Source organism: Prionailurus viverrinus, chromosome A2 (genome assembly GCF_022837055.1).
Source record: "Prionailurus viverrinus isolate Anna chromosome A2, UM_Priviv_1.0, whole genome shotgun sequence".
Taxonomy (NCBI): Eukaryota; Metazoa; Chordata; class Mammalia; order Carnivora; family Felidae; genus Prionailurus; species Prionailurus viverrinus.
The window spans coordinates 69964161-70034935 of record NC_062562.1 but is presented as its reverse complement, the minus strand read 5'-3'; the positions used below and the strand labels follow the sequence as shown (position 1 = coordinate 70034935).

At 48.2% G+C, this 70775-nt stretch overlaps 2 protein-coding genes across 2 annotated transcripts; both read right to left on the bottom strand.

Annotated features, from left to right (window-relative positions):
* Positions 1-10695: 10695 nt before the first annotated feature.
* Positions 10696-16164, bottom strand: LOC125153409 (ral guanine nucleotide dissociation stimulator-like). Its single transcript, XM_047836553.1, has 6 exons — positions 15940-16164; positions 15427-15534; positions 13177-13376; positions 12517-12576; positions 11409-11575; positions 10696-11138 (listed from the first exon to the last, which is right to left on the bottom strand). Exons 1-6 carry the CDS (start codon positions 16075-16077, stop codon positions 10696-10698), a joined length of 1116 nt encoding a protein of 371 aa, XP_047692509.1. The 5' UTR covers positions 16078-16164.
* A 3997-nt stretch (positions 16165-20161) lies between these two features.
* Positions 20162-51251, bottom strand: LOC125153403 (ral guanine nucleotide dissociation stimulator-like). Its single transcript, XM_047836541.1, has 9 exons — positions 51168-51251; positions 50695-50809; positions 50182-50289; positions 47932-48131; positions 47272-47331; positions 46163-46329; positions 45474-45892; positions 20931-21014; positions 20162-20227 (listed from the first exon to the last, which is right to left on the bottom strand). The coding sequence occupies exons 2-9, from the start codon at positions 50716-50718 to the stop codon at positions 20162-20164; spliced, it is 1128 nt and encodes a 375-aa protein (XP_047692497.1). The 5' UTR covers positions 50719-50809; positions 51168-51251.
* Positions 51252-70775: the final 19524 nt, after the last annotated feature.

Below are 70775 nucleotides of genomic sequence, written 5' to 3'. Positions count from 1 at the left end.
AGGTCGTTCCCGGTGGCCTGCGCTCAGCTGCAGGGCTCCTTGGAACCCAAAGCCACGACGTTTCCCGTGGGACAGAGTGCGCTGCAAGGGGAGCCTGGGGAGTCATCAGGCCCTAAGGGTAGGCAGGCATGACCTTTATCCGTGGGCCTTTTGATCAGAGCGCCCTCTTTGCTACCTATCGTCAGGGCAGCCTCTTTGGAAGACAGAGGGCAGGTTGTGGACAGTTGTATAGCATCCTTCCTGGTGGTATGTGTTGTAAGGGCTCTGACCTTGCGGAAATGGGCGGGGATGGATGGAGTGGACTCCTGAATGGAACCTTCCCCGGGCGCCTGGGTGGTTCAGTGGGTTGAGCTTCCCACTTGGGCTCAGGTCACGCCCTCGCCGTTGCTGAGTTCCAGCCCTGCGCTGGGCTGTGTGCCCACAGCTCAGGCCCTGGGGCCTGTTTTCAGATTCTGTGTGTCTCGCTCTCTGCTTCTCTGCCCCTCCCCCACTGGCGGTCACTGGCTTGCCAGCTTGCTCTCTCGCTCCCTGTGTCTCCAGAGTGAAGAAACATGAACAAATAGGAAATAGAACGTTCCCCAGGGCAGGTGCTGGCCACGGGCACAGCCATTCATTCGCGGTGGTAATGAACTCGACGGTGTTCCTTTCGTGTTATCATTTGAGGTTCTTTGTTTCTTTCATTCATTCTGAGAGACAGAGAGAGAGTGGACGCATGCATGTGTGCCTGTGAGCAGGGATAGGGCACACAGGGAGGGAGAGAGAGATGAGGGCCAGCGGGCTCCGCATCGTTGGCGCCCATCTCGAGGTGGGCCTCCCTGTGGAGGCTCAGCCTCACAAACTGTGAGATCGTGACGTGAGCTGAGATCCAGAGCCACATGCTTTTGTTTCTTTTTTCATGTTCACGTCGGAGAGAAAGCGAGAGAGACAGAGAGAGCACAAGCGAGGGAGGGGCAGGGAGAGAGAGAGGAAACCCAGAAGGGAATCAGGTTCCAGGCTCTGAGCTGTCAGCACGGAGCACTAGGCGCGACTCAGCTCAGGAACCCTGAGAGCCTGACGTGACCCGAAGTCGGACCATTACCCAGCTGAGTCATCCAGGCGGCCCACAGAGTTTGCCGTGTGTATTTTCAAAAGAAAAAACAGCTACGTTGATATATAGATCTATCTACCTGTGTGTCCATAGGGATACCTATGTACATACACATACATGTCTACATATACGTACACACATTCGTGGATGTGTATCTATGTGTATATGCATACACACTCGCGCGGGCGCGCGCGCGCACACACACACACACACACACAGAAACACACACACACACACACACACACACACACACCATGTAAACGGAGCCCAACAGTCTTGTCAGTGGAGACGCAGAGCCAGGAGGGAGGCATCAGCACAATGTTCAAAATGAAAGGGAAACGTCATTCTCGTATCTCTCAGTACGTGCCATGACAGGGAGACACACGTGAGTGTTCTGGTAGGATAGGAAGCTGCTCCCACGGAGAATGCAGGCAAATGGCCCCTATGGAGCCAATGGAACCCTAGTGCACTTGTGGTAGGAGACTGATCAAGGAGGCCCAAAACTCGTGACCTTTGTAATGCTAGCAGAGGGCATTTGCATTTGTATAGCATGCGATCATTGACGTTGCCCCTGGGGGGAGAAAGGTTTTGCATCTCTCTTCTCCTAGGTTTGTGGCTTCGTTTTGTCTTCCCTTGTGCACTTGAAAGAGTCCTGACAGGTCCTGATGGTCCACAGTAAGTCCCAGTCACCAGAGTCCAGAGTCCCTTGGTGGGGCTTGTGGGATGGTGTCCTTCCCATGACCATGAAGTCCACAGACCAGTCTTGAGCTTTTGCTGTAAGTCCTGTTTCTACCAGGTCCAGTCTGGGGGTGCCTCTTTGCAAGTCCTCAGGTGAGGACACGTGATGAAGGCTGCCCATTGGGACTGGCCTTCCATGATCCCTATGTCTGTGACTCCCTGCTCTCCTTCCAGGGCTGCGTAGGTTCGTGCCCTTGATGCTCCTTTCGTAGAAAGCCTTGACTGCTTGGTCTCTCTACTCCTCCTCACCCTGGACGGTAGTCCTGTGGCTCCCCTTGAATCCTCAGGCATACGTTTCCTTGCCCACCTCTGCACACTGGCCCTCCAGAGCAGGGTCTGGTACGCCTTGCACGTTCAGTCGATGCTTGCTGCACAATCGCATGGGTGATGGCCCCTCTCTCTCTCTCTCTCTCTCTCTCTCTCTCTCTCTCTCTCTCACCAAAAGAAAGAAACGTTGAAAAGCAATTGAAACCCAAGAAATGAAAAATGGCACGGAGGAGTTGGGATCTGAGGCACACTGTGAAGGAAACATGGGGGTTGGGAGGTAGCGGAGGTGGACAGGCGGTTCCACAGAGTTGAAGGATGTGCCACAGTCCGCGGTGGCAGGGTGGACTTGAGGGTGGGACCGCTGGTGGTGCAGTCCAGGTAGGGCCATGGGAAGGGCATGTAGAGCCGAAAAGCACCGGCCTTTCAAGGCGAAGGGAGGTGGAAGGAGTCTCGTGTGCCCAGTGTGTCTCCCTGTCCCTTAGGGCTGCCCTTGCGGGCACGGGTCACGAGCGAGGAGGGTGCACGGCTGTAGATGTCCCCGGTTGGCGGGAATGGGAGGCAGAGTGCAGAAGAAACACAGAGGCCTGGGATGCAAGAGGGATCACTGGGTTCACGGGCAGCCACCTGCCTGGGAAACCAGCTATGCAAAAGGTTCCTGGGTCTCTTGAGGGGTGACAGGGAGGTGTCCACCTTGGGAGGAGACACCTGCCAGTCCCTGTCCCACTGGCCTGGTCTGTGGAGCCCTCTGCCTGGCTCCCGGCTGTCAGGCTGGCGGCCAGTCGGTCAGAGCATCTGGTGGGCACAGGGAGGTGCGGTGGTGCAGACCCTGGCGCCCAGGAGCTGTGCCCCCTGCGGGGGGGTGGGGGGATGGGGCGGCTTGGATCCTGGGCCCAAGCAGGTGTGCGGGAGCGCGCGCACGAGTGCGCGCACGCGCGTGGGCCAGGGCCGGAGCCCGGTGAGGGACACAGCTGAGGCTGCAGCGGTGCTGTGAGTCCTGGCTCCCAGCCCGCCTGCCGCCCCAAGGCCCCAAGTGTCTGGGCCAGCCAGGGACTGACGCCCACCTCAGTCCCCGACCGGGGACATGCTGCTGCCTGGCGCCTGCGACCCGGTAGCCATGGCATTGGCGGTAGGGGTAGCGGTAGTGCTACCGGGAGCGCTCGCGGGAGCGTGGGCGGGGCCCCGCGTGCAGAAGACTGGGAGCCATGAGCCTCCAGCCTGGGAGGGTGGCGGCCCTGCTGCTCCTGCTGCTCCTGGAGCCAGAGGGCAGGGCGCGGGACGCGCTTCCCGGGCGCCTCGGTCTTTGGCCGCGCTGGTGGAGGGAGTGCCAGCACTGGCTGGGGCAGAGCGCGATGCGATGCCCCCCGGCGCCCCCGAAAGACCATCTGGGAGAAGCCTAAAGGTGGAGCAGCTGAGACCCACAGCCTCCCTCCAGGACCTGCCTCAGTGGCGGTGCTGCCAAGGTAGGGACCCTAGCGACAAGGTCGCACGAGGCCTTCCCCCCTGCCCCCCTCTGTCTTCCCCTTCCATGAGCACCACCCACCCCCCCTCCCTGGTGCTCCGGGCTTCTTCTTGGGCTCCTTTGCGGCTGCAGTCTGGAGGCCTCAGGAGTGGGCTTTCTGGGTTGCACCCCGGTTCCCTGGAGGAGGAGGGCCCCAGATCGAGTAGGGGGTTAGGCTCAGGCGGTGGGGAGTGGCTCAGGTCGAGAGGGGGGGCGCCCTGAGTGCCCATGGAAGTCTGACTGGGTTGGTGGTTGGCGGGTGGAGGTGGGAACGAACGAAGGAACGAAGGAACGAAGGAAGGAACGAAGGAAGGAACGAAGGAAGGAAGGAAGGAAAGCGTGGACCTGCGGTTGTGGGCAAGTGTCAAGGCAGGGCCAGGGAAGTCGCAGCCATGAGCAGGAGGAATCATTCCTGCCTGTGAAAATGAAGTACAAGGGACCTGAGATTCCAGAGAAACATTCCAGGGAGAGTCAGGGTGGTGGGCCTGAGTTGCTGGAGGCCAGCAGGGGACGGTGTTGAAGGGATTGAGAGTGGAAGCAGCAGGTGAACACAGGCCTCCCGCCTCCCCCCTCCACACCTGCTCTCCTGGCCTGCCCAGCCCCGCCCCTGCCGCCCCTGGTGGCAGAGTTGCACCCTCTGATGGGGAGGGCGAGATCTCACCCCGCTTGTGGCGAAAGGGGGTCCTCTATCGTGGCAGTCCATGGGACTAGGGGGTAGGAGTCTGGATTAGGGCAAGTGCAACTCCTGGTTGAGCTTTTCATTTCTGAAGGCAATGTGCATTCCATCAGTGAACTCGGAGCCAGGGAGCCAGGAAGAAGTGGCGCTTCTGTGTTTTAGAGGGTGGTCCAGACTCTTTCCTACTTGGAGCTGTGTGCTGAAGAGAACTGGGTGTTGTGGATGGAGTCCAAAGTCATCTCTTTGGGACATGTTGGGTGGGAACGTCTTCTTCGCACGCTGGCGAGGAAGGTGGATGGAAAAGCTCCTTGTCCGAGGCAGACTTGTGGGTTTTGTTCTTCCTATCCGTGGGGCATGGTGCTTCCCGTTTCCGTGGAGCGCCTCCTGTCTTGCATTCGTTCCGTGTTTCCAGAGTTTCAGTCCTTGGCAATCACATCTCCTCCGGGACTCCCCAGGCAGCACGAGGGAGAAGTGACTCGGAGCCCGCCGGGTCCCTAGAAACCAGTGCGTGTGTACTGGAGCAGGCAGTGCTCCTCTCTCAGCCTCCTTTGGAAATGAGGTCTTGGGCAAACGGTCTTTCACTGCATGGGTTGTACCTCTCCCCGGTTGTTGGGGGGAGTGTGTGTGCGTGAGTTTGGTGCTGTGGCCCGTGTGGAGTCCGGACCGCGTCAGGGACCCCGTTCTTTGCAAGGAATGCGTTTTGTTGCATGGGAAGATCTCATTTCACTAGAGAGTTCCAATCCTGTCTCAAAGGCTGAACACATCCTGAAGGCAGCACCTTGACCTCACTGAAAGCAAAGGCCTAAGAGCAGAGGCTTTCCCACACTTCCATCTCGAGCTGACTGGTGCTTTATGTTTTCAGGAAGATGGTGTGGTGTCGGCCATTTGGAGCAGCTCAGGCTCCTAACCATGTCCCCGTGGGGTGAGTTGTCTCTCTCAGCAATTCAGAAGAGTATGATTATCTTGAAGATCATTATTTTCTTGATTACCATGATTACAATATTCTGCATATTCCATGGCATGGAATTTGATAAGGAGCTCGATACCCTGAACCTTTTCGTCACCAAAGCTCACTACAACAAGGAGTAAAACAATCACTGTTGTGCGATGGACAATGCACCTTACCTTTATTATACTATTTTAGTGGTATATACATACGTTTAGAGCAATGAAATTGTTCACTTAGATCTAAGGAGTTTTTTGTGACATCATGGTACTTCAAGAAACCATGAAAATAATGGAAAATCTAAGTTACCTAGTAATCTAAGCACTGTGTTCTTTTGGATACGAAATCCTAAGTAAAGAACTCATCATGCAAAAACTGTCAAGTCCTGATAATTCCTTATTATTCCAGTAGGTCTAGTGAATGGAATGGACTGAACTAAGGTCTCTGAAAAAGAGGAAACTAGAATTTGAGATATTGAGTCACCTTTACTCTGTCTTTCCCTGTTGACATGGTCTTAGTTTATTCGGTGATGTCTTTTGACCTTTACCCTTTTCCCTCCTTTCTGCCCCCCCACGTTTGCAATCATCTTTATGTATTGATGGGCTTGTTTCATTCTGGTTTGAGGATTTTTGTTTTTTGTTTTCTTAGTTTTTGTTTCGGATTTCCCATATATGTGCGAGCATTTATATGTGTTTTTCTCTATGTGAATCTTTCACTGGGCATAATGCCCTCCAGGCTATTATAAACACTGTGGCATGATAACAGGTGTGAAGTCATTTTTGGGAGTTAGTGATTTCATGTGTTCTGAGTAGTACCTAGGGGGTAATTGAGGGAAGTGCTGGATGATATGGATGTTCTCCTCTGAATTGTGTGAGGAAACTTTACTTTGTTTACAACTGTCTCTGCACCAAGTTCCAATGTCACCAACAGGGCACAATGATTTGCTTTCTTCCACATTGTACCCGATGCTTGTGCTTTGTTGTCTTTTTGATAAGACCGTTGAGATAGGTTTCAGGTGATATCTCTTTGGCTTTGGACTTTCATTTCCCTAATGTGGAGTGACATGGAACTTCTGTTCATGTATGTGGTGGCCATCTGTATGTCTTCGTTGGAAGAATGCCTCTTCGGGACTCTGCCAGGTCCGTCATTGCTCTTTGCTTTTGCATTGTTGCGCTGTAGGAGATCTTGATACCTTTTGTGTTTTAACCCTTGACCATGTATGTAGTTTGCAAGTATTTTCTCCCATTCACTATGTTGCCTTCCCATTCTGTGAAAGATATTGTTGCTGTGCAGAACTTGTTTTTTTAGTTTCATGTAGTCCCACTTGTTTAGTTTTCCTTTGTAGCTTTGTCTTCTGGTGTCAAATCCCAAAACTCAAGTCAAGACTGAGATCCAAACATTGTCGTGGGTTTGGCATTTGGCTTTGTCCAGCAAAGCCAAGGACAGCAGAAAGGATTGCTTCAGACTCTACGCAAGTCAAGAGAGGTGAGAGGGAGTTAAGGGACGTCTCCGCAAGCTGCTCTCAGGCTCCCGTAGTCATTAAGCCTACAAACGATGTACAACACGTCGGCAGGCCACATGCTAGAAAGAACGTATTGAAGATATTCTGCAAACCATATCTAGACAGGATAAAATATTCCATGCGACAACACGATCCAAGAACTTGGTGAGCCCATGCAGAACCCAACCCCTAGATACACACACACTAGATCAGCCAAGTCTCGCCTGCCCCCCAGATACACACCAACTAGGTAAGTGAGCTGCTGCTGGCTCTTTGCAGGAAGGCCAGAGAGCAGTGATCTGCTCTGCAAAGCGTTCCCTAGAACCTCCCAACTCAGGACATCGTTGTGCGATTTCCCACACCTGCTGCCCAAGGTCTTATCCAGGAATTTCTGGTTTCAGGTCTCAAGTCTGTAATACATTTTAACTTCGTTTTTGTGTGTGGGGTAAATAGGTGTCAGGTTGTTTTTCCATGCCTGTTGTTTTTCTGTGCCCAGTGATTCTGACACCACCTGTTGGGGAGACTGCCTTTGCCTCAGGTTATACTCTTGGTTCTTTGGTTGTGAATTAATTGGTTACATATGTGTGGGTTTCTTCCTGGGCCTTCAGTTCTGGTCCAGTATCCTGTGTGTCTGCTTTTACCCCAATAGTGTACGGCTTGGGTTATTGTAGCTTTGATATCTAGTTTTAAATCAGAAAGCATGGTGCTTCCAGCTGTTTTCTTCCTTCTCACATTGACTTTGGTATTCAGAGCCTTTTGTGCTTCTGTCCACCTTGAAGGATGGTTCTATTTTTGGGAACGTGCTTAAGCTTTGATAGGGATTGCACCTAGGGAATATGTAGATGGCTTTAAGTAGTGTGGACATTTTGATAATCTTAATTCTTGGGATCCACTAGCATAGAATGTCTTTCTGCTTATTTCTGTCTTTTCAATTTCCTTCTCCACTGATTTCTTCTTTTCAGGAAAAAGGTCTTTCTCCTTCATGGTTAAAGTCATTGTTTCTTTTTTAAGTTTTCTATCTTTTCCTTGACAGAGAGAGATACATGGAAACACACACATACACATGCACACACACACAAACAGAGAGAGACAGAGAAAGAGAGAGATTCAGAGAGAGCACACATGAGTGGGGAAGAACTGGGAGAAAGGAGACACAGAATCTAAAGTAGGCTCCAGACTGTGAGTTGTCAGCACAGAGCCCCACACAGGGCTCAAAACAACACCATGAGATCACGACCTTAGCCAAAGCCAGATGCTTCACTGACTGTGCCACCCCGGTGTTTGTAGGCTGAATTTACTCTTAAGTTTTTTCTTCTCTTGCAGTGATTTTAAATTATTTTCTTAATTTCCCTCTCCGATACTTTATTATTCATGTACAGAATTGAAGGATGTTCTGTACAACGACATAGATATCTTAACATGACTGAATTCATTTATTAGGTCTACCAGTAAGGTTGTGGAGTTTCTGCGGTCTCTCTAGAGCATATCATGCACTCCCAATAAGTGAAAAAGTACCTGGGAACATAGGATGGTGCGATTGAATTTAGATGAGAGTAAGAAGATATATGGAGTGAGAGTATGCAAGTTTTCTGAAATGTTTTGTGGTTGATACAATCCAACAAGTCCATAAACAAGGTTTGTTTGGATATATGTTTCCTTTCCACCAACAAGTCCATAAACAAGGTTTGTTTGTATATGTATTTTCTTTAAACCAGAACCAGAGAGCTGTGACATTGACATATGCTTCCCAACACATTCCCACAATGCGCCCTGTGCATTTGGGAGGTAGCCCCTTCTCTCTTTTCTGTCCTGGAACCCAGTGCCTGACTCCACCACTCAGTGAATTCATCTCAGAATACTGCAGTTGGGAAGAGACCTATGTTTTTCATAGACTTCCTGAAAGGCACCTAAAAACATTGGATTTTACATGGTTGTGTCTGATCTGTCTGGAATCCTCTGAGGATGTGTCAGTTGGAATGGTACTTTCTTTGCCATGAGATCAGGGAGCCCTGCAGTATTCCTGTGTGCCCTGTGGTCGGTCACCAGTGGGTGCTGTGTGGCTGCTCATGACAGGGACACTGCTCCCCAGAGATGGGGCTGGCAGGTGCCGGGCGTCACTGCTGGAGGAGCCTGAAGGGTGGAGGGGCTTGACTCGCTACCAGAAGCCTGACTGAGTCTCCATCCTGCAGTCTCCTTGAGCTCCTGATGTGCTGTGTAAAGGACTCTCTGGCTTGTCGAGGTCCAGGTGGTTCTTGCTGTTGCCACTCAGTCGTCAGGATGAACACCTTCAGGTCCTGGTCTTTAACTCATTGACCTGACCTGGACTTAAGGTGCTTTCCTGAGAGTAAGCGACCCAGCCTGGGAGGAGAGCCAACAAGCAGACAGCAGTGGACCAGCCTGTATCCTCCCCTGGCCTGAAAGCAGGGCCTGGCTGCTCTACTGAGAAGCAAAGCTATGGAACAGGAGGTGCACAGGCAGTTGGGGTTTGTCATGGGATGGGGCCTGGAAGGGTGTGTTCCAGGACATGGGGAGGGATGCTGTGCTGGAGGTAAGAATGAGGGAGTGTGGTTTCTTTCCTGCCCCATGGGTCACTCCTAGGTACCCTGATGGCCTCAGTGCTGGCTTGTCCTCCTGAGTCTTCAGGGATCCACTCAGTCCCAGGGGCCCCTGGTTTCCACTTAAAACCCCAACGGAATCAAGAGTCTATAGATATTGAAACCTGGAGGCAGCGCCCGAAAAATGCATATAAATTTTTTCCCCAAAGTTGTGCTAGGTGTACACGCCTACAGAGAGGGAGAGTTTCGGTACACATGTAACTTTCTGTACAATGATGAGAGTCAAAATATTGAAATCGGCCCAGTCATTCAGCTTCTGGAGACGCAGAGTAAAGGATGATGTGTGGCCCCTGAGAATGCAGAAGGGGATAGGACTGTGCCTGTCCACCGTGGGGACATCCCATAGTACAAGACCATAGTCCTGGAGGGATGCCCAACCTGTCACACCACTCATGAACACAAACACAGACACCTGGGGCCCTCAAAGCCAAAGGACTGTGAAGATGACACCGTGTCTTCTGGGCCAATATTTCTTGAAAGAATATACATTTTTTTCTGCGTATGTACTTGTTGTTTCCTATTTATTTATTTTTTTGGAGAGAGCGAGAAGAAGAATCCTGACCAGGGCTTCAAGCTGTCATTGTAGAGCCTGACTTGGGACTTGATCTCAAGTACCGTGAGATCATGACCCGAGCCAAATTCGACTCGGAAACTTGCCCATTGAGCCACCTTGGTGCCTGTCCTCATTATTAAATCTTCATTTTACTGAATACATGTCACCTGTAGGAAACCCTTCAGAACTTTATACTTTATTGCCTAATAGATTAGCATAAATGGAATATTGATGGTTTCATTTGGGTGTTTTTATAATATGCACGTTAGACCAATATCACCATGGCCAGTGGAGGAAAATGAAAGATTTTCAAGGTATTCGCTCTGGTCCAGACATTTCTCTTTTGGCTTCTGCTCTTGTGTCAAACCTCAGAGGGTCCCCATGCCAGATAATGAAGATATTTCAAGTGGGGGCTTCACCTAATCTTTGTTCTTTGAGGACTATTCCTCTAGTGGATTCCTTGAGTGGAATATTCCACTAAAATATTAGTGCCATTGAATATTTAAGCAATTACTAATCAGTCTCCTGTCATGTAGCCTGACACAACAGGCCATGTTGTGTGTTTGCACACACATGGAAATCCCAGAGGAGCTAAAGCAGCAGAAACCGAGATCGCTGGTTGCAGAGACTGGGGTGAGGGAATGAGCCGTGGGTGATTAGTAGTCCATGTGTCTCTGTGATGGAAATGTTCTAGGAGTACATAGTGGTCACGGGTGTAAAATCCTGCGAATGTACGTACTGACACTTGAAGTTGTAATTTCAAAGGATCAGAGTAAATTGTTTGGAACTTAGTTTATCTTTTATTTATAAAACACTAATATATAAGGACAGTAAATACCTCCATAAGAACTACAGAAATGACAAAGAATGCAATGACAAGGTCAGGGAATTCATCCTTTGGGGCTGCAGCGGACATGAGCCGCTGTTGGGGAGCTGAGGCTGGTTGCTCAGCTGCAGGAGGTGGTTGTTCCAGCCCTTCTGTGACCCTGCCGGCTGGGGCTGGGGGCTGCTCATGCTCCGGGGCCACCAAAGGGGCAGGTGGTTCTTCCAGCTCCTGACTGTCGGCCAGAGCTGGGAGTACTTCCTGCCCTGGTGGGGACACTGCAGTCAGGGTCTCCGATTCTCGTACACGCTGAGCTCCAGGAGAACTAGTGGCTTCAGGCAGCCTGGGCCGTGAGGCTGCAGTGGGTACCACGGAGATAGCGGGGGCTCGCTCCTGAGGGACGTCTGAACGTGGCTCTGGAGCTGGTGCCATGGCTTCAAGAATAGAAAGTGTCATCACCGTGAGTGCCATTCCATGGCAGGAAACCTCTCCCGCAGACATTGTCATCTGAGTCAAAGAACCCACCAGGAGGAAATCTCCCAGATGGCAGGCTAATGGAGCAGTGATCTGAGACTAGTCCCTAGGCCTGTCCCACCTACCGTCTCAGGAAACATGTTCTCTGTGGCATACCCCGTCCCCTCCACATGCCCACATCTCCCACCCAGAGTCCTCCTCGCCCAGAGACTCTGGCTCATTGGGCTCACGGTGTTTCCGCCATGAGTAGAGAAGGCGGGCGCGGCGCTGCAGCTCGGAGCCCGGCATGTGTACCCCTACATATGCCCGCAGCAACTTCAAGCTGGTGAAGTCTGGAGGCCGGAAAAAGTCCTCGGGGTAGTGATCCAGCCAGGTGCCCAGGATGGAGGAGATGGCCCTGGGGATACAAAAGTAGCCAGAACAATCACCATGGGGTGTTCCTCCCGCTGATATCTCAGGACAGGCCTGTGGGACCTGGCCTCTATGCCTCCTGCTCCTGGATGTCCAGAGGGTGGTTCTGTACGTTGTCCACCTGTGATTTGGCAGTCCCGCCGACGAGAGACCTGGTCACTGAAGAGGGACCGTCAAGATTCTGTTTGACGGGAACCCCTTAACCAATGATGTGGTGGTCTCTGTCCTTCTTGGGGAAGCCAGCCAGACTCCTCGCTGTGTCCCGCTGCCTACCTCCCACTGGAATTCAAGTCCGTGCGTGAGTGGAGGGGTGGTGTCGGGGTGAGTCAGTGCCTTCACTGCATACCCTAGCGCTCCACGAAAATCTGCGCAAATACGGGACAAGAGGACTCTGTCTCTTACCTGGGCTTGCTGGGACCCTCCTGGTGCCTTCAACGTGACGACCTGTGCCTCTGTGCTGCCTCATGCACTCAGTGCACATGTGGGTGTCGTCCCACTGACACCGTTCTCCATCGTGTGGGTGATATGTGCTCCTTGAGCCCTCACTGTGTCTCCTGTACCCTTGCTAAGCACGCACCGTGGATGTTCCCCAAGGTGGTGAGTGTGATGCTCCCCAAAACTGTCATTCTGGGTCCCCTGATGGGGGTCTAGGCAAGGCTGTGAGTGGGAAGGGATAGGGTTGGACTCTCTAAGGGGCTGACGCGGTCCTCTGGCGCCCTCTGCTGCCTCCTTGTGCCCACAGCCCATCCTCTACCAGACAGGACAGAACCCCTTTCCTTGCTTCCAAGAGAAAGCCCTCAGAACTTTGCCCTCTCACAGGACTCTCAGACGTGTGGGATGCTGGGTCCTGCAGCCCCTCCCACGCACAGTCTCAGCACTGCCCTCTTGGAGAAGGAAGGCCCTCCAGCCTGAGCTCAGCCTACTCACAGTTTCTCCTGCTCCCGGGGTCCGCCATCCTCCTCAGCCTCTGAATGGAAGCATCCGTATCTGGAGGAGGCCAGAAGGACATCATATGAGCTGTCCTGTGGATGCTACGTCTTGTCCTATCCAGAGTCCCTGGCTGCTGACTAGAATGGAGCTCTGGAGGGGAGGGTACTGTCCGTTCTGCGCATTGGATCCCAGTCAGCTCCTACAGAAGTGCCTGCACCTAGTGGGGCTTCCTGCGTGTTTGAAGAATGATAGGGCCCCAGTCAGCTCCATCACACATATTGGTGTGGGTCTGGGCGTGCTGCTCATCCTGGGCATCCTTGACTGGTTTGAGCCAGGACTCAGACACACAGATAGAGCCTCCAATCTCCTTTTCCAATGGGAAAACAGCCCAAGTCAACACCTGGCGACAGTGAGGGATGAGGCAGAAAGTTGATCATGGGCAAGAGGACAAAGATGACCCAGCAGAGACGCAGCCCTGCCAGCAGAGCTTTCCACAGGCCAGGGTGACTTTCCCTGCTGTGCCCCCACTGAGGACCTGGAGTGTTTCCACCCGGATCAGAGGAACAATGTGAGACGCCAGGACGTGTGGTGACTTTCCTGAGACTCCTAGCTTTCAGGGGCTGAATCGCCCTGGGCTGTGAAGGGCAGGGTGCTCACCTCATAAACAGTATTTCCAGGACCTGCTGGGTGGTAGCAAATGTTCTGTATGTTCTCAAGAATGTGAAGAGGTAGGAGGGGTCTCTACCCAGGAAAGCAGGTACCAGGTGCTCCACTCGCTGTTCCAGTAGCATCCAGCCTCCTTCCATGGTCCCTTCCTCACGGTTCTCATTGTCGGGCATGGGTGAGATGTTCATACCCTGAGGTAGAACACAGGAGGGACACAGAGTCAGACACAGCACCATGGACATCAGGAGGCTTGGGGTCCAGAATGCAGACCAAACCCCCAAGCCGTCAGTGACTTGTGGCAAGAATGAGACCTGGGTGCCCAGACTCTGAAGAAGGATGTTGGTAATCACACGAGAATTTGAGTTGGGAAATGGCTGAACACGTTAGGATCTCCGATCTGACATCCCCACAGGCGAGGGAATTAAAAGCAAGAATGACCTATTGGGACCTCATGAAGATAAAAAGCTTCTGCACAGCAAAGGAAACAACCAACAAAACTCAAAGGCAACCAATGGATTGGGAAAAGATATTTGCAAATGACATATCGGACAAAGGGCTAGTATCCAAAATGTATAAAGAGCTCACCAAACTCCACACCTGAGAAACAAAGAATCCACTGAAGAAGTGGGCAGAGAACATGAGTAGATACTTCTCTAAGGAAGACATCCGGATGGCCAACAGGCACATGAAAAGATGCTCAACGTCGCTCCCCATCAGGGAAATACAAATCAAAACCACACTCAGCTATCACGTCACGCCAGTTAGAGTGGCCAAAATGAACAAATCAGGAGACTATAGATGCTGGAGAGGATGTGGATTAACAGGAACCCTCTTGCACTATTGGTGGGAATGCAAACTGGTGCAGCCGCTCTGGAAAACAGTGTGGAGGTTCCAAACAATTAAAAATAGACCTTCCCTATGACCCAGCAGTAGCACTGCTAGGAATTTACCGAAGGGATACAGGAGTGCTGATGCAGAGGGGCACTTGTACCCCAATGTTTATAGCAGCACTCTCCACAATAGCCAAATTATGGAAAGAGCCTAAATGTCCATCACCTGATAAGTGGATAAAGAAATTGTGGCTTATATACACAATGGAGTACTCCGTGGCAATGAGAAAGAATGAAATATGGCCCTTTGTAGCAACGTGGATGGAACTGGAGAGTGTTCTGCTAAGTGAAATACGCCATACAAGGAAAGACAGATACCATATGTGTCCACTCTTTTGTGGATCCTGAGAAACTTAACAGGAACACATGGAGGAGGGGAAGAAAAAACAACAGCTTAGAGTGGGAGAGAGCCAAAGCATAAGAGACTCCTAAAAACTGAGAACAAACTGAGAGCTGATGGGGGTGGGAGGGAGGGGAGCGTGGGTGATGGGTACTGAGGACGGCATGTGTTGGGATGAGCACTGGGTGTTGTATGGAAACCAATTTGGCAATAAATTTCCTATATATTTTTTAAAAAAAACCACCAAGGAAAAAGAATCTCAGGTCAGATTGTTAGATGAGTATGCACGGCACCTCCCCACATGAACAGCAGTGTCCCTGTGATTTCTAACAGCACAGTCCATTCTGGGGATCCGAAGACAGGGACTTTACCTGGCAAAGGTTGGATCAGGATAATAGAACATGTAGGATGTTCAGTGCAGCACTGTGGCATGGCAAGAGAAGGGAATCCTGTCACAGTCCCACATTTGTGAAGGGCTGAATGGGTGAGGTGAGTGGTCTCATTTCCAGAATGTTGTCTAGGTGGTAAGGCCCTTGCTCCTGACTGGAGGGGCCCCAGGGGCGTGTTGCTTGGCCACCAAAGTGCAGAGCATTAGACATAATGCAATGAGCCCCATGTCCTTTGGGTAAAAAATCTCCCTACTCCTCACGAACGTGTGTCAGACGTGGAGAAGGTATGGAACGATGGTCGGGCGACCCGGGACCCCTGGGAACGTTCGTCGGGGAAACGTGTACAACAATGCCAATACATTCTAGACAGAATGGGACGTGAAATGGTCTCACGCCTCTTTTCTGATCTTCCTGCAAATAAGTGGAGAGTGACGTTGCGTCTGGCCGTGGCAGGGGCTGGGCCCTGCTGGCATGTTTGGGGAGCAGATGGGGTTCCAGGTTCATCTGGGACCAGGAGTCTCCGAGAGCTACCAGGGGAGCAGCAGTGTGTTTTCTGGGCCCTGGGATTCTTTGCATTGGCTCTGGGCCCTTGGTGTTGGGTTTCCCTGGTACCTGCACTCACCCTGAGCCAGCGGGGCTTCGTGCTGATGGCATGGGGCTTCCTTCTTTCCTTCAGGGAAGTAGAGCAGGGGCTCTCATTCAGCTTGTCCTCCATCTGTGGCATGTGGCTCTGTAAAGACAGTGCCCAGCAGGCAGGCAGGAGTCCTCAAAGCCGTGTCTGCTTGCTTTCACTTGTCCTCAGACCCATAAGAATTCATTCCAGATATGACACCACAGTGTGCACTCACCTCCCCCACGGAGGAGAAGCAAGGTGGCGTGAGGGCCTTGGATTCAACCTGTTACAGGTTAGAGGCCCCTCAGAGATCCCTTTTCCCTCCTTCCAGCATGACATGTGCATGGCCATGATGGGTCCACCAGGTGGTCCACTGCCATCGAACCTGCTCCGGTCCCGGGGAGGACCGGCCCCCATGTCCCCCTTTCCCCGAAACTGAACATGAGGGGATGGGGGTGCCCAGGGAAGGTTAAGAGCTATGAGCTGACCTGACCTGGCCTGCTCCAGGCTGCTCTGTGTTACCTTATGTGACCTCCCGGAAAACATCCTGAGGCATCGCCAGCGTGGGTTAAGGAAACCTCTCCAACATCTGAGTAATCCTGCACACTGGGGTTTCTGGCATCCAGAGCCCCGGTACCTGGGAAAACAACAAGAGAACATCCTAAAGTCTCTGTGTCTGTAGGCAAGTGAGCCTGGTATGGGACCTTCCTAGAACATGGGTGCCAGGTTACAGGAGTTCCAAGCTTTCCTGGGGCCTATTGTGAGCAAAGTGATGTCACGGCCTAGGATCCGCCTCCTGAGTCCCCCTCTGGGATAACACCTTTGCAAATAGTCCTCTCTTTGCTGACTGCTCACCCCCATTCTCCATGAAATGTCACATCGGTACACAGTTCCACCAATGCACCCCTCTCCACAGTCCCCTGAGAAGCTCTGGGGGCAGCCAGGGTCCCAGCTGTGAGACCTATCTGGGTTGAGACAGAACTCTTCTTTCTTACCTCTTTCTGGTCCCAGATTCGCGACTGTGCTTCTCAGGGATGGTCCGTGTCTTTTCCGCCCAATGGAGATCATTCTAGCATGTCCTCAGGATGTCCTCAGGATGTCCTCAGGCATATGTGGGATGATACCTGTGAAATTGGAGCAGTGGTGTCACCTGTTGGAAGTTTATCCAACCACATTGACTTCAACGTCTCACCTCCTCTGATTCTGCTGCTCCTCTGATCCCAGCCCACAGTCCTTCCAGGTGTGCGTACGTGCGTGAGTGTGAGTGTGTGTATGTGTGTTTACCAGTGCTCGTTTTCTGGGGTCCCAGAAGGTCACATCCCCACCTAGGGAAGGATGGCCAAACATTTCCTAGGAGCTTAGGTTCTCTAATTTCTAAAGCAATCCCTACAGAAGGGATTGGAGTTGGGGCCTAGTAGGACAGAACTCTCTTTTACGTAGACTTTGTCAGTAGTGTGCCACGAGCCATTCCCTGCCTTTCCACTGGGTACATACAATGGGGACAGGGTGGCACTCAGTGGGTTGCCCTGGCCTGGGGCTCCTCCTCAGGGAAGAACGTGCTGGGATGTCTTCTGTGACGCTCCTCTTCAGCCTCACCCCCACGCCACCTCCATGTCTGCACCCAGTGACAGTAACACACCCTTTTCCAGACCCCCTTCGAAATCCTGGGTCAAACCCAGGACCCCATTTTGAGGACATGAAGTTGGGGTCATGCCTGGTTCTGACTTTCTACCCGTCTGTAATTCTGGGCAAGGCACTGACCCTAGCAGGGTCTTCACTTTCTCCTCCCTTCAGTGGCTCCCTGGGATGCCCCCATCCTGTCAACACATCCTTGTGGGATTTCCTTCCTGGAGTGTGGTATGGACGTAGTGTTTGATTTCTGTTGCAAAGAAGATGGCACCGTGGCCCCAGACCAAACAAGTTTAGGTGATAAAATGTGCATGGCAGGGCCACGTGCTCACTGTCACTCTCTGTGTTTTCTCTCAGCTCCTCACATTGGGGACCAACCCCCGTGTTGAGTCGTGACATGGACAGGTACACACAGCCTAGCCCTGAGAGACAACAACAGACAAGGAAGAACTAAGGCACTCGATGTGGACTGAATCCTGCCACCACCCTGAAGTGGGCTCAGGGGTTGAGTGAAGCAGGTTCTGAGTGATGACAGCAGCCCCAACCTCCTGAGAGGCTCTGGCAGGAGCCCTCCGCTGAGCCCTGCTGAATTCCTGGTCCCCTGGGCCTGTGAGGTGGGAAGTTTATGGGGAAGCCACTAAGGGTGGGGGAATATTGTCCCACGGCACTATAGCAGAGTAGTCACAACGTCCTCCTGCCCCAGGCCCTGGCCCTCCTCACCCTCCCTCTCTGCTGTCCTCCACAGCTCTTTCCGGTCTCCCTGGTCTCCTTTCACACGTCCCCTCTGAAACAATGGCCTCTGCCTCCGAGTGTCTGCCCCACTGTGCCTTCTGCCCGGATACATTCCATCGGACTTGAGCAGGGCTGACTCGTCTTGCACTGCGGCAAGTAATATTAACGTTTCCTCAGCACAGCCTTGTCAGACCCTCCCCTGGTGGAGCTCAGGACCCAATTGTCGCACCTTGAATTTTTCTATGGAGTCCTTGCTCATGTCATTCCCATTTTTGTTTCATGTTCTTTCCATCTTCCTGGCTAGTCCTGAACTCCTAGAGGGAAGATGTGGCTGCCTTACCAGCACTGGCACTATGTGAATGCTCAGATGCTCATTCCCGGGGGCTGACTGAGGAGGTAAAGGGATCCCACCCACCAATTAGCAGCTCAGTCATTGTAGCCTAATTTACCTGGGTCATTTTCCAATACTTATTTTATCGTATATCTGTTGAGTCCACTCTAGTCGTAATTTGGGGCGTGAAATCACACTCCAAGATCAAGAGTCTCATGCCCTACTGACTGAAACAGCCAATTTTCATGGAACTAGTCTGATGTCTAAGTTACCTTGCGGGTTAACATTTCGTACGTGTATTAGGTTCTGCTGAATTACCAGAGAACGCGCCACATTTCAGAAAGCATGTCCCCATAGATTTCCTCACATGACAGAGCTGGGTGTGTGTTTAGATTGGAGACTAAAGTCCTTCATGTGGTCACTGAGGACCCCAGAGTTCCTCCATTTTGTCCCTTCTCCCTCCTGAGGATATCAGGTACATGCACAACCAGCAGCACAAGGGGCGATCAAGGGGAAAGAGAACAAGGAAATGCACCTGGGAGCATGTTATCAGCCTGGTCTAGAGTGCCTAAAATATCCACCTTTTCACTCATTCCTTGCTTTCAAGGCAAGGATTTTTAAGTAGTGATCTGTGAGAACCTATGTCCCACAAACCATGGAAAATGCATCCCTAGATATGCACCACAAAACATACGAAGGTAATTCCTGAGCTGAAGGAAAATATTCTCCCTCCGGGACATGTTGTATGAAGGAAACAAGAAGAGTAAACATCTATGTGTGTGTTTGTGTGCCATCTCTACGTATTAATGAATGTGACGTTTTATCGCTATCCCTGAATATCTTTAAGAAGTGAAGGATCATTGACTTTTAAATAGAAGAATTAGGAAAACAATAAGTAAAAAATTGTAATTACTGAGATTACAGACATATAGTATTAAGATATATGAGAGTATGGGGGCGCCAGGGTGGCTCAGTGGGTTGAGTGTCCACCGCCTTGTCAGATCATGATCTCACGGTTCGTGGGTTCGAGCCCCGCATCGGGCTCTGTGCTGACAGGCTGTTTCCGATTCTGTGTCTCCCTCTGTCTCTGCCCCTCCCCCGCTCACGCTTTGTCTCCCTCTCTCTCAAAAAGAACCATTCAAAAACATTTAAAGAAATTCCATTAAGATCTAGGCCAGTAGGAAGTAAACGACTTGTGGTTGAGAAGTCAATGAAGGGCCTCCTACGATGGATTGTTTTCAAGTACGAAAACGCTCATCAACCACATAACTGCAAGTATAGTGTGAATATTGAAACTGCAGCCCAGTTCGCCAGTTAAATGGAAAGAATTCCATATATCTGTGTTCAGTTACACTTCGCCATCCAGAGCAGGGTCTGGTACACCTTGCACGTTCAGTCGATGCTTGCTGCACAATCGCATGGGTGATGGCCTGTCTCTCTCACCAAAAGAAACGCTGAAACGCAATGAAACCCAAGAAAAGAAAAATGGCACGGAGGAGTTGGGATCTGAGGCACACTGTGAAGAAAACATGGGGGTTGGGAGGTAGTGGAGGTGGACAGGCAGTTCCACAGAGTTGAAGGACATGCCACAGTCAGCGGTGGCAGGGTGGACTTGAGGGTGGGACCACTGGTGGTGCAGTCCAGGTAGGGCCATGGGAAGGGCATGCAGAGCTGAAAAGCACCGGCCTTTCAAGGAGAAGGGAGTTGGAAGGAGTCTCGAGTGCCCAGTGTGTCTCCCTGTCCCTTAGGGCTGCCCTTGCGGTCATGGGTCACGAGCGAGGAGGGTGCACAGCTGCAGATAGATGTCCACGGTTGGCGGCAACATGAGGCAGAGTGAAGAACAAACACAGAGGCCTAGGATGCAAGAGGGAGCACTGGGTTCACGTCGAGGCACCTCCCTGGGAAACCTGCTTTGCAGAAGCCTCCTGGGTTTCTTGACGGGAGAAAGGGAGTTGTCCACTTTGGAGGAGACAACTGCCAGTCCCTGTCCCACTGGCCTGGTCTCTGGAGCCCTCTGCCTGGTTCCTGGGTGTCAGGCTGGTGGGTAGGCGGTCAGAGCATCTGGTGGGCCCAGCGAGGTGCAGTGGTGCAGACCCTGTCGCCCAGGAGCTGTGCCCCCTGAGGGGGGGCGGGGGTGGGGGGATGGGGGCATGGGGCGGCCTGGATCGCGGGACCAAGCAGGTGTGCGGGAGGGCACGCACAAGTGTGCGCATGCGCTTGGGCCAGAGGCGGAGCCCGTTGAGGGGCACAGGTTAGGCTGTAGTGGTGTTCTGTATCCTGGCTCCCAGCCTGTCTGCCGCCCCAGGCCCCCAAGTGTCTGGGCCAGTCAGGTGCTGATGCCCCCCACCCCGCCTCCCCCGACCTGGGACATGCTGCTGCCTGTCGCCTGTGACCCGGTAACCTTGGCGGTTGCCCTAGGGGTAGCCCTAGCGCTAACGGTAGTGCTCGCGCCCCCCACGCGGTTAAGACTGGGAGCCATGAGCCTCCAGCCTAGGAGGGTGGTGGCCCTGCTGCTCCTGCTGCTCCTGGACCAGAGGCCAGGGGGCACGACACGCTCCCGGGTCCCCTCGGTTTTGGTTGCTCTGCTGGAGTGCCAGCCCTTGCAGGGGGAGAGCGCGATGCGATGCCACCCCCCCCCCCGGCGCCCCCGAAAGACCATCTGGGAGAAGCCTAAAGGTGCAGCAGCTGAGACCCACAGCCTCCCTACAGGACCTGCCTCAGTCGCGGTGCTGCCAAGGTAGGGATCCTAGTGACAAGGTCCCATGTGGCCTTCCACCCTGCCCCTCTCTGTCTTCCCCTTCCATGACCACCCCCCCCTCACTTGTGCTCCGGGTTCTTCTTGGGCTCCTTTGCGGCTGCAGTCTGGGGACTCAGGAGTGAGCTTTCTGCGTTGGACCCGGGTTCCCTGGAGAAGGAGGCCCCAGATCGAGTAGGGGTTTAGGCTCCGGTGGTGGGGAGTGGCTCATGTCGGGGGTGGGGGGGGCGACCTGAGTGCCATGGAGGTCTGACGGGGTTGGTGGTTGGAGGGTGGAGGTGGGAAGGAACGAACGAAAGAATGAACAAATGAAGGAAGGAAAGCGTGGACCTGCAGTTGTGGGAAAATACCAAGGCAGGGCCAGGGAAGTCGCAGCCATGAGCAGGAGGAAACATCCTGCCTGTGAAAATGAAGCACAAGGGACCTGAGATTCCAGAGAAACATTCCAGGGAGAGTCAGGGTGGTGGGCCTGCGTTGCTGGAGGCCAGCAGGGGACGGTGTTGAAGGGATTGAGAGTGGAAGCAGCAGGTGAACACAGGCCTCCTGCCTCCCCCTCCACACCTGCTCTCCTGCCCTGCCCGGCCCCGCCGCGCCCCGCCCCTCGTGGCAGAGTTGCACCCTCTGATGGGAAGGGGGAGATCTCACCCCACTTGTGGCTAAAGGGGAACCTCTGTCGTGGGAGTCAATGGGACTACAGGGTAGGGGTCTGGATTAGGGTAAGTGCAACTCCCTGTTGAACTCTTCATTTCTGAAGGCAATTTGCATTCAATCAATGAACTCGTAGCCAGTGAGCCAGGAAGAAGTGGCGCTTCAGTGTTTTAGAGGGTGGTGCAGACTCTTTCGTACATGGACGTGTGTCCTGAAGAGAACTGGGTGTTGTGGATGGAGTCCAAAGTCATCTTTTTGGGACATTTTGGGTGGGAACGTCGTCTTCGCACTCTGGCGAGGAAGGCGGATGGAAAAGCTCCTTGTCCAAGGCAGACTTGTGGGTTTTGTTGTTCCTATCCATCGGGCGTCGTGCTTCCTGTTTTCCGTGGAGCGCCTCCTGTCTTGCATTTGTTCCGTGTTTCAAGAGTTTCAGACCTTATGAATCACATCTCCTCCAGGATTCACCAGGCAGTATGAGGGAGAAGTGACTCTGAGCCCACCGGGTCTCTAGAAACCAGTGCATTTGTACCTGAGCAGACTGTGCTGGTCTCTCAGTCTCCTTTGGAAATGAGGTCTTGAGCAAATGCTCTTTCATTGCAAAGGTTCCACCTCTGTCAGGTTGTTGGCGTTTGTGTTTGTGCATCTGTGTAAGTGTCTGCGATGCTGTGTCCTGTATTTAGTCCCGACCGCGACAGTGTCCCAGTCCTTTCCAGAGACATAGTTTTGTTGCATAGGAAATTCTCATTTCAATAGTGTGTCCCAATGCTGTTACAACGGATGAAAACTTCCTGCAGGCAGCACCGTGACCTCGCCAAAAGCAAAAGTCTAAGAACTGAGGCTTTCCCAAACTTACATATCAAGCTGACTGGTGCTTTATATTTTCAGTAAGATGGTGTGGTGTAGGCCACTTTGAGCAGCTGAGGCTCCTAGGCATCTGTTTTTCCCTCGGGAGGTGAGTTGTCTCTGTCAGCAATTCAGGAGATTATGATGCTCTTGAGGATCATTATTTTCTTGATTACCATGATTACTATATTCTGCATAACCCATCGCATGGAATTTGATAAGGAGCTCGATACCCGGAACCTTGTCGTCACCAAACGCTCTCTACAACAAGGAGAAAAATAATCACTTTTGTGCGATGGACAATGCACCTTACCTTTATTGTACTGTTTTAGTGGTTTGTACATATGTTTAGAGTAATGAAAGTGTCCACTTAGATCTAAGGAGTTTTTTTGTGACATCATAAACCATAAAAATAATGGAAAATCTAAGTTACCTAGTAATGTATAAGCACTCTGTCCTTTTGGATACGAAATCTTAAGTAAAGTACTCATCTTGCAAAAACTTCCAAGTCCTGATAATTCGTTATGATGCGCATAGGTCTAGTGAATGGAATGGACTGAACCAAGATCTGTGACATACAGGAAGCTAGAATTTGAGATATTGAGTCACCTTTACTCTCCCTTTCCCTGTTGACATGGTCTTTATTTATAATCTAAGTATTTTTTATAATCTACACACTGTGTCTTTTTGATACGAAATCCTAAGTAAAGAACTCATCTTGCAAAAACTGCCAAGTCCTGATAATTCGTTACTAATCACGTAGGTCTAGTGAATGGAATGGACTGAACTAAGGTCTCTGAAATAGAGGAAGCTAGAATTTGAGATATTGAGTCACCTTTACTCTGTCTTTCCCTGTTGACAAGGTCTTTTTTCATTCAGTGATGTCTCTTGACCATTAACCTTTTCCCTCCTTCCTGCTCCCCCCCACCTTTGCAATCATCTTTATGTATTTATTGATGGGCTTGTTTCAATCTGTTTTGAGGAATTTTGTTTTTTGTTTTCTTAGTTTTTGTTTCAGATTCCCCATATATGTGCGAGCATTCTGTATGTGTTTTTCTCCGTGTGAGTTCTTTCACTTGGCATAATGCCCTCCAGGCTATTATAAAACACTGTGGCATAAAACAGGTGTGAAGGTATTTTCGGGAGTTAGTGATTTCATGTGTTCTGAGTTGTACCTAGGGGGGTAATTGAGGGACGTTGCTGGATGATATGGATGTTCTCCTCTGAATTGTGTGAGGAAACTTTACATTGTTTGCGACTGCCTCTGCACCAAGTTCCAATGCCACCAACAGGGCCCAATGATTCGCTTTCTTCCATAGTGTCCCGACGCTTGTGTTTTCTTGTCTTTTTGATAAGACCGTTCAGACCTGTTTCCGGTGATATCTCTTTGGCTTTGGACTTTCATTTCCCTAATGTGGAGTGACATGGAACTTCTCTTCATGTATGTGGTGGCCATCTGTATGTCTTCATTGGAAGAATGCCTCTTCGGGACTCTGCCAGGTCCGTTCTTTGCTCTTTGCTTTTGCATTGTTGCACTGTAGGAGATGTTGATATCTTTTGTGTTTTAACCCTTGACCATATATGTAGTTTGCAAGTATTTTCTCCCATTCACTATGTTGCCTTTCCATTCTGTGGAAGATATTGTTGCTGTGCAGAACTTGTTTTTTTAGTTTCATGTAGTCCCACTTGTTTAGTTTTCCTTTGTAGCTTTCGCTTCTGGTGTCAAACCCCAAAACTCAAGTCAAGACTGAGATCCCAACCTTCTCGTGGGTTTGGCATTTGGCTTTATCCAGCAAAGCCAAGGACAGCAGAAAGGGTTGCTTCAGACTCCATGGAAATAAAAGAGAGGTGACAGGTAGTTTAAGGGACGTCTCCGCAAGCTGCTCTCAGGCTCTCACATTCATTAAGCCTACAAACGATGTACAACACGTCACCGGGCCACATGCTAGAAAGAACGTATTGAAGACATGGTGCGAACCACATCGAGACAGGATAAAATATTCCACGCGACAACACGGTCCAAGGCTTGGTGAGCCCATGCAGAACCCAGCCCCTAGATACACACGCACTAGATCAGCCAAGTCTCGCCTGCCCCCCAGATACACACCAACTAGGTAAGTGAGCTGCTGCAACTGTTTGCAGGAAGGCCAGAGAGCAGTGATCTGCTCTGCAAAGCGTTCCCTATAATCTCCCAACTCAGGACATCGTTGTGCGATTTCCCACACCTCCTGCCCAAGGTCTTATCCAGGACTTTCTGGTTTCAGGTCTCAAGTCTGTAATACATTTTAACTTCGTTTCTGTGTGTGATGCTAAATAGGTGTCAAGTTGTTTTTCCATGCCCAGTGATTCTGGGCACCGCCTATTGAGGAGACTGCCTTTGCCTCAGGTTATACTCTTGGTTCTTTGGTTGTGAAATAATTGGTTACATATGTGTGGGTTTCTTCCTGGGCCTTCAGTTCTGGTCCAGTGACCTCTGTGTCTGCTTTTACCCCAATAGTGTACTGCTTGGGTTATTGTAGCTTTGATATCTAGTTTCAAATCAGAAAGCATGGTGCTTCCAGCTGTTTTCTTCCTTCTCACAATGACTTTGGTATTCAGAGCCTTTTGTGCTTCTGTCCACCTTGAAGGATTATTCTAGTTTTGGGAACGTGCTTCAAGTTTGAAAGGATTGCACCTAGCCAATGTGTAGATGGCTCTAAGTAGTGTGGACATTTTGAGAATCTTAATTCTTTGGATCCACTAGCATAGAATGTCTTTCTGCTTATTTCTGTCTTTTCAAATTCTTTCTCCACTGCTTTCTGGTTTTCAGTAAAGAGGTCTTTCATCTTCTTGGTTAAATTCATTCTTTTCTTTTTGAATTTTTTTATGTTTATTTATTCTTGACACAGAGAGGTACTTGGAAACACACACACATACACACACAGAAAGAGAGAGAGAGAGCACGTGTATGAGTGGGGAAGAGTTGAAAGAAAGGGAGACACAGAATCTGAAGCAGGCTCCAGACTCTGAGCTGTCAGCACAGAGCCCATCAGAAGTCTCAGAACACAAGTCATGAGGTCACGACCTGAGCCAAAGTCAGATGCTTCACTGTCTGTGACACACAGGTGCCTGTAGGGTGATTTATTGTCAAGTATTTTCTACCTTCGGAGTTACTTTAAGTTATTTTCTTAATTTCTCGCTCTGATAGTTTGTGATTCATGTACAGAAATGAAGCACATTATGGAAAACGACATACATATCTTAACATGACTGAAATCATTTATTAGGTCTACTAGTAATGTTGTAGAGTCACTGCGGTCTGTCTAGACCATGTCATGCACTCCCAGTAAGTGAAAAAGTATCTGGGAATATAGGATGATGTGATCGAAAGTAGATGAGAGTAAGCAGGTATATGGAGTGAGAGTGTGCAAATTTTCTGAAATGTTTTGTGGTTGATATAATCCAACAAGTCCATAAATAAGGTATGTTTGGATATATGTTTTCTTTGAACCAGACCCAGAGAGCTGTAACATAAATATATGGTTCCCAACACATTGCCACAACACGCCCTGTGCATCTTGGGAGCTGGCCACCTTGTCTCTCTTTTGTGTCCTGGAACCCAGTGCCTGACTCTACCGCTCAGTGAATTCATCTCAGAATACTGCAGTTGGAAAGAGACCTACATTTTTCATAGACTTCCTGAAAGGTACCTCAAAAGCATTGGATTTTACAGAGTTGTGTCTGATCTGCCTGGAATCCTCTGAGGATGTGTCCGTTGGAATGGCACTTTCTTTGCTGGGAGATCAGGGGGCCCTGCAGTATTCCTGTGTGTCTTGTGGTCGGTCACCAGAGGGTGCTGTGTGGCTGCTCATGACAGGGACACTGCTCCCCAAAGATGAGGCTGGCAGGTGCCGGGCGCCACTGCTGGAGGAGCCTGAAGGGTGGAGGGGCTTGGCTCGGTATCAAAGCCTGACTGAGTCTCCATCCTACAGTCTCCCTGCGCTCCTGATGTGCTGTGTAAAGGACTCTCTTGCTTGCCGAGGTGCAAGTGGTTCTTGCTGTTGGCCCTGACCCTCAGGGTGAACCCATTCAGGTCCTGGTCTTTAACTCATTGACCTGACCTTCACTTGAGGTACTTTCCTGAGAGTAAGCGACCCAGCCTGGGAGGAGGGCCAGGAGGCAGACAGCAGTGGCCCAGCCTGCATCCTCCACTGACCTGAAAGCAGGGACTGGCTGCTCTTCTGAGAAGCAGAGCTATGGACCAGGAGGCACACAGGCCACTGGGCTTTGTCATGGGATGGGGCCTGGATGAGTGTGTTCTAGGACATGGGGAGGGATGCTGTGCAGGAGGTCAGAATGAGGGAGTGTGGTTTCTTCCCTGCCCCATGGGTCACTCCTAGGTACCCTGATGGCCTCAGTGCTGGCTTGTCCTCCTGATTCTTCAGGGATCCACTCAGTCCCGGGGGTCCCTGATTTTCACATATGAACGCAATAGAGTAAAGAGTCTGTAGATGTTGGAAACTGGAGGCAGCCCCCGAAAAATGCCAGAAATTATGTCCCCAAAGTTGTGCTAGGTGTACACGCCTGAAGAAAGAGAGAGTTCCGGTACACATGTGCCCTTGTGTTCAATGATGAGAGTCAAAATATTGGAATTGGCCCAGTCGTTCAGCTTCTGGAGACGCAGAGGAAAGGATGATGTGTGGCCCCTGAGAATGCAGAAGGCGACAGGACTGTGCCTGTCCACTGTGGGCACATTCCGTAATACAAGACCATAGTCCTGGATGGATGCCCAACCTGCACACCACTCGTAGACACAAACACAGACACCTGCTGCACTCAAAGCCAAAGGACCGTGAAGATGACACCATGTCTTAGGGGCTATTATTTTCAAAGAATGTATATTTTTTCTCCGTCTGTATTTGTTGTTTCCTCTTTATTTATTTGGAAAGAGCAAGAAGGAGAATCCTGACCAGGGCTTCAAGCTGTCATTGCAGAGCCTGACTTGGGACTTGATCTCAAGAACCATGAGATCATGACCTGAGCCATACTCCACTCAGAAACTCGACTGTTTGAGCCACCTTCGTGCCTGTCCTCATTATTTAAATCTTCCTTTTACTAAATAAACATCACCTGTAGAAAACCTTTAACAACTTTACACTTTATTGCCTAATAGAATAGCATAAATGGAATATTGACTGATACATTTGGGTATTTTTATGATATGCACATTAGACCAATATCCCCATGGCCTGTCCAGGAAAATGAAAGATTTTCAAGGTATTCGCTCTGGTCCAGACATTTCTCTTCTGGCTTCTGCTCTTGTGTCAAACCTCAAAGGGTCCCCATGGCAGACAATGAAGATATTTCAAGTAGGGGCCTTCACCTAATCTTTGTTCTTTGTTCTTTGATAAATTGTCCATATCATAGAAATTCCAGAAGAAATTCAGAGAAAAAGGGGCTGAGGGTGTACTTGAACAAATAATAGCTGAGAACTTCTCCAATCTGGGGAAAGAAACATGCATTGAAATTCAGGAGGTACAGAGAACTCCCTTCAGACATAACTTGAATCGATCTTCTGCACGACATATCATAGGGAAAGTGGAAAAAGAAGGATAAAGAGAATCCTGCAAGCAGCTAGGGACAAATGGGCCCTAACATACAAAGGTCGACACAGAAGGGTAGTAGCAGACCTATCTATTGAAACTTGGCAGTCCAGAAAGGAATGGCAGAAAGTCTTCAATGTGATGAACAGGAAAAATATGCAGCCGAGAATCCTTTATCCAGCAAGCCTGTCATTCAGAATAGAAGGCGAGATAAAGGTCTTTGCAAACATACAAAAACTGAAAAATTCATCACCACTAAACCATCCCTACGAGAGATCCTAAGGGGGATTCTGTGAGGGAAATGTTGCAAGGACCACAAAGTACCAGAGACACCATGACAAGCATAAAACGACAGATGTCACAATGACTCTAAACCCATATCTTTCAGCAATAACACTGAATGTAAATGGACTAAATGCTCCAACCAAAAGACATAGGGCATCAGAATGGATAAAAGAAAACAAGACCCATCTATTTGCTGTCTACAAGAGACTCACTTTAGACCTAAGGACACCTTCAGATTGAACGTGAGGGGATGGAGAACTATCATGCTACTGGAAGTCAAAAGAAAGCTGGAGTAGCCATACTTTTATCAGACAAACTAGTCTTTACATTAGAGGCTGTAACAAGAGATGAGGAAGGACATTATATAATAATTACAGGGTCTATCCATCAGGACGTTCTAACAATTAAACATGTCTATGCGGCAAATATGGAAGTCCCCAAATATATACAACAATTAATCACGAACATAAGCAACCTCATTGATAAGAATGTGGTCATTGCAGGGGCTTTCATACTCCACTGACAACATTGGATAGATCATCTAGACATAGGATCATTAAAGAAACAAGGGCCCTGAATGATACATTGGATCAGATGGACTTGACAGATCTATTTAGCACTCTGCATCCCAAAGCAACAGAATATACTTTCTTCTCGACTGCACATGGAACATTCTCCAAGATAGATCATACACTGGGTCACAAAACAGCCCTTCATAAGTATAAAAGAACTGAGGTCATACCATGCACACTTTCAGACCACAATGCTATGAAACTTGAAATCAACCACAGGAAAAAGTCTGGCAAACCTTCAAAAGCATGGAGGTGAAAGAACACCCTCCTCAAGAATGAGTGGGTTAACCAGGCAATTAGAGAAGAAATTAAAAAATATATGGAAACAAATGAAGACGAAAATACAACAATCCAAACTCTATGGGATGCAGCGAAGGCAGTCCTGAGAGGAAAACACATTGCAATCCAGGCCTATCTCAAGAAACAAGGAAAATCCCAAATACAAACTCTAACAGCACACCTAAAGGAAACAGAAGCAGAACAGCAAAGGCACACCAAACCCAGCAGAAGAGAAATAATAAAGATCAGAGCAGATATAAACAATAGGAAAAAAAAAAAACCACAACTGTAGAGCAGATCAATGAAACCAAGAGCTGTTTTTTTGTTTGTTTTTTTTTTCTTCTTTTTGAAAAAAAAATAAACAAAATTGATAAACTTCCAGCCAGGCTTCTGAAAAAGAAAAGGGAGATGACCCAAATAAATAAAATAATGAATGAAAATGGAATTAATACAACCAATCCCTCATAAATACAAGCAATTTATCAGGGAAACCTATGAAACATTATATGGCAACAAACTGGACAACCTGGAAGAAACGGATAAATTCCTAAGCACCCACACACTTTCAAAACTCAAACAGGAAGAAACAGAAAACATGAACAGACCCATAACCAGCGAAGACATTTAATCAGTTAAAAAATATCTCCCAACAAATCAGAGTCCAGGACCAGATGGCTTCCCAGGGGAATTCAACCAGGCATTTTTTTTTTCATGTGACATTTATTGTCAAATTGGTTTCCATACGACACCCAGTGCTCATCCCAACAGGTACCGTCCTCAGTACCCATCACCCACCCTCCCCACCCTCCCACCCCCCATCAACCCTCAATTTCTTCCCAGTTTTTAAGAGTCTCTTATGGTTTGGCTCCTTCCCTTTCTGTTGTTTTCTTTCCCCTGCCCCATGGTCTTCTATTCAGTTTCTCAGGCATACACATTTTCAGTAAAATAGTTGACTGAGTCCAAGTCTGCATTAAAACACTAAACTGAGATCAATTAGTATTTATCCCAGAAATGCAAAGATGTTTTTTTTAATTTATTTTTTAATATGAAATTTATTGTCAAATTGGTTTCCATACAACACCCAGTGCTCATCCCAACAGGTGCCCTCCTCAATACCCATCACCAGGCATGTAAAGCAGAGATACTATCTATTGTTCTCAAGCTGTTCCAGAAAATAGAAAGGGAAGGAAAACTTCCAGACCCATTCTATGAAGCCAGCATTGCTTTGAACCCAAACGAGGCAGAGACCTAGCAAAAACAGAGAACTACAGGCCAATATCCCTGATGAATAGGGATGCAGAAATTCTCAACAAGATACTAGCAAATCGAATTCAACAGCATGGAAAAAGAATTATTCACCATGATCAAGTGGGATTCATTCCTGGGCTGCAGGGCTCGTTCGATGTTCCCAAGTCAATCAGTGTGATACATCACATTAACAAAAGAAAAGATAAGAGCCATATGACCCTGTCAATCGATGCGGAAAAAGCATTTGATGAAATTCCGCATCCTTTCTTAATCAAAACCGTCAAGAAAGTTGGGATAGAAGGAACATACTTAAACATCACAAAAGCCATTTATGAAAAGCCCACAGCTAATATCATCCTCAATGGGGAAAAACTGAGAGCTTTCCACCTGAGATCAGGAACACGACAGGGATGTCCACTGTCACCAGTGTTGTTTAACATAGTGTTGGAAGTTCTAGCATCAGCAGTCAGACAACAAAAGGAAATCAAAGGCATCCAAATTGGCAAAGATGAAGTGAAGCTTTCGCTTTTTGCAGATGCCATGACATTATACATTGAAAACCCAACAGACTCCACCAAAAGTCTGCTAGAACTGATACATGAATTCAGCAAAGTCGCAGGATACAAAGTTAATGTACAGAAATCAGTTGCATTCTCATACACTAATAGTGAAGCCACAGAAAAACAAAGAAAGAAACCGATCTCATTCACAACTGCACCAAGAATCCTAAAATACCTAGGAATAAACCTAACGAAAGATGTAAAAGATCTGTATGCTGAAACTATAGACAGCTTATGAAGGAAATTGAAGAAGATACAAAGAAATGGAAAAATACTCTGTGCCCGTGGATTGGAAGAATTAATATTGTTAAAATGTCAATACTACCCAAAGCAATCGACACATTCAACGCAATCCCAATCAAAACGGCGCCAGCATTCCTCTCAAAGCTAGAACAAGCAATCGTAAAATGTGTATGGAACCACAAAAGACCCCGAATAGCCAAAGTAATGTTGAAAAGGAAAACCAAAGCAGGAGGCATCACAATCCCAGACTTTAGCCTCGACTACAAAGCTGGCATCCTCAAGACAGCATGGTATTGGCCCCAAAACAGACACATAGACCAATGGAATAGAATAGAAACCCCAGGGTGAGACCTACAAAAGTATGGCCAACTAATCTTTGACAAGGCAGGAAAGAATATCCAATGGAAAGAAGACAATCTCTTTAACAAATGGGGCTAGGAGAACTGGACAGCAACATGCAGAAGAATGAAACTCGACCAACTAGACCACTTTCTTACACCATTCCCAAAAATAAACTCAAAATGGATGAAGGACCTGAATGTGAGACAGGAAACCATCAAAACCCTAGAGGCGAAAGCAGGAAAAAACCTCTCTGACCTCAACTGCAGCAGTTTCTTGCTGGACGCATCTCCAAAGGCAAGGGAATTCAAAGCAAAAATGAACTATTGGGACCTCATGAAGCTAAAAAGCTTCTGCACTGCCAAGGAAACAATCAATAAAACTAAAAGGCAACTGATGGAATGGGAAAAGATATTTGTAAATGACATATCGGATAAAGGGCTAGTATCCAAGAACTCACCAAATTCCACACCCCAAAAACAAAGAATCCAGTGAAGAAAGGGGCAGAAGACATGAATAGACACTTTTCTAAAGAAGACATCCAGATGGCCAACAGGCACATGGAAAGATGCCCAACGTCGCTCCCCATCAGGGAAATACAAATCAAAACCACACTCAGATACCACCTTACGCCGGTCAGAGTGGCTAAAATGAACAAATCGGGAGACGATAGATGCTGGCAAGGATGTGGAGAAAGGGAACCCTCTTGCACTGTTGGTGGGAATGCAAACTGGTGCAGCCGCTCTGGAAAACAGTGTGGAGGTTCCTCAAACAATTAAAAATGGATCTACCCTATGACCCACAATAACACTGCTAGGAATTTACCCAAGGGATACAGGAGTGCTGATGCCTAGGGGCACTTGTACCCCCATGTTTATAGCGGCACTTTCAACAATAGCCAAATTATGGAAAGAGCCCAAATGTCCATCAACTGACGAATGGATGGAGAAGTTGTAGCTTATATATACAATGGAATACTACTTGGCAATGCGAAAGAAGGAAATCTGGCCTTTTGTAGCAACGTGGATGGAGCTGCAGAGTGTTCTGTTAAGTGAAAGAAGTCAGGCAGAGAAAGACAGATACCATATGTTTCCACTCCTATATGGATCCTGAGAAATTCCACAGAAGACCTGGGGGGAGGAGAAGGGGGAAAACAAGTTACAGAGAGGGAAGGAGGCAAACCATCATTGAGACTCTTAAAAACTGAGAATAAACTGTGGGTTGATGGGGGGTGGGAGGGAGGGGAGGGTGGGTGATGAGCATTGAGGAGGGCACCTGATGGGATGAGCACTGGGTGTTGTGTGGAAACCAATTTGACAATACACTTCATATTAAAAAAAAAAAAAAAAAGAATTAAGAAAAAGAAACAAAAGCTGGACTTGGCTGCAGCTCATAGTCTCCAGGTAGAATTCCTGAGGCTTACAGATTGTCATCCTCCTACAGGTCTCTCAAGGACTTTATTTAACGTTTTACCACTAGAGCTTGGCCCCGGTTAGTGTCACTTTCCCTGATAGCCATAAACACTTCCCCAGATAGATGCTAGCAATTACCTCTCAAGCCTATGGCCTACTGATACACATCGGAAGGGTTTCAAGACTGATGTTTTCATAGCCAGTAGTAAACAACCTTATCTTAGCAGCAGCTAGCTCCTCCTGGTCCTGAAAGTGCTACTTCTAAATTCCTTAGAGACTTGCATTACCCTTAGCCCCCACTAAGTAGAAAGTATGGAATCAGTCACTTCTCACAAACACAAGTGCAGCTCTTCCTACCCATGGGTTCTAGCTCCATCCTGTAATAGAAGCACGTTGTTGCACCGAAAATGGCTCAAAATTCTTTCTTGACTGTTTGCTCCCAGCCCACATCACACCAGCAATGCTACATATTAGCTCCTGGTGCATTGATCTGTTCCTTTGTTTGTTCACTTTGAATTTTGTTTATTTCTGCTCTGCTCTTCATTATTTCCTTCCTTCTAATGGTTTTGGGTTTTGTTGTTCTTTTTCTAGCTCCTTTAGATGTAAGGTTACATTGTTTATGAGGGAGTTTTTCTTGCTTTGTGAGGAAGTGTATTGCTATAAACTTCTATCTGAGAACACTTTTGTGGCATCCCAAAGATACTACCTATGTCAGATACTACATACTTAGATTCTTTGTTCTCGAAAGGTTTGAAAGCATTGCTTCTACTTGGATGATAGATGATCATAGTAAAGTGAGTCATGTGTTGCAGAGAAGTAGGAAAGCTTGTTTCAGGGCACCCATTTAGAGATGGAATTCCTGGCTGGGTGTGAGATTCAGTGGACTATACGCTGATGTGGTCAGGCATTTTGATGCATTCAATCTCAATGACTTCATGAAGCCATCTTATAAATTCAGTAGGGAAGACAGACAATCTTGTTTTAGAAATAAGACAGCTGAGGTGCAGACTGACTGGCACCATGGCTGATAAGTGGCAGTCAGCTTGAGAACCCAGCTATGTTCTGATTCATCTTTCCTCAGTGGGATGAATCCACCCTTATCCCTTGATGCGGGTGTGTTTTCCTAGTGGACCCTAACACAAATGCCTTCCTTCTGCCTCTCCCCATACCACGCATCCATTTGCTCACGAAGTCACTTCTGAGAGCCTTTGTTGGTAGACATTCACTTGGCGGAACCGGCTCTCAATCCTGGGTGGTTTCTAGCAGGGATCTTCCTTTCCACCCACGGCCCTACGGTACCTGATCTTCAGTCCTACCATGAAGCTCTTGGATTGGTGTGCAAGCTGACTTAGACACCTGGGATTCAGTTAACAAGCATTTAGTGAAGGAAAGACTCGATGATGAAAATTCCCAGAACTTCTTAGTCCTCATTCAGTGTTTTCAGCTGACTCATGAAATATGTCATTCTGTGTTCTTCCAATTATCCAGCTGTAAAAAGGAATAATACCCCATTCTAACGTAGGGAAGTATTATCTGTGTGTATTATGATATAATATTTCTTATACAAGAAAGCTGTTGTAAAAGTCCAGCTACCAAAAATAATGAAGAAGTTACCTGGATGTTTGCAAATGTCAAAAGCTTAAACTAGCTTCAAGTAGCGATAAATGAAACTATGTTTTAATGGCAGATAGCTCAGCTTCAAAAGTGTTTATCTCTTCTGCTTCAGGAAATGTGGCCACAAAATGTTCTGTTTGGTAAAGATGATTTTTATTTATTTTGAGAGGGGGGAGAGAGAAAGAGAGAGAGAGAGAGAGAGAGAGAGAGAGAGAGAGAGAATATGAATGTGCACAAGCAAGGGAGGGCAGAAAGAGAGAGAGAGAGAATCCCAAGCAGGCCCCACACTGTCAGCACGGAGCCCAACACGGGACTCCATTTCAGGAACTGTGAGATGATGCCATGTGCTGAAATCAAGAGTCGGTTGCTTAACCGACTGAGCCACCCAGGTGCCCCCACAATAACATTTTCTGAAGAGAATGTTTTCTAAAGGAACAAATGGAGGTTGATACTTTTCAAACTAGGTTTTATTTGACTAGCTTAATGAAAAATGGTAAAAGGTGATTAGCAAATAACCGTGAACAAAAGTAATGACCAAGGAGGCCCCAGTGCGGTTACTGAAGATCTCAGCAAAAACACCAGAAATACCATTTTGAGATCAGAGGGAGAATGGGATGGAAATAGTGTCCTAACATCTGAGGGCATTGGGAGGGTGTGAAGAGGAGTGTGTTCTCCTCACAAGTTTCTTGGGAAGCTCTTCTAACTTCCCAGCTGTTTGCTGTGTCTGCTTCCTTCCGGCAAAAAAGTGATGTGTGCGTGCAGTGCCCTGATAGTCCTTAGTCGATTTTTGTGGTCTGAGAAGAGTAGATTTTTTACAAATTCTTTTTCACTTAACCTTATTTTTCTCAACGTGAAAGAATTTTACATGATTCCAAAGTCAAACTGTGAATAAAAAAGTATACACAGACAAATGTGCCATCACTCTCTCTCCCATCTCCTAACGCAGCCCCCATGGGGTAAGCGTTCTCATTAGTTTTTAGTATACCTTTCCTGTAATTCGTTTAGTAAGAAATGAACCAAATGTAGAATTTTCCTTTTCCGTAACAAGGAGCATAGTGGATGCACACTTTTGCCTGTTGTCTTTTGAGTAACGCTGCATCTTAGAAACCATTTCATACTGTTTCCGAGAGACCTCGGGACAAGAGACGTCTTGTTGGCCACGTTGTGTACATTTCTCGTCGTGTATTTTACCAGCCTGCTGTGAGTATCTGTGTCATTGCCGAGATTTTGCTATTAGAAATAAGGCCATGATCAATAAACCTTTGCATATTATGTTTCATATTTGTAGAGAGATAGTCAGTGGTTAAAGAGAAATACATTCATCGTTTTCCAGGCACTGCTAGATTTCCTTCCCAATCGTCATGTCTGATAGTGCCTGGGAGCTGTTCTGTACGTAACAGTTTGGTGCTTTTCGATACCCTGTCGTAGTTCTGAAGTTTCACACGTACCGCCATAGGTCCCATACACACATCTGTGCATGTCACATGCCCCACCACACGGGCAGCTGAGTGTCGAGGGCAGAGAGAGCCTCCTTTCACAGAGTCTGTCAGGCTTAGAGAGAGAGCTGGGAGCAGGATCCTGATGTCTTGGTCTGGAGCTCTCTCTGCCACCCTGTAGTCATAGGGCAGTATGGGGAGAGCTGAGTGTCAAGTACTAAGAAAGTGTGCCTGTCTCCGATAGTGATGGAGAATAAAGAAGGAACATTTAACATGCCACCGGGAAGAACGCCCTGGTTGCTCAGCTTATAATGGAGAACTCTAGTGAAATAAATTGTAATTTAGGGCAGACACTTGAAATTTCTCTTTCTTGCCAAAATAAATTAATTTCTTCAGCTGTCTGAATTTCCTTTCTTAAACTGGACAGGAACTAACAGAGTCTAAATTAAACTCATTTTCCATTCATACAGCTGGGTCACTTTGGGCTGCCCGAGTGTGCTTCTGGGTGTCCTAAAGCACATTTAAACCACTCCCCCACCCCCGGTGTTTCACGCTGTTTTCATAACCCATCTGATTTAGCCAGTGTAAGACATAATATTTGCTTTCGCCTCTCCACTCTAGAGTCAGGGTCTATTTCTGAAACGTCTTGAGAGCTATTCGGGAAGACTGTTGTGGGAAGGCATCGCCATACACCTGCTAGCACTGGGCAAGGCAGAGGGCAGATGGCGGGGGGTCAGGCTGGGGAGTTGGGTGAGACAGACCCTGCCTTGCCCAAAGAAAGCTTTGTTTTTGTGACGCCTTTCCCTGTGTTCCCACTGGTAGCTTTGCACTACTATTTGGGAGGTATTGTTTATACATAGGGTCCAATGAACTGGATCATGAATGTAGGGAGTTGTGAATTAAAAAAAAAAATGGTACAACAAGCCGAAGAATTTTAGAAATATCTTGTTTAGGTCCAGGACAGTGTTTCTGCTTGGAGCTCTCACTGAGCACTTGGTGCCGTCGGCTTGCTCTCACTTGTTGGAGGCGTGTGCGGCAGTCTGTGCAACAGGGCAGCATTTGCACCTGCTGTGCCCCCCATAACGTCAAGTGTGACACTTCCTTGGAAAGCACTCGGGAAGCTCTTAGTGTCTTTCCTCATCACCCTCCCTGTTTCTCATCCCTGGGAATGAGGGCAGGGGGCAGTACTGATGCTGGCAAGTGAATCCTGCTTTCCACAGTCTGCCAGATGTGGTTCCCCATGGGAGGAGCCATGATTTGAATATGCCTTTTGGAATATTCTGAAATAGAAAGATCTGGAAAGGTCAAAACTGTGGGAAATACCTTTCAAACACGAAAGTTGGGGAGAAATTGAAATAATTATAATATTTTAGGTCTAGCATATTTTAGATTTTGGAGTATCGTAATATGTGAATTTTAAATTTTGTTAACTTTATTTATTTATTTTGAGAGAGACAGTGAAGGGGGGGGCAGAGAGAGAGAGAGGGAGAGACAGACTCTCAAGTAGGCTCTGTGCTGATGTGGGGCTTGAAACCGCAAAACCGTGAGATGATAACCTGAGCCAAAACCAGAAGTTGGGCACTTAACCAACTGAGCCACCCAGGTGTCCCCATACTGTGTGAACTTTTAAAAACAGATTGTCTTTAGTTTACTTCTGAATGAAATGGTCATGCCTGTGTATGTAGGGAAGTAGAAAGCTAGAAGAATTACAGGGAAAGATTTGTTTTCCTATGTTTTCTTCTTCCCTTTTAAGAAATATAAAGAAATAAAAAGTCATCGTAGAGGGTGAATCTCCCTCTGATTCATGGTCTCCACCAACCCTCTTTTCCCTGCTTTCCTCTGCTTTCCCTTGGATCCTGGGCCCAAGCAGCTGTGCCCAGGGCAGGTTCAGATCCGCGCATGCGCATGGCCAGGGGCGGAGCCCGGTGAGGGACACAGCTCAGGCTGCAGGAGTGCTGTGAGTCCTGGCTCCCAGCCCGCCTGCCGCCCCAAGCCCCCAAGAGTCTGGGCCAGCCAGGGGCTGACGCCCACCCCACCCCCCGACAGGGCACATGCTGCTGCCTGACGCCTGCGACCTGGTAGCCATGGCATTGGCGGTAAGGGGTAGCGGTAGTGCTCGCGGGAACGCTCGCGGGGCCCTCGTGGAGAAGACAGGGACCCATGAGCCTCCAGCCTCAGAGGGTGGCAGCCCTACTGCTCCTGCTGCTCCTGGAACCAGAGGGCAGGGCGCCGGACGCGCTTCCCGGGCGCCTCGGTCTTTGGCTGCGCTGGTGGGGTGCCAGCACAGGAAGGGGCAGAACGCCATGCGATGCGCGCCCCCCCCCCCGGGGCCCCCGAAAGACCATCTGGGAGAAGCCTAAAGGTGGAGCAGCTGAGACCCACAGCCTCCCTCCAGGACCTGCCTCAGTCACGGTGCTGCCAAGGTAGGGATCCTAGTGACAAGGTCCCACGTGGCCTTCCCCCCTGCCCCTCTCTGTCTTCCCCTTCCATGACCACCCCTGCCTCCCTCTGCTCCGGGCTTCTTCTTGGGCTCCTTTGCGGCTGCGGTCTGGAGGACCCAGAGTGAGATTTTTGGGTTGGACCCGGGTCCCCTGGAGGAGGAGGGCCCCAGATGGAGTAGGGGGTTAGGCTCCGGCGGAGGGGAGTGGCTCAGGTCGAGAGGGGGGGCACCGTGAGTGCCCATGGAAGTCTGTCTGTGTTGGTGGTTGGAGGGTGGAGGTGGGAACGAAGGAAGGAAGGAAGGAAAGCGTGGACCTGCGGTTGTGGGAAAGTGTCAAGGCAGGGCCAGGGAAGTCGCAGCCATGAGCAGGAGGAATCATTCCTGCCTGTGAAAATGAAGTACAAGGGACCTGAGATTGCAGAGAAACATTCCAGGCAGAGTCAGAGAGCACTCCAGCCTGAGTTGCTAGAGGCCAGCCAGGGAACTTGTTGAAGTAATTGAGAGTGGAAGCAGCAGGTGAACACAGGCCTCCTGCCTCCCGCCCTCCACACCAGCTACCCTGCCCCGACCCACCCCGCCCCGCCTCTGCTGGCAAAGTTGCATCCGCTTAAGTTGGGGGGGGGGGGAGATCCCACCACGCTTTTGGCTAAAAGGGGTCCTGTATCATGGGAGTCAATGGGACTGTGGGGTGTGGAGTGTGAAGTAGGGGTAGTGTAACTCCCTGTTGAGCTCTTCATTTCTGAAGTCAATTTGCATTCAATCAATGAACTCTGAGCACATGGGCCAGGAATAAGTGGCGCTTCGTTCTTTGAGAGGGTGGTCCAGACTCTTTCCTACTTGGAGCTGTGTGCTGAAGAGAACTGGGTGTTGTGGATGGAGTCCAAAGTCATCTCTTTGGGACATGTTGGGTGGGAACGTCTTCTTCGCACGCTGGCGAGGAAGGTGGATGGAAAAGCTCCTTGTCCAAGGCAGACGTGTGGGTTTTGTCTTCCTATCCCTTGGCGAGGTGCTTCCCATTTCCGTGGAGCGCCTCCTGTCTTGCATTCGTTCCGTGTTTCCAGAGTTTCAGTCCTTGGCAATCACATCTCCTCCGGGACTCCCCAGGCAGCACGAGGGAGAAGTGACTCAGAGCCCGCCGGGTCCCTAGAAACCAGTGCGTGTGTACTGGAGCAGGCAGTGCTCCTCTCTCAGCCTCCTTTGGAAATGAGGTCTTGGGCAAACGGTCTTTCACTGCATGGGTTGTACCTCTCCCCGGTTGTTGGGGGGAGTGTGTGTGCGTGAGTTTGGTGCTGTGGCCCGTGTGGAGTCCGGACCGCGTCAGGGACCCCGTTCTTTGCAAGGAATGCGTTTTGTTGCATGGGAAGATCTCATTTCACTAGAGAGTTCCAATCCTGTCTCAAAGGCTGAACACATCCTGAAGGCAGCACCTTGACCTCACTGAAAGCAAAGGCCTAAGAGCAGAGACTTTCCCACACTTCCATCTCGAGCTGACTGGTGCTTTATGTTTTCAGGAAGATGGTGTGGTGTCGGCCATTTGGAGCAGCTCAGGCTCCTAACCATGTCCCCGTGGGGTGAGTTGTCTCTCTCAGCAATTCAGAAGATTATGATTATCTTGAAGATCATTATTTTCTTGATTACCATGATTACTATATTCTGCATATTCCATGGCATGGAATTTGATAAGGAGCTCGATTCCCTGAACCTTTTCGTCACCAAAGCTCACTACAACAAGGAGTAAAACAATCACTGTTGTGCGATGGACAATGCACCTTACCTTTGTTGTACTATTTTAGTGGTATATACATACGTTTAGAGCAATGAAATTGTTCACTTAGATCTAAGGAGTTTTTTGTGACATCATGGTACTTCAAGAAACCATGAAAATAATGGAAAATCTAAGTTACCTAGTAATCTAAGCACTGTGTTCTTTTGGATACGAAATCCTAAGTAAAGAACTCATCATGCAAAAACTGTCAAGTCCTGATAATTCCTTATTATTCCAGTAGGTCTAGTTAAATGGAATGGACTGAACTAAGGTCTCTGAAAAAGAGGAAACTAGAATTTGAGATATTGAGTCACCTTTACTCTGTCTTTCCCTGTTGACATGGTCTTATTTTATTCGGTGATGTCTTTTGACCTTTACCCTTTTCCATCCTTTCTGCCCCCCCCACCTTTGCAATCATCTTTATGTATTGATGGGCTTGTTTCATTCTGGTTTGAGGATTTTTGTTTTTTGTTTTCTTAGTTTTTGTTTCAGATTTCCCATATATGTGCGAGCATTTATATGTGTTTTTCTCTATGTGAATCTTTCACTGGGCATAATGCCCTCCAGGCTATTATAAACACTGTGGCATGATAACAGGTGTGAAGTCATTTTTGGGAGTTAGTGATTTCATGTGTTCTGAGTAGTACCTAGGGGGTAATTGAGGGAAGTGCTGGATGATATGGATGTTCTCCTCTGAATTGTGTGAGGAAACTTTACTTTGTTTACAACTGTCTCTGCACCAAGTTCCAATGTCACCAACAGGGCACAATGATTTGCTTTCTTCCACATTGTACCCGATGCTTGTGCTTTGTTGTCTTTTTGATAAGACCGTTCAGATAGGTTTCAGGTGATATCTCTTTGGCTTTGGACTTTCATTTCCCTAATGTGGAGTGACATGGAACTTCTGTTCATGTATGTGGTGGCCATCTGTATGTCTTCGTTGGAAGAATGCCTCTTCGGGACTCTGCCAGGTCCGTCATTGCTCTTTGCTTTTGCATTGTTGCGCTGTAGGAGATCTTGATACCTTTTGTGTTTTAACCCTTGACCATGTATGTAGTTTGCAAGTATTTTCTCCCATTCACTATGTTGCCTTCCCATTCTGTGAAAGATATTCTTGCTGTGCAGAACTTGTTTTTTTAGTTTCATGTAGTCCCACTTGTTTAGTTTTCCTTTGTAGCTTTGTCTTCTGGTGTCAAATCCCAAAACTCAAGTCAAGACTGAGATCCAAACATTGTCGTGGGTTTGGCATTTGGCTTTGTCCAGCAAAGCCAAGGACAGCAGAAAGGATTGCTTCAGACTCTACGCAAGTCAAGAGAGGTGAGAGGGAGTTAAGGGACGTCTCCGCAAGCTGCTCTCAGGCTCCTGTAGTCATTAAGCCTACAAACGATGTACAACACGTCGGCGGGCCACATGCTAGAAAGAACGTATTGAAGATATTCTGCAAACCATATCTAGACAGGATAAAATATTCCATGTGACAACACGATCCAAGAACTTGGTGAGCCCATGCAGAACCCAACCCCTAGATACACACACACTAGATCAGCCAAGTCTCGCCTGCCCCCCAGATACACACCAACTAGGTAAGTGAGCTGCTGCTGGCTCTTTGCAGGAAGGCCAGAGAGCAGTGATCTGCTCTGCAAAGCGTTCCCTAGAACCTCCCAACTCAGGACATCGTTGTGCGATTTCCCACACCTGCTGCCCAAGGTCTTATCCAGGAATTTCTGGTTTCAGGTCTCAAGTCTGTAATACATTTTAACTTCGTTTTTGTGTGTGGGGTAAATAGGTGTCAGGTTGTTTTTCCATGCCTGTTGTTTTTCTGTGCCCAGTGATTCTGACACCACCTGTTGAGGAGACTGCCTTTGCCTCAGGTTATACTCTTGGTTCTTTGGTTGTGAATTAATTGGTTACATATGTGTGGGTTTCTTCCTGGGCCTTCAGTTCTGGTCCAGTATCCTGTGTGTCTGCTTTTACCCCAATAGTGTACGGCTTGGGTTATTGTAGCTTTGATATCTAGTTTTAAATCAGAAAGCATGGTGCTTCCAGCTGTTTTCTTCCTTCTCACAATGACTTTGGTATTCAGAGCCTTTTGTGCTTCTGTCCACCTTGAAGGATGGTTCTATTTTTGGGAACGTGCTTAAGCTTTGATAGGGATTGCACCTAGGGAATATGTAGATGGCTTTAAGTAGTGTGGACATTTTGATAATCTTAATTCTTGGGATCCACTAGCATAGAATGCCTTTCTGCTTATTTCTGTCTTTTCAAATTCCTTCTCCACTGATTTCTTCTTTTCAGGAAAAAGGTCTTTCTCCTTCATGGTTAAAGTCATTGTTTCTTTTTTAAGTTTTCTATCTTTTCCTTGACAGAGAGAGATACATGGAAACACACACATACACATGCACACACACACAAACAGAGAGAGACAGAGAAAGAGAGAGATTCAGAGAGAGCACACATGAGTGGGGAAGAACTGGGAGAAAGGAGACACAGAATCTAAAGTAGGCTCCAGACTGTGAGTTGTCAGCACAGAGCCCCACACAGGGCTCAAAACAACACCATGAGATCACGACCTTAGCCAAAGCCAGATGCTTCACTGACTGTGCCACCCCGGTGTTTGTAGGCTGAATTTACTCTTAAGTTTTTTCTTCTCTTGCAGTGATTTTAAATTATTTTCTTAATTTCCCTCTCCGATACTTTATTATTCATGTACAGAATTGAAGGATGTTCTGTACAACGACATAGATATCTTAACATGACTGAATTCATTTATTACGTCTACCAGTAAGGTTGTGGAGTTTCTGCGGTCTCTCTAGAGCATATCATGCACTCCCAATAAGTGAAAAAGTACCTGGGAACATAGGATGGTGCGATTGAATTTAGATGAGAGTAAGAAGATATATGGAGTGAGAGTATGCAAGTTTTCTGAAATGTTTTGTGGTTGATACAATCCAACAAGTCCATAAACAAGGTTTGTTTGGATATATGTTTCCTTTCCACCAACAAGTCCATAAACAAGGTTTGTTTGTATATGTATTTTCTTTAAACCAGAACCAGAGAGCTGTGACATTGACATATGCTTCCCAACACATTCCCACAATGCGCCCTGTGCATTTGGGAGGTAGCCCCTTCTCTCTTTTCTGTCCTGGAACCCAGTGCCTGACTCCACCACTCAGTGAATTCATCTCAGAATACTGCAGTTGGGAAGAGACCTATGTTTTTCATAGACTTCCTGAAAGGCACCTAAAAACATTGGATTTTACATGGTTGTGTCTGATCTGTCTGGAATCCTCTGAGGATGTGTCAGTTGGAATGGCACTTTCTTTGCCGTGAGATCAGGGAGCCCTGCAGTATTCCTGTGTGCCCTGTGGTCGGTCACCAGAGGGTGCTGTGTGGCTGCTCATGACAGGGACACTGCTCCCCAGAGATGGGGCTGGCAGGTGCCGGGTGTCACTGCTGGAGGAGCCTGAAGGGTGGAGGGGCTTGACTCGCTACCAGAAGCCTGACTGAGTCTCCATCCTGCAGTCTCCTTGAGCTCCTGATGTGCTGTGTAAAGGACTCTCTGGCTTGTCGAGGTCCAGGTGGTTCTTGCTGTTGCCACTCAGTCGTCAGGATGAACACCTTCAGGTCCTGGTCTTTAACTCATTGACCTGACCTGCACTTAAGGTGCTTTCCTGAGAGTAAGCGACCCAGCCTGGGAGGAGAGCCAGCAAGCAGACAGCAGTGGACCAGCCTGTATCCTCCACTGGCCTGAAAGCAGGGCCTGGCTGCTCTACTGAGAAGCAGAGCTATGGAACAGGAGGTGCACAGGCAGTTGGAGTTTGTCATGGTAATGGGCCTGGATGGGTGTGTTCCAGGGCATGGGGCAGGTATGCTGTGCAGGAGGTCAGAATGAGGGAATGTGGTTTCTTTCCTGCCCCATGGGTCACTCCTAGGTACCCTGATGGCCTCTGTGCTGGCTTGTCCTCCAGATTCTTCAGGAATCCACTCAGTCCCAGGGGTCCCTGCTTTCCACATAAGACCCCAACGTAATCAAGAGTTTGTAGATATCGGAACCTGGAGGCAGCGCCCGACAAATGCATATAAATTTTTTCCCCAAAGTTGTGCTAGGTGTACACGCCTACAGAGAGGGAGAGTTTCGGTACACATGTACCTTTCTGTACAATGATGAGAGTCAAAATATTGGAATCGGCCCAGTCATTCAGTTTCTGGAGACGCAGAGTAAAGGATGATGTGTGGCCCCTGAGAATGCAGAAGGGGATAGGACTGTGCCTGTCCACCGTGGGGACATCCCATAGTACAAGACCATAGTCCTGGAGGGATGCCCAACCTGTCACACGACTCATGAACACAAACACAGACACCTGGGGCCCTCAAAGCCAAAGGACTGTGAAGATGACACCGTGTCTTCTGGGCCAATATTTCTTGAAAGAATATACATTTTTTTCTGCGTATGTACTTGTTGTTTCCTATTTATTTATTTATTCATATGGAGAGAGCGAGAAGAAGAATCCTGACCAGGGCTTCAAGCTGTCATTGTAGAGCCTGACTTGGGACTTGATCTCAAGTACCTTGAGATCATGACCCGAGCCAAATTCGACTCGGAAACTTGCCCATTGAGCCACCTTGGTGCCTGTCCTCATTATTAAATCTTCATTTTACTGAATACATGTCACCTGTAGGAAACCCTTCAGAACTTTATACTTTAGTGCCTAATAGATTAGCATAAATGGAATATTGACGGTTTCATTTGGGTGTTTTTATAATATGCACGTTAGACCAATATCACCATGGCCAGTCGAGGAAAATGAAAGATTTTCAAGGTATTCGCTCTGGTCCAGACATTTCTCTTCTGGCTTCTGCTCTTGTGTCAAACCTCAGAGGGTCCTCATGCCAGATAATGAAGATATTTCAAGTGGGGGCTGCACCTAATCTTTGTTCTTTGAGGACTATTCCTCTAGTGGATTCCTTGAGTGGAATATTCCACTACAATATTAGTGCCATTGAATATTTAAGCAATTATTAATCAGTCTCCTGTCATGTAGCCAGACACAACAGGCCATGTTGTGTGTTTGCACACACATGGAAATCCCAGAGGAGCTAAAGCAGCAGAAACCGAGATCGCTGGTTGCAGAGACTGGGGTGAGGGAATGAGCCGTGGGTGATTAGTAGTCCATGTGTCTCTGTGATGGAAATGTTCTAGGAGTACATAGTGGTCACGGGTGTAAAATCCTGCGAATGTACGTACTGACACTTGAATTGTAATTTCAAAGGATCAGAGTAAATTGTTTGGAACTTAGTTTATCTTTTATTTATAAAACACAAATATATAAGGACAGTAAATACCGCTATAACAACTACAGAAATGATAAAGAACACAATGACAAGGTCAGGGAATTCATCCTGTGGGGCTGCAGCCGACATGAGCCGCTGTTGGGGAGCTGAGGCTGGTTGCTCAGCTGCAGCAGGTGGTTGCTCCAGCCGTTCCGTGACCCCGCCGGCTGGGGCTGGGGGCTGCTCATGCTCTGGGGCCACCAAAGGGGCAGGTGGCTCTTCCAGCTCCTGACTGTCAGCCAGAGCTGGGAGTACCTCCTGCCCTGGTGGGGACGCTGCAGTGAGGGTCTCCGATTCTCGTACCCGCTGAGCTCCAGGAGAACTGGTGGCTTCAGGCAGCCTGGGCCGCGAGGCTGCAGTGGGCACCCCAGAGATAGCGGGGGCTCGCTCCCGAGGCACGTCTGGACGGGGCTCTAGAGCTGCTGCCAAAGCTTCAAGAATAGAAAGTGTCATCACCGTGAGTGCCATTCCATGGCAGGAAACCTCTCCCGCAGACATTGTCATCTGAGTCAAAGAACCCACCAGGCGGAAATCTCCCAGACGGCAGGCTAATGGAACAGTGATCTGAGCCTAGTCCCTACGCCTGGCCCACCTACAGTCTGAGGAAACATGTTCTCTGTGGCATACCCCGTCCCGGCCACACGCCCACATCTCCCACCCAGAGTCCTCCTCGCCCAGAGGCTCTGGCTCATTGGGCTCACGGTGTTTCCGCCATGAGTAGAGAAGGCGGGCGCGGCGCTGCAGCTCGGAGCCCGGCATGTGGGCCCTTACATACGCCCGCAGCAGCTTCAAGCTGGTGAAGTCTGGAGGCCGGAAAAATTCCTCGGGGTAGTGATCCAGCCAGGTGCCCAGGATGGAGGAGATGGCCCTGGGGATACAAAAGTAGCCAGAACAATCACCATGGGGTGTTCCTCCCGCTGATGTCTCAGGACAGGCCTGTGGGACCTGGCCTCTATGCCTCCTGCTCCTGGACGCCCAGAGGGTGGTTCTGTACGTTGTCCACCTGTGATTTGGCAGTCCCGCCGACGAGAGACCTGGTCACTGAAGAGGGACCGTCAAGATTCTGTTTGACGGGAACCCCTTAACCAATGATGTGGTGGTCTCTGTCCTTCTTGGGGAAGCCAGCCAGACTCCTCGCTGTGTCCCGCTGCCTACCTCCCACTGGAATTCAAGTCCGTGCGTGAGTGGAGGGGTGGTGTCGGGGTGAGTCAGTGCCTTCACTGCATACCCTAGCGCTCCACGAAAATCTGCGCAAATACGGGACAAGAGGACTCTGTCTCTTACCTGGGCTTGCTGGGACCCTCCTGGTGCCTTCAACGTGACGACCTGTGCCTCTGTGCTGCCTCATGCACTCAGTGCACATGTGGGTGTTGTCCCACTGACACCGTTCTCCCATCGTGTGGGTGATATGTGCTCCTTGAGCCCTCACTGTGTCTCCTGTACCCTTGCTAAGCACGCACCGTGGATGTTCCCCAAGGTGGTGAGCGTGATGCTCCCCAAAACCGTTATGCTGGGTCCCCTGATGGGGGTCTAGGCAAGGCTGTGAGTGGGAAGGGATGTGGTTGGACTCTCTAAGGGGCTGACGCGGTCCTCTGGCGCCCTCTGCTGCCTCCTTGTGCCCACAGCCCTACCTCTACCAGACAGGACAGAACCCCTTTCCTTGCTTCCAGGGAGAAGCCCTCAGATCTTTGCCCTCTCACAGGACTCTCAGACGTGTGGGATGCTGGGTCCTGCAGCCCCTCCCACGCACAGTCTCAGCACTGCCCTCTTGGAGAAGGAAGGCCCTCCAGCCTGAGCTCAGCCTACTCACAGTTTCTCCTGCTCCCGGGGTCCGCCATCCTCCTCAGCCTCTGAATGGAAGCATCCGTATCTGGAGGAGGCCAGAAGGACATCATATGAGCTGTCCTGTGGATGCTACGTCTTGTCCTATCCAGAGTCCCTGGCTGCTGACTAGAATGGAGCTCTGGAGGGGAGGGTACTGTCCGTTCTGCGCATTGGATCCCAGTCAGCTCCTACAGAAGTGCCTGCACCTAGTGGGGCTTCCTGCGTGTTTGAAGAATGATAGGGCCCCAGTCAGCTCCATCACACATATTGGTGTGGGTCTGGGCGTGCTGCTCATCCTGGGCATCCTTGACTGGTTTGAGCCAGGACTCAGACACACAGATAGAGCCTCCAATCTCCTTTTCCAATGGGAAAACAGCCCAAGTCAACACCTGGCGACAGTGAGGGATGAGGCAGAAAGTTGATCATGGGCAAGAGGACAAAGATGACCCAGCAGAGACGCAGCCCTGCCAGCAGAGCTTTCCACAGGCCAGGGTGACTTTCCCTGCTGTGCCCCCACTGAGGACCTGGAGTGTTTCCACCCGGATCAGAGGAACAATGTGAGACGCCAGGACGTGTGGTGACTTTCCTGAGACTCCTAGCTTTCAGGGGCTGAATCGCCCTGGGCTGTGAAGGGCAGGGTGCTCACCTCATAAACAGTATTTCCAGGACCTGCTGGGTGGTAGCAAATGTTCTGTATGTTCTCAAGAATGTGAAGAGGTAGGAGGGGTCTCTACCCAGGACAGCAGGTACCAGGTGCTCCACTCGCTGTTCCAGTAGCATCCAGCCTCCTTCGATGGTCCCTTCCTCACGGTTCTCATTGTCGGGCATGGGTGAGATGTTCATACCCTGAGGTAGAACACAGGAGGGACACAGAGTCAGACACAGCACCATGGACATCAGGAGGCTTGGGGTCCAGAATGCAGACCAAACCCCCAAGCCGTCAGTGACTTGTGGCAAGAGTGAGACCTGGGTGCCCAGACTCTGAAGAAGGATGTTGGTAATCACACGAGAATTTGAGTTGGGAAATGGCTGAACACGTTAGGATCTCCGATCTGACATCCCCACAGGCGAGGGAATTAAAAGCAAGAATGACCTATTGGGACCTCATGAAGATAAAAAGCTTCTGCACAGCAAAGGAAACAACCAACAAAACTCAAAGGCAACCAATGGATTGGGAAAAGATATTTGCAAATGACCTATCGGACAAAGGGCTAGTATCCAAAATGTATAAAGAGCTCACCAAACTCCACACCTGAGAAACAAAGAATCCACTGAAGAAGTGGGCAGAGAACATGAGTAGATACTTCTCTAAGGAAGACATCCGGATGGCCAACAGGCACATGAAAAGATGCTCAACGTCGCTCCCCATCAGGGAAATACAAATCAAAACCACACTCAGCTATCACGTCACGCCAGTTAGAGTGGCCAAAATGAACAAATCAGGAGACTATAGATGCTGGAGAGGATGTGGACTAACAGGAACCCTCTTGCACTGTTGGTGGGAATGCAAACTGGTGCAGCCGCTCTGGAAAACAGTGTGGAGGTTCCAAACAATTAAAAATAGACCTTCCCTATGACCCAGCAGTAGCACTGCTAGGAATTTACCCAAGGGATACAGGAGTGCTGATGCAGAGGGGCACTTGTACCCCAATGTTTATAGCAGCACTCTCCACAATAGCCAAATTATGGAAAGAGCCTAAATGTCCATCACCTGATAAGTGGATAAAGAAATTGTGGCTTATATACACAATGGAGTACTCCGTGGCAATGAGAAAGAATGAAATATGGCCCTTTGTAGCAACGTGGATGGAACTGGAGAGTGTTCTGCTAAGTGAAATACGCCATACAAGGAAAGACAGATACCATAGGTGTCCACTCTTTTGTGGATCCTGAGAAACTTAACAGGAACACATGGAGGAGGGGAAGAAAAAACAACAGCTTAGAGTGGGAGAGAGCCAAAGCATAAGAGACTCCTAAAAACTGAGAACAAACTGAGAGCTGATGGGGGTGGGAGGGAGGGGAGCGTGGGTGATGGGTACTGAGGAGGGCATGTGTTGGGATGAGCACTGGGTGTTGTATGGAAACCAATTTGGCAATAAATTTCCTATATATTTTTTTAAAAAAACCACCAAGGAAAAAGAATCTCAGGTCAGATTGTTAGATGAGTATGCACGGCACCTCCCCACATGAACAGCAGTGTCCCTGTGATTTCTAACAGCACAGTCCATTCTGGGGATCTGAAGAGAGGGACAGTACCTGGCAGAGGTTGGATCAGGATAATAGGACATGTAGGATGTTCAGTGCAGCACTGTGACATGGCAAGAGAAGGGAATCCTGTCACAGTCCCACATTTGTGAAGGGTTGAACGGGTGAGGTGAGTGGTCACATTTCCAGAATGTTGTCTAGGTGGTAAGGCCCTTGCTCCTGATTAGGAGGGGCCCCAGGGGCGTGTTGCTTGGCCACCAAAGTGCAGAGCATTAGACATAATGCAATGAGCCCCATGTCCTTTGGGTAAAAATCTCCCTGCTCCTCACGAACGTGTGTCAGACGTGGAGAAGGTGTGGAAGGATGGTCGGGCGACCCGGGACCCCTGGGAACGTTCGTCGGGGAAACGTGTACAACAATGCCAATACATTCTAGACAGAATGGGACGTGAAATGGTCTCACGCCTCTTTTCTGATCTTCCTGCAAATAAGTGGAGAGTGACGTTGCGTCTGGCCGTGGCAGGGGCTGGGCCCTGCTGGCATGTTTGGGGAGCAGATGGGGTTCCAGGTTCATCTGGGACCAGGAGTCTCCGAGAGCTACCAGGGGAGCAGCAGTGTGTTTTCTGGGCCCTGGGATTCTTTGCATTGGCTCTGGGCCCTTGGTGTTGGGTTTCCCTGGTACCTGCACTCACCCTGAGCCAGCGGGGCTTCGTGCTGATGGCATGGGGCTTCCTTCTTTCCTTCAGGGAAGTAGAGCAGGGGCTCTCATTCAGCTTGTCCTCCATCTGTGGCATGTGGCTCTGTAAAGACAGTGCCCAGCAGGCAGGCAGGAGTCCTCAAAGCCGTGTCTGCTTGCTTTCACTTGTCCTCAGACCCATAAGAATTCATTCCAGATATGACACCACAGTGTGCACTAACCTCCCCCAAGGAGGAGAAGCAAGGTGGCGTGAGGGCCTTGGATTCAACCTCTTACAGGTTAGAGGCACCTCAGAGACCCCTTTTCCCTCCTTCCAGCATGACATGTGCATGGCCATGATGGGTCCACCAGGTGGTCCACTGCCATCGAACCTGCTCCGGTCCCGGGGAGGACCGGCCCCCATGTCCCCCTTTCCCCGAAACTGAACATGAGGGGATGGGGGTGCCCAGGGAAGGTTAAGAGCTATGAGCTGACCTGACCTGGCCTGCTCCAGGCTGCTCTGTGTTACCTTATGTGACCTCCTGGAAAACATCCTGAGGCATTGCCAGCGTGGGTTAAGGAAACCTCTCCAACATCTGAGTAATCCTGCGCACTGGGGTTTCTGGCATCCAGAGCCCCGGTACCTGGGAAAACAACAAGAGAACATCCTCAAGTCTCTGTGTCTGTAGGCAAGTGAGCCTGGTATGGGACCTTCCTAGAACATGGGTGCCAGGTTACAGGAGTTCCAAGCTTTCCTGGGGCCTATTGTGAGCAAAGTGATGTCACGGCCTAGGATCCGCCTCCTGAGTCCCCCTCTGGGATAACACCTTTGCAAATAGTCCTCTCTTTGCTGACTGCTCACTCCCATTCTCCATGAAATGTCACATCGGTACACAGTTCCACCAATGCACCCCTCTCCACAGTCCCCTGAGAAGCTCTGGGGGCAGCCAGCGTCCCAGCTGTGAGACCTATCTGGGTTGAGACAGAACTCTTCTTTCTTACCTCTTTCTGGTCCCAGATTCGCGACTGTGCTTCTCAGGGATGGTCCGTGTCTTTTCCGCCCAATGGAGATCATTCTAGCATGTCCTCAGGATGTCCTCAGGATGTCCTCAGGCATATGTGGGATGATACCTGTGAAATTGGAGCAGTGGTGTCACCTGTTGGAAGTTTATCCAACCACATTGACTTCAACGTCTCACCTCCTCTGATTCTGCTGCTCCTCTGATCCCAGCCCACAGTCCTTCCAGGTGTGCGTACGTGCGTGAGTGTGAGTGTGTGTATGTGTGTTTACCAGTGCTCGTTTTCTGGGGTCCCAGAAGGTCACATCCCCACCTAGGGAAGGATGGCCAAACATTTCCTAGGAGCTTAGGTTCTCTACTTTCTAAAGCAATCCCTACAGGAGGGATTGGAGTTGGGGCCTAGTAGGACAGAAGTCTCTTTTACGTAGACTTTGTCAGTAGTGTGCCACGAGCCATTCCCTGCCTTTCCACTGGGTACATACAATGGGGACAGGGTGGCACTCAGTGGGTTGCCCTGGCCTGGGGGTCCTCCTCAGGGAAGAACGTGCTGGGATGTCTTCTGTGACGCTCCTCTTCAGCCTCACCCCCACGCCACCTCCATGTCTGCACCCAGTGACAGTAACACACCCTTTTCCAGACCCCCTTCGAAATCCTGGGTCAAATCCAGGACCCCATTTTGAGGACATGAAGTTGGGGTCATGCCTGGTTCTGACTTTCTACCCGTCTGTGATTCTGGGCAAGGCACTGACCCTAGCAGGGTCTTCACTTTCTCCTCCCCTCAGTGGCTCCCTGGGATGCCCCCATCCTGTCAACACATCCTTGTGGCATTTCCTTCCTGGAGTGTGGTATGGACGTAGTGTTTGATTTCTGTTGCAAAGAAGATGGCACCGTGGCCCCAGACCAAACAAGTTTAGGTGATAAAATTTGTATGGTATGGCCACATGCTCACTGTCCCTCTCTGTGTTGTCTCTCAGCTCCTCACAGTGGGGACCAACCCCCGTGTTGAGTCGTGACACGGACAGGTACACACAGCCTAGCCCTGAGAGACAACAACAGACAGGGAAGAACTAAGGCACTCGATGTGGACTGAATCCTGCCACCACCCTGAAGTGGGTTCAGGGGTTGAGTGAAGCAGATTCTGTCTGAGCGATGACAGCAGCCCCAACCTCCTGAGAGGCTCTGGCAGGAGCCCTCAGCTGAGCCCTGCTGAATTCCTGGTCCCCTGGGCCTGTGAGGTGGGAAGTTTATGGGGAAGCCACTAAGGGTGGGGGAATATTGTCCCACGGCACTAGAGCAGAGTAGTGACAACCTCCTTCTGCCCCAGGCCCTGGCCCTCCTCACCCTCCCTCCCTGCTGTCCTCCACAGCTCTTTCCGGTCTCCCTGGTCTCCTTTCACACGTCCCCTCTGAAACAATGATCTCTGCCTCCGCGTGTCTGCTCCACTGTGCCTTCTGCCGGGATACATTCCCTCGGACTTGAGCAGGGCTGACTCGTCTTGCACTGCGGCAAGAAATATTAACGTTTCCTCAGCACAGCCTTGTCAGACCCTCCCCTGGTGGAGCTCAGGACCCACTTGTTGCACCTTGAATTTTTCTATGGAGTCCTTGCTCATATCATTCCCATTTTTGTTTCATGTTCTTTCCATCTTCCTGGCTAGTCCTTGAACTCCTAGAGGGAAGACGTGGCTGCCTTACCAGCACTGGCACTATGTGAATGCTCAGATGCTCATTCCCGGGGGCTGACTGAGGAGGTAAAGGGATCCCACCCACCAATTAGCAGCTCAGTCATTGTAGTCTAATTTACCTGGGTCATTTTCCAATACTTATTTTATCGTATATCTGTTGAGTCCACTCTAGTCGTAATTTGGGGCGTGAAATCACACTCCAAGATCAAGAGTCTCATGCCCTACTGACTGAAACAGCCAATTTTCATGGAACTAGTCTGATGTCTAAGTTACCTTGCGGGTTAACATTTCGTACGTGTATTAGGTTATGCTGAATTACCAGAGAACGCGCCACATTTCAAAAAGCATGTCCCCATAGATTTCCTCACATGACAGAGCTGGGTGTGTGTTTAGATTGGAGACTAAAGTCCTTCATGTGGTCACTGAGGACCGCAGAGTTCCTCCATTTTGTCCCTTCTCCCTCCCGAGGATATCAGGTACTTGCACAACCAGCAGCACAAGGGGCGATCAAGGGGAAAGAGAACAAGGAAATGCACCTGGGAGCATGTTATCAGCCTGGTCTAGAGTGCCTAAAATATCCACCTTTTCACTCATTCCTTGCTTTCAAGGCAAGGATTTTTAAGTAGTGATCTGTGAGAACCTATGTCCCACAAACCATGGAAAATGCATCCCTAGATATGCACCACAAAACATACGAAGGTATTCCTGAGCTGAAGGAAAATATTCTCCCTCCGGGACACATTGTATGAAGGAAAAAAGAAGAGTAAACATCTATGTGTGTGTTTGTGTGCCATCTCTACGTATTAATGAATGTGACGTTTTATCGCTATCCCTGAATATCTTTAAGAAGTGAAGGATCATTAACTTTTAAATAGAAGAATTAGGAAAACAATAAGTAAAAAATTGTGATTAGTGAGCTTACAGACATATAGTATTAAGATATATGAGAGTATCGGGGCGCCAGGGTGGCTCAGTGGGTTGAGTGTCCACCGCCTTGTCAGATCATGATCTCACGGTTCGTGGGTTCGAGCCCCGCATCGGGCTCTGTGCTGACAGGCTGTTTCCGATTCTGTGTCTCCCTCTGTCTCTGCCCCTCCCCCACTCACGCTTTGTCTCCCTCTCTCTCAAAAAGAACCATTCAAAAACATTTAAAGAAATTCCATTAAGATCTAGGCCAGTAGGAAGTAAACGACTTGTGGTTGAGAAGTCAATGAAGTGCCTCCTACGATGGTTGTTTTCAAGTACGAAAACGCTCATCAACCACATGACTGCAAGTATAGTGTGAATATTGAAACTGCAGCCCAGTTCGCCAGTTAAATGGAAAGTATTCCATATATCTGTGTTCAGTTACACTTCGCCATCCAGAGCAGGGTCTGGTACACCTTGCACGTTCAGTCGATGCTTGCTGCACAATCGCATGGGTGATGGCCTGTCATTCTCACCAAAAGAAAGAAACGTTGAAACGCAATGAAACTCAAGAAAAGAAAAATGGCACGGAGGAGTTGGGATCTGAGGCACACTGTGAAGAAAACATGGGGGTTGTGAGGTAGTGGAGGTGGACAGGCAGTTCCACAGAGTTGAAGGACATGCCACAGTCAGCGGTGGCAGGGTGGAGTTGAGGGTGGGACCGCTGGGGGTGCAGTCCAGGTAGGGCCATGGGAAGGGCATACAGAGCTGAAAAGCACCGGCCTTTCAAGGAAAAGGGAGTTGGAAGGAGTCTCGAGTGCCCAGTGTGTCTCCCTGTCCCTTAGGGCTGCCCTTGCGGTCATGGGTCATGAGCGAGGACGGTGCACAGCTACAGATAGATGTCCACGGTTGGCGGCAACGTGAGGCGGAGTGAAGAACAAACACAGAGGCCTAGGATGCAAGAGGGAGCACTGGGTTCACGTCGAGGCACCTCCCTGGGAAACCTGCTTTGCAGAAGCCTCCTGGGTTTCTTGAGGGGAGAAAGGGAGTTGTCCACTTTGGAGGAGACACCTGCTAGTCCCTGTCCCACTGGCCTGGTCTCTGGAGCCCTCTGCCTGGCTCCTGGGTGTCAGGCTGGCGGGTAGGCGGTCAGAGCATCTGGTGGGCCCAGCGAGGTGCAGTGGTGCAGACCCTGTCGCCCAGGAGCTGTGCCCCCTGAGGGGGGGGCGGGGGTAGGGGGATGGGGGGATGGGGTGGCCTGGATCGCGGGACCAAGCAGGTGTGCGGGAGGGCACGCACAAGTGTGCGCATGCGCTTGGGCCAGGGGCGGAGCCCGTTGAGGGGCACAGGTGAGGCTGTAGTGGTGTTCTGTATCCTGGCTCCCAGCCTGTCTACCGCCCCAGGCCCCCAAGTGTCTGGGCCAGTCAGGGGCTGACGCCCCCCACCCCGCCTCCCCCGACCTGGGACATGCTGCTGCCTGTCGCCTGTGACCCGGTAACCTTGGCGGTTGCCCTAGGGATAGCCCTAGCGCTAACGGTAGCGCTCGCGCCCCCCACGCGGTTAAGACTGGGAGCCATGAGCCTCCAGCCTAGTAGGGTGGTGGCCCTGCTGCTCCTGCTGCTCCTGGACCAGAGGCCAGGGCGTGCGACACCCTCCCGGGTCGCCTCGGTTTTGGTTGCTGTGCTGGAGTGCCAGCCCTTGCAGGGGCAGAGCGCGATGCGATTCCCCTCCCCCCCCCCGCGGCGGGCCCGAAAGACATTTGGGAGAAGCCTAAAGGTGCAGCAGCTGAGACCCACAGCCTCCCTCCAGGACCTGCCTCAGTCGCGGTGCTGCCAAGGTAGGGATCCTAGTGACAAGGTCCCATGTGGCCTTCCACCCTGCCCCTCTCTGTCTTCCCCTTCCATGACCCCTCCCCCCTCACTTGTGCTCCGGGTTCTTCTTGGGCTCCTTTGCGGCTGCAGTCTGGAGGACTCAAGAGTGAGCTTTCTGGGTTGGACCCGGGTTCCCTGGAGGAGGAGGCCCCAGATCCATTAGGGGGTTAGGCTCCGGTCTGGGGCGTGGCTCAGGTCGGGGGTGGGGGGGGGGCGACCTGAGTGCCATGGAGGTCTGACGGGGTTGGTGGTTGGAGGGTGGAGGTGGGAAGGAACGAACGAAAGAACGAACAAACGAAGGAAGGAAAGCGTGGACCTGCGGTTGTGGGAAAATATCAAGGCAGGGCCAGGGAAGTCACAATCATGAGCAGGAGGAAACATTCCTGCCTGTGAAAATGAAGCACAAGGGACCTGAGATTCCAGAGAAACATTCCAGGGAGAGTCAGGGTGGTGGGCCTGAGTTGCTGGAGGCCAGCAGGGGACGGTGTTGAAGGGATTGAGAGTGGAAGCAGCAGGTGAACACAGGCCTCCTGCCTCCCCCCTCCACACCTGCTCTCCTGCCCTGCCCGGCCCCGCCGCGCCCCGCCCCTCGTGGCAGAGTTGCACCCTCTGATGGGAAGGGGGAGATCTCACCCCACTTGTGGCTAAAGGGGATCCTCTATCGTGGGAGTCAATGGGACTACAGGGTAGCGGTCTGGATTAGGGTAAGTGCAACTCCCTGTTGAACTCTTCATTTCTGAAGGCAATTTGCATTCAATCAATGAACTCGTAGCCAGTGAGCCAGGAAGAAGTGGCGCTTCTGTGTTTTAGAGGGTGGTGCAGACTCTTTCCTACATGGACGTGTGTGCTGAAGAGAACTGGGTGTTGTGGATGGAGTCCAAAGTCATCTTTTTGGGACATGTTGGGTGGGAACCTCTTCTTCGCACTCTGGCGAGGAAGGTGGATGGAAAAGCTCCTTGTCCAAGGCAGACTTGTGGGTTTTGTTGTTCCTATCCGTGGGGCGTGTTGCTTCCCGTTTTCCGTGGAGTGCCTCCTGTGTTGCATTTGTTCCGTCTTTCAAGAGTTTCAGACCTTATGAATCACATCTCCTCCAGGATTCACCAGGCAGCATGAGGGAGAAGTGACTCTGAGGTGACCGGGTCTCTAGAAACCAGTGCATTTGTATCTGAGCAGACCGTGCTGGTCTCTCAGCCTCCTTTGGAAATGAGGTCTTGAGCAAATGCTCTTTCATTGCATGGGTTCCACCTGTGTCAGGTTGTTGGCGTTTGTGTTTGTGCATCTGTGTAAGTGTCTGCGATGCCGTGTCCTGTAGTTAGTCCGGACCGCGACAGTGTCCCAGTCCTTTCCAGAGACATAGTTTTGTTGCATAGGAAATTCTCATTTCAATAGTGTGTCCCAATGCTGTTACAACGGATGAAAACTTCCTGCAGGCAGCACCGTGACCTCACCGAAAGCAAAAGTCTAAGAACTGAGGCTTTCCCAAACGTACATATCAAGCTGACTGGTGCTTTATGTTTTCAGTAAGATGGTGTGGTGTAGGCCACTTTGAGCAGCTGAGGCTCCTAGGCATCTGTTTTTCCCTCGGGAGGTGAGTTGTCTCTGTCAGCAATTCAGGAGATTATGATTCTCTTGAGGATCATTATTTTCTTGATTACCATGATTACTATATTCTGCATAACCCATCGCATGGAATTTGATAAGGAACTCGATACCCGGAACCTTTTCGTCACCAAACGCTCGCTACAACAAGGAGAAAAACAATCAGTTTTGTGCGATGGACAATGCACCTTACCTTTATTGTACTGTTTTAGTGGTTTGTACATATGTTTAGAGTAATGAAAGTGTCCACTTAGATCTAAGGAGTTTTTTGTGACATCATAAACCATAAAAATAATGGAAAATCTAAGTTACCTAGTAATGTAAGCACTCTGTCCTTTTGGATACGAAATCTTAAGTAAAGTACTCATCTTGCAAAAACTGCCAAGACCTGATAATTCATTACTATTCACGTAGGTCTAGTGAAGGGAATGGACTGAACTAAGGTCTCTGAAATAGAGGAAGCTAGAATTTGAGATATTGAGTCACCTTTACTGTCTCTTTCCCTGTTGACAAGGTCTTTTTTTATTCAGTAATGTCTCTTGACCATTAACCTATTTCCCTCCTTCCTGCTCCCCCCCCCACCTTTGCAATCATCTTTATGTATTTATTGATGGGCTTGTTTCATTCTGTTTTGAGGATTTTTGTTTTTTTTTTCTTAGTTTTTGTTTCAGATTCCCCATATATGTGTGAGCATTCTGTATGTGTTTTTCTCCGTGTGAGTTCTTTCACTTGGCATAATGCTCTCCAGGCTATTATAAAACACTTTGGCATAATAACAGGTGTGAAGGTATTTTCGGGAGTTAGTGATTTCCTGTGTTCTGAGTTGTACCTAGGGGGGTAATTGAGGGACGTTGCTGGATGATATGGATGTTCTCCTCTGAATTGTGTGAGGAAACTTTACATTGTTTGCGACTGCCTCTGCACCAAGTTCCAATGCCACCAACAGGGCCCAATGATTCGCTTTCTTCCATAGTGTCCCGACGCTTGTGTTTTGTTGTCTTTTTGATAAGACCGTTCAGACCTGTTTCAGGTGATATCTCTTTGGCTTTGGACTTTCATTTCCCTCATGTGGAGTGACATGGAACTTCTCTTCATGTATGTGGTGGCCATCTGTATGTCTTCATTGGAAGAATGCCTCTTCGGGACTCTGCCGGGTCCATCATTGCTCTTTGCTTTTGCATTGTTGCGCTGTAGGAGATCTTGATACCTTTTGTGTTTTAACCCTTGACCATATATGTAGTTTGCAAGTATTTTCTCCCATTCACTAGTTGCCTTTCCATTTGGTGAAAGATATTGTTGCTGTGCAGAGATTGTTTTTTTTAGTTTCACATAGTCCCACTTGTTTAGTTTTCCTTTGTAGCTTTGGCTTCTGGTGTCAAATCCCAAAACTCAAGTCAAGACTGAGATCCAAACCTTCTCGTGGGTTTGGCATTTGGCTTTGTCCAGCAAAGCCAAGGACAGCAGAAAGGGTTGCTTCAGACCCCATGGAAATAAAAGAGAGGTGACAGGTAGTTTAAGGGACGTCTCCGCAAGCTGCTCTCAGGCTCCCGTAGTCATTAAGCCTACAAACGATGTGCAACTCGTCAGCGGGCCACATGCTAGAAAGAACGTATTGAAGACATGGTGCGAACCACATCGAGACAGGATAAAATATTCCATGTGAGAACGTGGTCCAAGGACTTGGTGAGCCCATGCAGAACCCAACCCCTAGATACACACGCACTAGATCAGCCAAGTCTCGCCTGCCCCCCAGATACACACCAACTAGGTAAGGGAGCTGCTGCAACTGTTTGCAGGAAGGCCAGAGAGCAGTGATCTGCTCTGCAAAGCGTTCCCTATAATCTCCCAACTCAGGACATCGTTGTGCGATTTCCCACACCTCCTGCCCAAGGTCTTATCCAGGACTTTCTGGTTTCAGGTCTCAAGTCTGTAATACATTTTAACTTTGTTTCTGTGTGTGATGCTAAATAGGTGTCAAGTTGTTTTTCCACGCCTGTTGTTTTTCTGTGCCCAGTGATTCTGGGCACCACCTATTGAGGAGACTGCCTTTGCCTGAGGTTATACTCTTGGTTCTTTGGTTGTGAAATAATTGGTTACATATGTGTGGGTTTCTTCCTGGGCCTTCAGTTCTGGTCCAGTGACCTGTGTCTGCTTTTACCCCAATAGTGTACTGCTTGGGTTATTGTAGCTTTGATATCTAGTTTCAAATCAGAAAGCATGGTGCTTCCAGCTGTTTTCTTCCTTCTCACAATGACTTTGGTATTCAGAGCCTTTTGTGCTTCTGTCCACCTTGAAGGATTATTCTATTTTTGGGAACGTGCTTCAAGTTTGAACGGATTACACCTAGGGAATGTGTAGATGGCTTTAAGTGGTGTGGACATTTTGATAATCTTAATTGTTTGGATCCACTAGCATAGAATGTCTTTCTGCTTATTTCTGTCTTTTCAAATTCTTTCTCCACTGATTTCTGGTTTTCAGTAAAGAGGTCTTTCATCTTCTTGGTTAAATTCATTCTTTTCTTTTTGAAATTTTTTATGTTTATTTATTCTTGACACAGAGAGGTACTTGGAAACACACACACATACACACACAGAAAGAGAGAGAGAGAGCACGTGTATGAGTGGGGAAGAGTTGAGAGAAAGGGAGACACAGAATCTGAAGCAGCCTCCAGACTCTGAGCTGTCAGCACAGAGGCCATCAGAGGTCTCAGAACACAAGTCATGAGGTCACGACCTGAGCCAACGTCAGATGCTTCACTGACTGTGACACCCAGGTGCCTGTAGGGTGATTTATTGTCAAGTATTTTCTTCCTTTGGAGTTACTTTATATTATTTTCTTAATTTCTCGCTCTGATAGTTTGTGATTCATGTACAGAAATGAAGCACATTATGGAAAACGACATACATATCTTAACATGACTGAAATCATTTATTAGGTCTACTAGTAATGTTGTAGAGTCACTGCGGTCTGTTTAGAACATATCATGCACTCCCAGTAAGTGAAAAAGTATCTGGGAATATAGGATGATGTGATCGAAAATAGATGAGAGTAAGCAGGTATATGGAGTGAGAGTGTGCAAATTTTCTGAAATGTTTTGTGGTTGATATAATCCAACAAGTCCATAAATAAGGTATGTTTGGATGTATGTTTTCTTTCAACCAGACCCAGAGAGCTGTAACATAAATATATGGTTCCCAATACATTGCCACGACACGCCCTGTGCATCTTGGGAGTTGGCCACCTTGTCTCTCTTTTGTGTCCTGGAACCCAGTGCCTGACTCTACCGCTCAGTGAATTCATCTCAGAATACTGCAGTTGGGAAGAGACCTACATTTTTCATAGACTTCCTGAAAGGTACCTCAAAAGCATTGGATTTTACAGAGTTGTGTCTGATCTGCCTGGAATCCTCTGAGGATGTGTCAGTTGGAATGGCACTTTCTTTGCTGGGAGATCAGGGAGCCCTGCAGTATTCCTGTGTGTCTTGTGGTCGGTCACCAGAGGGTGCTGTGTGGCTGCTCATGACAGGGACACTGCTCCCCAAAGATGAGGCTGGCAGGTGCCGGGCGCCACTGCTGGAGGAGCCTGAAGGGTGGAGGGGCTTGGCTCGGTATCAAAGCCTGACTGAGTCTCCATCCTACAGTCTCCCTGCGCTCCTGATGTGCTGTGTAAAGGACTCTCTTGCTTGCCGAGGTGCAAGTGGTTCTTGCTGTTGGCCCTGAATCCTCAGGGTGAACCCATTCAGGTCCTGGTCTTTAACTCATTGACCTGACCGTCACTTGAGGTACCTTCCTGAGAGTAAGCGACCCAGCCTGGGAGGAGGGCCAGGAGGCAGACAGCAGTGGCCCAGCCTGCATCCTCCACTGACCTGAAAGCAGGGACTGGCTGCTCTTCTGAGAAGCAGAGCTATGGACCAGGAGGCACACAGGCCACTGGGCTTTGTCATGGGATGGGGCTTGGATGAGTGTGTTCTAGGACATGGGGAGGGATGCTGTGCAGGAGGTCAGAATGAGGGAGTGTGGTTTCTTCCCTGCCCCATGGGTCACTCCTAGGTACCCTGATGGCCTCAGTGCTGGCTTGTCCTCCTGATTCTTCAGGGATCCACTCAGTCCCGGGGGTCCCTGATTTTCACATATGAACGCAACAGAGTAAAGAGTCTGTCGATGTTGGAAACTGGAGGCAGCCCCCGAAAAATGCCAGAAATTATGTCCCCAAAGTTGTGCTAGGTGTACACGCCTGAAGAAAGAGAGAGTTCCGGTACACATGTGCCCTTGTGTTCAATGATGAGAGTCAAAATATTGGAATTGGCCCAGTCGTTCAGCTTCTGGAGACGCAGAGGAAAGGATGATGTGTGGCCCCTGAGAATGCAGAAGGCGACAGGACTGTGCCTGTCCACTGTGGGCACATTCCGTAATACAAGACCATAGTCCTGGATGGATGCCCAACCTGCACACCACTCGTAGACACAAACACAGACACCTGCTGCACTCAAAGCCAAAGGACCGTGAAGATGACACCATGTCTTAGGGGCTATTATTTTCAAAGAATGTATATTTTTTCTCCGTCTGTATTTGTTGTTTCCTCTTTATTTATTTGGAAAGAGCAAGAAGGAGAATCCTGACCAGGGCTTCAAGCTGTCATTGCAGAGCCTGACTTGGGACTTGATCTCAAGAACCATGAGATCATGACCTGAGCCATACTCCACTCAGAAACTCGACTGTTTGAGCCACCTTCGTGCCTGTCCTCATTATTTAAATCTTCCTTTTACTAAATAAACATCACCTGTAGAAAACCTTTAACAACTTTACACTTTATTGCCTAATAGAATAGCATAAATGGAATATTGACTGATACATTTGGGTATTTTTATAATATGCACATTAGACCAATATCCCCATGGCCTGTCCAGGAAAATGAAAGATTTTCAAGGTATTCGCTCTGGTCCAGACATTTCTCTTCTGGCTTCTGCTCTTGTGTCAAACCTCAAAGGGTCCCCATGGCAGACAATGAAGATATTTCAAGTAGGGGCCTTCACCTAATCTTTGTTCTTTGATAAAATGTCCATATCATAGAAATTCCAGAAGAGTCAGAGGAAAAGGGGCTGAGGGTGTACTTGAACAAATAATAGCTGAGAACTTCTCCAATCTGGGGAAAGAAACATGCATTGAAATCCAGGAGGTACAGAGAACTCCCTTCAGACATAACTTGAATCGATCTTCTGCACGACATATCATAGGGAAAGTGGAAAAAGAAGGATAAAGAGAATCCTGCAAGCAGCTAGGGATAAATGGGCCCTAACATACAAAGGTCGACACAGAAGGGTAGTAGCAGACCTGTCTATTGAAACTTGGCAGTCCAGAAAGGAATGGCAGAAAGTCTTCAATGTGATGAACAGGAAAAATATGCAGCCGAGAATCCTTTATCCAGCAAGCCTGTCATTCAGAATAGAAGGCGAGATAAAGGTCTTTGCAAACATACAAAAACTGAAAAATTCATCACCACTAAACCATCCCTACGAGAGATCCTAAGGGGGATTCTGTGAGGGAAATGTTGCAAGGACCACAAAGTACCAGAGACACCATGACAAGCATAAAACGACAGATGTCACAATGACTCTAAACCCATATCTTTCAGCAATAACACTGAATGTAAATGGACTAAATGCTCCAACCAAAAGACATAGGGTATCAGAATGGATAAAAGAAAACAAGACCCATCTATTTGCTGTCTACAAGAGACTCACTTTAGACCTAAGGACACCTTCAGATTGAACGTGAGGGGATGGAGAACTGTCATGCTACTGGAAGTCAAAAGAAAGCTGGAGTAGCCATACTTTTATCAGACAAACTAGTCTTTACATTAAGGGCTGTAACAAGAGATGAGGAAGGACATTATATAATAATTACAGGGTCTATCCATCAGGACGTTCTAACAATTAAACATGTCTATGCGGCAAATATGGAAGTCCCCGAATATATAAAACAATTAATCACGAACATAAGCAACCTCATTGATAAGAATGTGGTCATTGCAGGGGCTTTCATACTCCACTGACAACATTGGATAGATCATCTAGACATAGGATCATTAAAGAAACAAGGGCCCTGAATGATACATTGGATCAGATGGACTTGACAGATCTATTTAGCACTCTGCATCCCAAAGCAACAGAATATACTTTCTTCTCGACTGCACATGGAACATTCTCCAAGATAGATCACACACTGGGTCACAAAACAGCCTTTCATAAGTATAAAAGAACTGAGATCATACCATGCACACTTTCAGACCACAATGCTATGAAACTTGAAATCAACCACAGGAAAAAGTCTGGCAAACCTTCAAAAGCATGGAGGTGAAAGAACACCCTCCTAAAGAATGAGTGGGTTAACCAGGCAATTAGAGAAGAAATTAAAAAATATATGGAAACAAATGAAGATGAAAATACAACAATCCAAACTCTATGGGATGCAGCGAAGGCAGTCCTGAGAGGAAAACACATTGCAATCCAGGCCTATCTCAAGAAACAAGGAAAATCCCAAATACAAACTCTAACAGCACACCTAAAGGAAATAGAAGCAGAACAGCAAAGGCACTCCAAACCCAGCAGAAGAAGAGAAATAATAAAGATCAGAGCAGATATAAATTAGGAAAAAAAAAACCCACAACTGTAGAGCAGATCAATGAAACCAAGAGCTGTTTTTTTGTTTGTTTTTTTTTCTTTTTTTTGAAAAAAAAATAAACAAAATTGATAAACTTCCAGCCAGGCTTCTGAAAAAGAAAACGGAGATGACCCAAATAAATAAAATAATGAATGAAAATGGAATTATTACAACCAATCCCTCATAAATACAAGCAATTTATCAGGGAAACCCATGAAACATGATATGGCAACAAACTGGACAACCTGGAAGAAATGGACAAATTCCTAAGCACCCACACACTTTCAAAACTCAAACAGGAAGAAACAGAAAACATGAGCAGACCCATAACCAGCGAAGAAATTTAATCAGTTAAAAAATATCTCCCAACAAATCAGAGTCCAGGACCAGATGGCTTCCCAGGGGAGTGTAACCAGGCATTTTTTTTTTCATGTGACATTTATTGTCAAATTGGTTTCCATACGACACCCAGTGCTCATCCCAACAGGTACCGTCCTCAGTACCCATCACCCACCCTCCATCAACCCTCAATTTCTTCCCAGTTTTTAAGAGTCTCTTAAGGTTTGGCTCCCTCCCTTTCTGTTTTGTTCTTTCCCCTGCCCCATGGTCTTCTATTCAGTTTCTCAGGCATACACATTTTCAATAAAATAGTTGACTGAATCCAAGACTGCATTACAAAACTAAACTGAGATCAATTAGTATTTATCCCAGAAATGCAAAGATGTTTTTTTTAATTTATTTTTTAATATGAAATTTATTGTCAAATTGGTTTCCATACAACACCCAGTGCTCATCCCAACAGGTGCCCTCCTCAATACCCATCACCAGGCATGTAAAGCAGAGATAATATCTATCGTTCTCAAGCTGTTCCAGAAAATAGAAAGGGAAGGAAAACTTCCAGACCCATTCTATGAAGCCAGCATTACTTTGAACCCAAACCAGGCAGAGACCTAGCAAAAACAGAGAACTACAGGCCAATATCCCTGATGAATAGGGATGCAGAAATTCTCAACAAGATACTAGCAAATCGAATTCAACAGCATGGAAAAAGAATTATTCACCATGATCAAGTGGGATTCATTCCTGGGCTGCAGGGCTCGTTCGATGTTCCCAAGTCAATCAGTGTGATACATCACATTAACAAAAGAAAAGATAAGAACCGTATGATCCTGTCAATCGATGCGGAAAAAGCACTTGATGAAATTCCGCATCCTTTCTTAATCAAAACCGTCAAGAAAGTTGGGATAGAAGGAACATACTTAAACATCACAAAAGCCATTTATGAAAAGCCCACAGCTAATATCATCCTCAATGGGGAAAACCTGAGAGCTTTCCACCTGAGATCAGGAACACGACAGGGATGTCCACTGTCACCAGTGTTGTTTAACATAGTGTTGGAAGTTCTAGCATCAGCAGTCAGACAACAAAAGGAAATCAAAGGCATCCAAATTGGCAAAGATGAAGTGAAGCTTTCGCTTTTTGCAGATGCCATGATGTTATACATGGAAAACCCAACAGACTCCACCAAAAGTCTGCTAGAACTGATACATGAATTCAGCAAAGTCGCAGGATACAAAATTAATGTACGGAAATCAGTTGCATTCTCATACACTAATAGTGAAGCCACAGAAAAACAAAGAAAGAAACCGATCTCATTCACAACTGCACCAAGAATCCTAAAATACCTAGGAATAAACCTAACGAAAGATGTAAAAGATCTGTATGCTGAAACTATAGACAGCTTATGAAGGAAATTGAAGAAGATACAAAGAAATGGAAAAATACTCTGTGCCCGTGGATTGGAAGAATTAATATTGTTAAAATGTCAATACTACCCAAAGCAATCGACACATTCAACGCAATCCCAATCAAAAAGGCGCCAGCATTCCTCTCAAAGCTAGAACAAGCAATCGTAAAATGTGTATGGAACTACAAAAGACCCCGAATAGCCAAAGTAATGTTGAAAACGAAAACCAAAGCAGGAGGCATCACAATCCCAGACTTTAGCCTCGACTACAAAGCTGGCATCCTCAAGACAGCATGGTATTGGCCCCAAAACAGACACATAGACCAATGGAATAGAATAGAAACCCCAGGGTGAGACCTACAAAAGTATGGCCAACTAATCTTTGACAAGGCAGGAAAGAATATCCAATGGAAAGAAGACAATCTCTTTAACAAATGGGGCTAGGAGAACTGGACAGCAACATGCAGAAGAATGAAACTCGACCAACTAGACCACTTTCTTACACCATTCCCAAAAATAAACTCAAAATGGATGAAGGACCTGAACGTGAGACAGGAAACCATCAAAACCCTAGAGGCGAAAGCAGGAAAAAACCTCTCTGACCTCAACTGCAGCAGTTTCTTGCTTGACGCATCTCCAAAGGCAAGGGAATTCAAAGCAAAAATGAACTATTGGGACCTCATGAAGCTAAAAAGCTTCTGCACTGCCAAGGAAACAATCAACAAAACTAAAAGGCAACTGATGGAATGGGAAAAGATATTTGTAAATGCCATATCGGATAAAGGGCTAGTATCCAAGATCTATGAAGAACTCACCAAATTCCACACCCCAAAAACAAAGAGTCCAGTGAAGAAAGGGGCAGAAGACATGAATAGACACTTTTCTAAAGAAGACATCCAGATGGCCAACAGGCACATGGAAAGATGCTCAACGTCGCTCCCCATCAGGGAAATACAAATCAAAACCACACTCAGATACCACCTTACGCCGGTGAGAGTGGCTAAAATGAACAAATCGGGAGACGATAGATGCTGGCAAGGATGTGGAGAAAGGGAACCCTCTTGCACTGTTGCTGGGAATGCAAACTGGTGCAGCCGCTCTGGAAAACAGTGTGAAGTTCCTCAAACAATTAAAAATGGATCTACCCTATGACCCACAATAACACTGCTAGGAATTTACCCAAGGGATACAGGAGTGCTGATGCCTAGGGGCACTTGTACCCCCATGTTTATAGCGGCACTTTCAACAATAGCCAAATTATGGAAAGAGCCCAAATGTCCATCAACTGACGAATGGATGGAGAAGTTGTAGCTTATATATACAATGGAATACTACTTGGCAACGAGAAAGAAGGAAATCTGGCCTTTTGTAGCAACGTGGATGGAGCTGCAGAGTGTTCTGCTAAGTGAAAGAAGTCAGGCAGAGAAAGACAGATACCATATGTTTTCACTCCTATATGGATCCTGAGAAATTCCACAGAAGACCTGGGGGGAGGAGAAGGGGGAAAACAAGTTACAGAGAGGGAAGGAGGCAAACCATCATTGAGACTCTTAAAAACTGAGAATAAACTGTGGGTTGATGGGGGGTGGGAGGGAGGGGAGGGTGGGTGATGAGCATTGAGGAGGGCACCTGATGGGATGAGCACTGGGTGTTGTGTGGAAACCAATTTGACAATACACTTCATATTAAAAAAAAAAAAAAAGAATTAAGAAAAAGAAACAAAAGCTGGACTTGGCTGCAGCTCATAGCCTCCAGGTAGAATTCCTGAGGCTTACAGATTGTCATCCTCCTACAGGTCTCTCAAGGACTTTATTTAACGTTTTACCACTAGAGCTTGGCCCCGGTTAGTGTCACTTTCCCTGATAGCCATAAACACTTCCCCAGAAAGATGCTAGCAATTACCTCTCAAGCCTATGGCCTACTGATACACATCGGAAGGGTTTCAAGACTGATGTTTTCATAGCCAGTAGTAAACAACCTTATCTTAGCAGCAGCTAGCTCCTCCTGGTCCTGAAAGTGCTACTTCTAAATTCCTTAGAGACTTGCATTACCCTTAGCCCCCACTAAGTAGAAAGTATGGAATCAGTCACTTCTCACAAACACAAGTGCAGCTCTTCCTACCCATGGGTTCTAGCTCCATCCTGTAATAGAAGCACGTTGTTGCACCGAAAATGGCTCAAAATTCTGTCTTGACTGTTTGCTCCCAGCCCACATCACACCAGCAATGCTACATATTAGCTCCTGGTGCATTGATCTGTTCCTTTGTTTGTTTACTTTGAATTTTGTTTATTTCTGCTCTGCTCTTCATTATTTCCTTCCTTCTAATGGTTTTGGGTTTTGTTGTTCTTTTTCTAGCTCCTTTAGATATAAGGTTACATTGTTTATGAGGGAGTTTTTCTTGCTTTGTGAGGAAGTGTATTGCTATAAACTTCTATCTGAGAACACTTTTGTGGCATCCCAAAGATACTACCTATGTCAGATACTACATACTTAGATTCTTTGTTCTCGAAAGGTTTGAAAGCATTGCTTCTACTTGGATGATAGATGATCATAGTAAAGTGAGTCATGTGTTGCAGAGAAGTAGGAAAGCTTGTTTCAGGGCACCCATTTAGAGATGGAATTCCTGGCTGGGTGTGAGATTCAGTGGACTATACGCTGATGTGGTCAGGCATTTTGATGCATTCAATCTCAATGACTTCATGAAGCCATCTTATAAATTCAGTAGGGAAGACAGACGATCTTGTTTTAGAAATAAGACAGCTGAGGTGCAGACTGACTGGCACCATGGCTGATAAGTGGCAGTCAGCTTGAGAACCCAGCTATGTTCTGATTCATCTTTCCTCAGTGGGATGAATCCACCCTTATCCCTTGATGCGGGTGTGTTTTCCTAGTGGACCCTAACACAAATGCCTTCCTTCTGCCTCTCCCCATACCACGCATCCATTTGCTCACGAAGTCACTTCTGAGAGCCTTTGTTGGTAGACATTCAGTTGGCGGAACCGGCTCGCAATCCTGGGTGGTTTCTAGCAGGGATCTTCCTTTCCACCCACGGCCCTACGGTACCTGATCTTCAGTCCTACCATGAAGCTCTTGGATTGGTGTGCAAGCTGACTTAGACACCTGGGATCCAGTTAACAAGCATTTAGTGAAGGAAAGACTCGATGATGAAAATTCCCAGAACTTCTTAGTCCTCATTCAGTGTTTTCAGCTGACTCATGAAATATGTCATTCTGTGTTCTTCCAATTATCCAGCTGTAAAAAGGAATAATACCCCATTCTAACGTAGGGAAGTATTATCTGTGTGTATTATGATATAATATTTCTTATACAAGAAAGCTGTTGTAAAAGTCCAGCTACCAAAAATAATGAAGAAGTTACCTGGATGTTTGCAAATGTCAAAAGCTTAAACTAGCTTCAAGTAGCGATAAATGAAACTATGTTTTAATGGCAGATAGCTCAGCTTCAAAAGTGTTTATCTCTTCTGCTTCAGGAAATGTGGCCACAAAATGTTCTGTTTGGTAAAGATGATTTTTATTTATTTTGAGAGGGGGGAGAGAGAGAGAGAGAGAGAGAGAGAATGAATGTGCACAAGCAAGGGAGGGCAGAAAGAGAGAGAGAGAGAATCCCAAGCAGGCCCCACACTGTCAGCACGGAGCCCAACACGGGACTCCATTTCAGGAACTGTGAGATGATGCCGTGTGCTGAAATCAAGAGTCGGTTGCTTAACCGACTGAGCCACCCAGGTGCCCCCACAATAACATTTTCTGAAGAGAATGTTTTCTAAAGGAACAAATGGAGGTTGATACTTTTCAAACTAGGTTTTATTTGACTAGCTTAATGAAAAATGGTAAAAAGGTGATTAGCAAATAACTGTGAACAAAAGTAATGACCAAGGAGGCCCCAGTGAGGTTACTGAAGATCCCAGCAAAAACACCAGAAATACCATTTTGAGATCAGAGGGAGAATGGGATGGAAATAGTGTCCTAACATCTGAGGGCATTGGGAGGGTGTGAAGAGGAGTGTGTTCTCCTCACAAGTTTCTTGGGAAGCTCTTCTAACTTCCCAGCTGTTTGCTGTGTCTGCTTCCTTCCGGCAAAAAGTGATGTGTGCGTGCAGTGCCCTGACAGTCCTTAGTCGGTTTTTGTGGTCTGAGAAGAGTAGATTTTTTACAAATTCTTTTTAACTTGACCTTATTTTTCTCAACGTGAAAGAATTTTACATGATTCCAAAGTCAAACTGTGAATAAAAAAGTATACACAGAGAAATGTGCCATCACTCTCTCTCCCATCTCCTAACGCAGCCCCCATGGGGTAAGCGTTCTCATTAGTTTTTAGTATACCTTTCCTGTAATTCGTTTAGTAACAAATGAACCAAATGTAGAATTTTCCTTTTCCGTAACAAGGAGCATAGTGGATGCACACTTTTGCCTATTGTCTTTTGAGTAACGCTGCATCTTAGAAACCATTTCATACTGTTTCCGAGAGACCTCGGGACAAGAGACGTCTTGTTGGCCACGTTGTGTACATTTCTCGTCGTGTATTTTACGAGCCTGCTGTGAGTATCTGTGTCATTGCCGAGATTTTGCTATTAGAAATAAGGCCATGATCAATAAACCTTTGCATATTATGTTTCATATTTGTAGAGAGATAGTCAGTGGTTAAAGAGAAATACATTCATCGTTTTCCAGGCACTGCTAGATTTCCTTCCCAATCGTCATGTCTGATAGTGCCTGGGAGCTGTTCTGTACGTAACAGTTTGGTGCTTTTCGATACCCTGTCGTAGTTCTGAAGTTTCACACGTACCGCCATAGGTCCCATACACACATCTGTGCATGTCACATGCCCCACCACACGGGCAGCTGAGTGTCGAGGGCAGAGAGAGCCTCCTTTCACAGAGTCTGTCAGGCTTAGAGAGAGAGCTGGGAGCAGGATCCTGATGTCTTGGTCTGGAGCTCTCTCTGCCACCCTGTAGTCATAGGGCAGTATGGGGAGAGCTGAGTGTCAAGTACTAAGAAAGTGTGCCTGTCTCCGATAGTGATGGAGGATAAAGAAGGAACATTTAACATGCCACCGGGAAGAACGCCCTGGTTGCTCAGCTTATAATGGAGGACTCTAGTGAAGTAAAT

What these genes read in the sequence shown, in the direction of transcription:
- LOC125153409 (XM_047836553.1), bottom strand. Translation starts at nt 16,077, where the DNA reads ATGTTCTCTTGTTGTTTTCCCAGGTACCGGGGCTCTGGATGCCAGAAA. An exon ending in TTTCCGGGAGGTCACATAAG is followed by an intron (nt 15,535 to 15,939) that starts GTAACACAGAGC and finishes CTGTCTTTACAG; the next exon opens with AGCCACATGCCACAGATGGA. An exon ending in CTACTCATGGCGGAAACACC is followed by an intron (nt 11,139 to 11,408) that starts GTGAGCCCAATG and finishes CTATTCTTGAAG; the next exon opens with CCATGGCACCAGCTCCAGAG.
- LOC125153403 (XM_047836541.1), bottom strand. Translation starts at nt 50,718, where the DNA reads ATGTTTTCCAGGAGGTCACATAAG. An exon ending in CCCCGGGAGCAGGAGAAACT is followed by an intron (nt 46,330 to 47,271) that starts GTGAGTAGGCTG and finishes TTGTATCCCCAG; the next exon opens with GGCCATCTCCTCCATCCTGG. An exon ending in TTTCTGTAGTTGTTATAGCG is followed by an intron (nt 21,015 to 45,473) that starts GTATTTACTGTC and finishes CTCCTTCTCCAG; the next exon opens with GGAACCCGGGTCCAACGCAG.